The 72,089-nt window shown below is 46.1% G+C and overlaps 2 protein-coding genes across 2 annotated transcripts; one reads left to right on the forward strand and one right to left on the reverse strand.

Annotated features, from left to right (window-relative positions):
* The first annotated feature begins 38,865 nt into the window (after window positions 1-38,865).
* On the forward strand, window positions 38,866-43,874 carry LOC125554905 (uncharacterized). The gene is made up of 9 exons (XM_048718285.2): window positions 38,866-38,920; window positions 39,809-39,909; window positions 40,557-40,651; window positions 40,730-40,963; window positions 41,068-41,238; window positions 41,486-41,615; window positions 42,929-43,153; window positions 43,272-43,390; window positions 43,564-43,874. Exons 1-9 carry the CDS (start codon window positions 38,918-38,920, stop codon window positions 43,650-43,652), a joined length of 1,167 nt encoding a protein of 388 aa, XP_048574242.2. The 5' UTR covers window positions 38,866-38,917; the 3' UTR covers window positions 43,653-43,874.
* Window positions 43,875-49,879: 6,005 nt separating this feature from the next.
* LOC125554314 (uncharacterized) lies at window positions 49,880-50,883 on the reverse strand. The gene has a single exon (XM_048717893.2). It carries the CDS (start codon window positions 50,567-50,569, stop codon window positions 50,171-50,173), a length of 399 nt encoding a protein of 132 aa, XP_048573850.1. The 5' UTR covers window positions 50,570-50,883; the 3' UTR covers window positions 49,880-50,170.
* Between the last annotated feature and the right edge of the window lie 21,206 nt (window positions 50,884-72,089).

Genomic DNA, 72,089 nt, shown 5'->3' on the forward strand with positions numbered 1-72,089 from the left:
ATATGTGCAGCTCCTATCGGGATTTGTCGGCACATTCGGGCGGTGTTGCTGGTCTTGTTTTAACCTGTCGAAGTGTCTTGAGTTACCGAGATACCGAGTCTGATCGGAACGTCTTGGGAGGAGGTCTATTCCTTCGTTGACCGTGAGAGCTTGTCATGGGCTAAGTTGGGACCCCCCTGCAGGGATTGAACTTTCGAAAGCCGTGCCCGCGGTTATGGGCAGATGGGAATTTGTTAATGTCCGGTTGTAGATAACTTAAATCTTAATTAATTAAAATGAATCAACTGAGTGTGTTACCGTGATGGCTTCTTATCGGCGGAGTCCGGGAAGTGGACACGGTGTTGGAGTTATACTTGCGCATGTTGTTCCTCTAGATTCTCGCTCGTGCTTTGCCTCCTCTTCTCACTCTCTTTTGCGTATAAGGTAGCCACCATATATATGCTAGTCGCTTGCTGCAGCTCCACTTATATTAGCCTTACCCATTCCTATATGCTTAAATAGTCTTGATCGCGAGGGTGAGAGATTGCTGAGTCCCTGTGGCTCACAGATACTATAACTCCAGATGCAGGTCTAGGTGATTCCGCTCCAGGTGACGATTACGAGCTCAAGTGGGAGTTCGATGAGGACTCTCAGCGATATTATGTTTCCTTTCCCGATGATCAGTAGTGGTGCCTAGTTGGGGTTCGATTCAGGGCCTTGTCGCATGTTGGGTTTTCTTCTATTTTGGCGCCGTAGTCGGGCCATGAGTGTTTGTATGATGGATGTTATTATGTACTTTGATGTGACGTGGCGAGTGTAAGCCAACTATGTTTCTCCCCCTTTTATTATATATTACATGGGATGTTGTAATGATTGCCTGACTTGCGACATTGCTTTCAATGCGGTTATGTCTCTAAGTCGTGCCTCGACACGTGTGAGCTATAGCCGCATCGAGGGCGTTACAGGTTGGTAATCAAAGCCTTCCCCGACCTTAGGAGCCCCATTGCTTGATCGTCTTAACAGCCGAGTTGTGTCTAGAAAAATGTTTTGAGTCCTTAGGAATTATATATCGGAGAGCTTAGGAATTCTTTTACTTCCCAGTCTCCTCATCGCTCTGGTAAGGCATCCTGACATAGAGTTTTGACTCTTCTCTTCTCAAATTTCACTAAAAAAAATTTAGGATCACGCGAGTGTCTTGGATTTGTTCCGATGGCTTATGATGAGAATACTGTCTTGGTGCCTCCTTTCAGGGGTTTAGTGGAAGTGTCCCGGGGAGTTGAGCTCTGAGGTGTTGTCATCATAATTTTATCGTTGCAATTCTGGAATACTTGAGATATGTTTGCCGACATCGAAAATCTCTTTTATGCAGTTCGTTGGTGAGATAACCTCGACGCCACCCAGTACTGGGGCGGGAGTTCGGGAGTATCGCCATTACTTGTATAACGGATGCTTTTCGAAGGTTGAGGTAGATGGTTTCCGAAGGTTTCTTGGTTATGTGTTGAAGGATGGATACAGCTGGATGTAGGATTTGCTAATTTGGGTGAGATATTATGCTTCCCCTGTATCCCCAACACCTGATTGCATAACCGGAAAAGTTCGGGAGTTTCATAGGTGGGAATTCTAGTAGCTCTAGTTCTTCTTCCACGGATATTGGTTTGAGATTGGGATTTCTTACCGATTATTCGTTCTTGATCGTACCTTGTTGATTTATTTCTTTACCTTAATTCTACGTGGCTTCTCAATTTATGGATATGTGACCATTTGAAGAGGAATGCATTCGTTCATTTTGTTCGGATGTGAAGACTATATGTTGCAATTTTCATTTCGTTGGATTCAGCTTCAATATTTATCTGTCTATGTGCTAATGGTGGTCAACCTCTTCAGGATGGTTCCCGCTAAGAGCACCAGTCAGAACCAGAATCAAGATCCGCCACCGCCTCCACCTCCTCCAGAGGCATGGCAAGCTGTGATGGCCGCAACAAATGCAAACACTCAGCTGATCATGCAAATTCTCCAAGAGCGCAATCAAGGCAATCAAGGGAATCAAGGCAGCAATCAGAGTCACTTTGCTACACTCAACCAGTTCCTTGCTAACGGGCCAAAGACTTTCAGCAATTGTGTTGAGGCAACCGATGCTGACGATTGGCTTGTGGATCTGTGTAAGCATTTCGAGTGCAGCAACGTCAGGCCTCAGGACTTTGTGAAGTTTGCTTCCTTCAAACTCAAAGATCAAGCTGTAGAATGGTTCCAGCAGTATAAGGATTCCAGAGGTGGACGTGTTATCACTTGGGATGATTTCCGTCGAGATTTCCAAGCTCATCATATTCCGCAGAGCGTGGTCGAAAGCAAGCGTGAGGAATTCCGCAATCTGAGGCAAGGTTCTTTGTCTGTCTATGACTACAACAAATTGTTCCAGAAGCTTGCCCACTTTGCCAAGCAGGACGTGCCTGATGAGAAGAGCATGATATATCAGTTCAGGGGTGGTCTCAGAGAAGATATTCAGCTCGCTCTTGTTCTCTTCGAGCCCTTGATATACGATGAGTTCTACAACATGGCACTGAAGCAAGAGGCTGCTCAGTTGAGGTGTGATGCTTCCAGGAAGCGAGTCAGAGATGTTAATCCTTCTTCCTCTACTCAAGTGGCCAAGCAGCAGAAGTTTTGGCTTCCTCCTCCTCCGTTCCGTCAGCCGTGTCAGTAGAAGAGCAAAGGTGGCAGTGGTTCTTCCCACCCACCCAACCCTGGCTTTCAGAACAAGACTTCGTCTCAACCTCCAAGATCGAGTGCTCCATATCACCGTCCGCTTTCAGAGGTCACATGCAACAAGTGCCAACAGAAGGGTCACTATGCCAACAAGTGTTTCAACCAGAGGTGTCTTCCTCCTCCTCCTCCTGTCAGATCGGCAAGTACAGCAGTGGTCAAGCATAACCCCAAGTACGCCAAAGTCAATATGGTGAATGCAGCGCAGGCAGAGGACTCGTCAGATGTGATTATGGGTAACCTTCCTATTAACGATGTTCCTGCAAAAGTTCTTTTTGACATGGGTGCATCGCATTGCTTCATTTCCAGACCTTTTGCATCTAAGTATGGGCGGGTTTCTCAAGTTATGCATAAGCCATTAGCAGTCGTCTCTCCGGGTAGATGCTTGCTTGCTAACTATGAAGTTCCGGATATTTCTATCATGATGGGTGATTTCAAGTTTCTGGCTTCCCCAATGATCCTTGGTAACTCGGATATTGATCTTATTCTCGGGATGGATTGGCTTTCTAAGCACAAGGCTCAACTTGATTGTGCAGCCAGGCAGATTCAATTGACTCATTCGTCTGAGGATGTAATTGTCTTTGCCGCTCGGGATAATACTATCCGTATGTTTTCTCTCAATGAGAAGGGTGAATTGGATGCCATCTCTCAAATTCCAGTCGTTTGTGAATATCAAGACGTCTTTCCAGAAGAGCTCCCAGGAATGCCTCCGCACCGGCCAGTTGAATTCGTTATTGAACTTGAGCCTGGCACAGAACCTGTGTGCAAACGTCCTTACAAGCTCGGGCCTGAAGAGTTGAAGGAGCTGAAGAAGCAACTCGATGAGCAAGAAAGAATGGGTCTCATCCAGCCTAGTACTTCTCCGTGGGGTTGTGGTGTTCTTTTTGTGAAGAAGAAGGACGGAACGGACAGACTTTGTGTTGATTACCGTCCAGTGAACAAGAAGACCATCAAGAACAAATACCCACTTCCCAACATCAATGAGCTGTTCGAACAACTCAAAGGTGCCCAAGTATTCTCCAAGCTTGATCTCCGTATGGGTTATCACCAGATTCGCATTCGTGAAGAAGATATTCCCAAGACAGCATTCAGAACAAGCTTCGGTTCATATGAATACACTGTCATGTCTTTTGGCCTTGCCAACGCTCCTCCGACGTTCTCTCGCGTGATGAACTTCATCTTCAACGCCTACACCAATGACTTCGTTGGTCTATCTCGATGACATTCTGGTTTTCTCGAAGAACAAGGAAGATCATGCCAAGCACTTGCGTTTGGTTCTCGATAAGCTCAGAGAACATCAGTTCTACGCCAAGTTCTCCAAGTGTGAATTTTGGCTCGATGAGGTTCTTTATCTTGGTCATATCATCTCTGCCAAGGGCATTTCCGTGAATCCCGAGAAGGTGTCCGCAATTGTGAATTGGGAACCTCCTCAGAATGTGAAGCAACTCCGCAGTTTTCTCGGTCTCGCAAGCTATTGCCGAAGATTCATTGAAAACTTTTCTAAGATCGCGAAGCCTCTCTCAAATCTTCTTCAGAAGCACGTTAAGTACGTTTGGTCTCCGGAGTGTGATATTGCTTTCAACACTTTGAAAGAGAAATTGATCACTGCTCCAGTTCTGACTCCGCCTGATGAATCCAAGCCGTACGAGGTCTTTTGTGATGCCTCTCTCCAAGGTCTTGGCGCAGTATTGATGCAAGAGAAGAAAGTTGTTGCTTATACATCTCGCCAGTTGAAGCCTAATGAGAAGAACTACCCCACTCATGATCTCGAGTTGGCGGCAGTTGTGCATGCTCTTTTGACTTGGAGACATCTTCTATTGGGAAGAAAAGTGGACATTTTCACTGATCACAAGAGTCTCAAGTACATCTTCACTCAACCTAATCTCAACCTAAGGCAAACTCGATGGGTCGAAATGATTCAAGAGTACAATCCGAGTATTGAGTACACTCCAGGCAAGGCCAATGTGATTGCTGACGCTTTGAGCAGAAAGGCCTACTGCAACAGTCTGATTCTCAAGCCTTATCAACCCGAGCTTTGTGAAGCTTTCCGCAAACTTAATCTGCAAGTTGTTCCTCAAGGTTTCCTCGCCAACCTTCAAGTCTCTCCTACCCTAGAAGACCAGATTCGCCAAGCCCAGCTTCTTGATGCTATGGTGAAAAAGGTGAAGATTGGGATTGCCAAGAGTTAGTCCAAGTACAAGTGCTACCGCCTTGATGACAAGGACACTCTCTTCTTCGAGGATCGTATTGTTGTGCCCAAAGGTGAACTTCGTAAAGTGATCATGAACGAAGCTCACAATTCTCTCCTCTCCATCCACCCTGGGAGCACGAAGATGTATCAGGACCTCAAGCAAGCTTATTGGTGGACTCGAATGAAGCGCGAAATCGCTCAATTCGTGAATGAATGTGATGTCTGCAGAAGAGTGAAGGTAGAACATCAAAGGCCAGCAGGTCTCCTCCAACCTCTTGCCATTCCAGAATGGAAGTTTGACCACATTGAAATGGACTTCATGACTGGGTTTCCAAAGTCCAAGCGTGGCAATGATGCTATATTTGTTGTCATCGATAAACTCACCAAAGTGGCTCACTTTCTGCCTATCAAAGAGTCGATCACTGCAGCTCAATTGGCGGAACTCTATACCTCTCGTATTGTCTCTCTGCACGGTATTCCTCAAGTGATATCTTCAGACCATGGCAGCATCTTTACCTCGAAGTTTTGGGATTCTTTTCAGAAGGCCATGGGCACCAACATCCGCTTCAGCACTGCTTTCCATCCTCAAACAAGCGGTCAAGTCGAGCGTGTCAACCAGATTCTTGAAGATATGCTCAGGGCTTGTGTGATCTTCTTCGGCATGAAATGGGAGGATTGTCTTCCTTATGCTGAATTCTCCTATAACAACAGTTTTCAAGCAAGTTCGGGCAAGGCCCCATTTGAAATTCTGTATGGCAGGAAGTGCCGTACCCCTCTCAACTGGTCTGAAACCGGTGAAGGTCAGCTGCTGGGTAATGACTTAATCACAGAAGCAAAAGAAATGTGCAAAGTCATTCGTGATAACCTCAAAGCAGCCCAATCCCGCCAGAAGAGATACTATGATAGTAAGCACCATGATTTGGCTTTCGAGATCGGAGATCATGTTTACCTCCGTGTCTCTCCTATGAAAGGTACTCGTCGCTTCGGTATCAAAGGGAAGCTTGCCCCTAGATACGTGGGACCTTTCAAGATTGTCAGCAAGAGAGGCGACCTCGCCTATCAACTCGAGCTTCCTTCAAACTTTGTAAATGTTCATGACGTGTTCCAAGTCTCTCAGCTTCGAAAGTGCTTCAAGACTCCTGACCGCACCGTCAACTTCGAGGATATTGAGCTCCAAGAAGATCTCTCTTATCGTGAGCACCCAGTTGCTATTCTTGAAGAGACTGGACGCAAGACTCGCAACAAGTCAATCAAATTTCCCAAAGTCAAGTGGTCACACCATTCCGACCGTGAAGCTACCTGGGAACGCGAGGATCACCTCCGTTCTGAGTACCCGGAGTTCTTTCAGTCCTAGATCTCGGGACGAGATCTTTTCATAGTGGTGGAGTGTTGTAACACCCCGGATGTAACTTTCCCAATTTGTACTCCAACTCTTGCCGTTTCCGGCGTTAAGTTATATTTATTTCTCGGGTTCGGGTCTTTGTCTCCGTGTGTTGTTTTCGTTTTCATGCATCTCATATCATGTCATCATGTGCATGGCATTTGCATACGTGTTCATCTCATGCATCCGAGCTTTTTCCCCGTTGTCCGTTTTGCATTTTGGCGCTTCGTTCTCCTCCGGTGGTCATTTCTAGCTTTCTTTCGTGTGTGGGGATTAAACATTTCCGGATTGGACCGAGACTTGCCAAGCGGCCTTGGGTTACTACCGGTAGACCGCCTGTCAAGTTTCGTATCATTTGGACTTCGTTTGATACTCCAACGGTTAACCGAGGGGCCGAAAAGGCCTCGTGTGTGTTGCAGCCCAAAACCCCTCTAATTTGGCCCAAAACCCACCAAACTCTGCTCCATCTCCTAGAGAGTTTGATCACGATCGCGTGGCCGCAAACCGCACCTCATTTGGACTCTCCTAGCTCCACTTATGCCTATATATATCTCCCCCCCCCCATTCGAATCACGGACGAAACCCTAGCCCCTCTCCTCCTCCGACCGCCGGACAAAAATCCGGACGGCCGGACATTGTCTGCCGCCCTTCGCGCCCAGTCAGCGCCCGCCACCTGTCCCCGGGGCGGGACCGCATCGCCGCCACCGCGCCGACCCGCCCAGGCCCACCGCGGGCCCCCTCCTCGCTCCATCCGGGCCGCGCCCGCGCCCCTGCAGCGCCGCCCGCCTCCTCTCGCCGGCGGCCGCCGCCTCGCCGGAACCCCGCCGCGCTCCCCGCGCCGCCCCTGCCTCCGGCCGTCGCCGCCACTCCGTCGCGCCGCCGCAGGCCGCCGCCTCGTCGCCCCGGCCGCCGCAAGGCCCCGCCGGCGACCGGCCTCGCCTCGTCCCCACCGGCCCCGGCCTCTCCCCTCCATCTCCGGTCACCACGCCATCGCCAAAGACCTCGAAGTCCGCGCCGGTGAACAGTGTCGTGAACAGTACCGCGTCAGATCCAGATCCAAAAAACCCTAACGGGTGACTTTTTCCCTCTCCCCCTAAACTTTTATGCATACTTTGACCGGCCGTATCTCCGCATCCGTAGCTCCGTTTTGGGCATATAGCATATCAAAATGTTCGCCTCGACGAGTACATCATTTCATTCCATTGAATCATTTTCATTTGAGCTCATCTTGATGGCCAAAATGCTGTTAGAAGGAGGCTTCGTGAGTTAATTGTCAGATCTGCTAGTTCATCTTAGACTTTTGTCATTTTTGCCATAATCATTGTGTGCATGCTATGCCTGTGAGTCCTTCATATGTTTTGTTAAGCATTTTGTCTTCTTTCCAGAGGTGCAACCCATGCATTTTTAGGATGTGTGTGGTGACTTGTGCAAGCTTGCAAAGAGAGGCACCCGGGAAATCTGTTTTCAGAGACTTAGTTGTTTTCACTAAGTCTGGGATTATTTAGTTCATGATGCCATATGTTCAGCTTGTTTCCTAGTGATACGTGCCTCTTTTGAGGATGATCAGTTAAGGAGTTTCGTTAATCATGTTATGCTCTATCCATCCATGTTTTTACTTGCAATTATGGAGCACCATAGCTTGAGTCAATCGAGCTCTACTTTTGCTTCGTGGTGAATATGGACAGATCGTCAACTCGTTTGCGATTTTGCCGGCGTTGTTGTAGTTGATCCATGCATGCTATGCCATTGTTCTTGCCATGTCTAGCTAGCATTTTGTGCCTTCTTTATGGATGTATGCCTGCCTTGCCATGACTTGCACCGTGGTGAGTGCATCGAGCTCGTTTACATGCCTTCGTGAGTTATATTTCAGCATGTCTCAGTTTTCACAAAGTCTGAAAACTGATTGTGTCTTAGCTATGTTCGTGTGCTCGTTTATATATTTTGTGATCCCTTTTGGCCCCAGGTCACTTTGGATCTTTTGTTAAGCTTGCTGAGTAGCTCCATGCCATGTTCTTACTTGTCTTAATCAGGTCATGTATCATATTGTTTTGCTGCTCCGAAGAGGGCTTCGTGATCTGAAATTTCAGACAAGTGTTAATTTCACTAAGTCTGGAATCTGTTTTGCATTTGCGTTTTTGCCATGCTTGTTTGAACCTCATAATGGATGAATTGGCCGTGGCTCAGTGCTAGTCTTTTGTTAAGAATCTTGTGTGCATCCCTGCCATGTATTTTATTGTCATGTTTGGTGGCTTTAGCAAGTTCATTGCATTGCATTTAGATGCCTACTTGCTGTAAATCGCAGACCGGTGTCATTTTTGAAACGCTTGCCATTTTCAAACCGTAACTCCGATTCCAATGATCTTTATATCGTTTTCAAGCGATTTCATCTCATCTTTCCAGTGACACCCTTGGAATTCCAAGTTGAGGCCGGTTCATGCATTTCCTGTCATATCTTGCATTTTTGCATCCCGCATCGCATCCCGCATAGCATGTCATCATTTCATCATATTGCTTGGTCTTGCACGTGGTTGATTGTATCCTTGTTGCTTGTTTGTCTTGTTTGGGTAGAGCCGGGAGACGAGTTTGCTAACGAGGAGCCCGTTGAGTTGCTTTCGAGGATCCAGTCAACTCTGACAACTGTGCAGGCAAGATGATCATACCCTCGAAATCACTACTATCTTTGCTATGCTAGTTTGCTCGCTCTTGCTATGCCAATGCTACGATGCCTACCTTTTGCTTGTCAGCCTCCCAATTGCCATGTTGAAACTCTAACCCACCTTGTCCTAGCAAACCGTTGATTGGCTATGTTACCGCTTTGCTCAGCCCCTCTTATAGCGTTGCTAGTTGCAGGTGAAGATTGGAGGCCGTTCCTTGTTGGAACATCTTTTATTTACTTGTTGGGATATCATTATATTGCTATGTTATCTTAATGCATCTATATACTTGGTTAAGGGTGGAAGGCTCGGCCTCTCGCCTAGTGTTTCGTTCCACTCTTGCCGCCCTAGTTTCCGTCATATCGGTGTTATGTTCCCGGATTTTGCGTTCCTTACGCGGTTGGGTTATAATGGGAACCCCTTGATATTTCGCCTTGATTAAAGCTTTTCCAGCAATGTCCAACCTTGGTTTTACCATTTGCCACCAGCCTTTTCTTTCCCTTGGGTTCTGCAGACTCAAGGGTCATCTTATTTTAACCCCCCCGGGCCAGTGCTCCTCTGAGTGTTGGTCCAAACCGTCAGCCGCCAGTGGCTACCAGGGGCAACTCTGGGCTGGCCTATCGGAAGTTTAGACAATCTGAGTGTGCCCTGAGAAAGAGATATGTGCAGCTCCTATCGGGATTTGTCGGCACATTCGGGCGGTGTTGCTGGTCTTGTTTTAACCTGTCGAAGTGTCTTGAGTTACCGAGATACCGAGTCTGATCGGAACGTCTTGGGAGGAGGTCTATTCCTTCGTTGACCGTGAGAGCTTGTCATGGGCTAAGTTGGGACCCCCCTGCAGGGATTGAACTTTCGAAAGCCGTGCCCGCGGTTATGGGCAGATGGGAATTTGTTAATGTCCGGTTGTAGATAACTTAAATCTTAATTAATTAAAATGAATCAACTGAGTGTGTTACCGTGATGGCTTCTTCTCGGCGGAGTCCGGGAAGTGGACACGGTGTTGGAGTTATACTTGCGCATGTTGTTCCTCTAGATTCTCGCTCGTGCTTTGCCTCCTCTTCTCACTCTCTTTTGCGTATAAGGTAGCCACCATATATATGCTAGTCGCTTGCTGCAGCTCCACTTATATTTGCCTTACCCATTCCTATATGCTTAAATAGTCTTGATCGCGAGGGTGCGAGATTGCTGAGTCCCTGTGGCTCACAGATACTATAACTCCAGATGCAGGTCTAGGTGATTCCGCTCCAGGTGACGATTACGAGCTCAAGTGGGAGTTCGATGAGGACTCTCAGCGATATTATGTTTCCTTTCCCGATGATCAGTAGTGGTGCCTAGTTGGGGTTCGATTCAGGGCCTTGTCGCATGTTGGGTTTTCTTCTATTTTGGCGCCGTAGTCGGGCCATGAGTGTTTGTATGATGGATGTTATTATGTACTTTGATGTGACGTGGCGAGTGTAAGCCAACTATGTTTCTCCCCCTTTTATTATATATTACATGGGATGTTGTAATGATTGCCTGACTTGCGACATTGCTTTCAATGCGGTTATGTCTCTAAGTCATGCCTCGACACGTGTGAGCTATAGCCGCATCGAGGGCGTTACAAGTTGGTAATCAGAGCCTTCCCCGACCTTAGGAGCCCCATTGCTTGATCGTCTTAACAGCCGAGTTGTGTCTAGAAAAATGTTTTGAGTCCTTAGGAATTATATATCGGAGAGCTTAGGAATTCTTTTACTTCCCAGTCTCCTCATCGCTCTGGTAAGGCATCCTGACGTAGAGTTTTGACTCTTCTCTTCTCAAATTTCACTAAAAAAAATTTAGGATCACGCGAGTGTCTTGGATTTGTTCCGATGGCTTATGATGAGAATACTGTCTTGGTGCCTCCTGTCAGGGGTTTAGTGGAAGTGTCCCTGGGAGTTGAGCTCTGAGGTGTTGTCATCATAATTTTATCGTTGCAATTCTGGAATACTTGAGATATGTTCGCCGACATCGAAAATCTCTTTTATGCAGTTCGTTGGTGAGATAACCTCGACGCCACCCAGTACTGGGGCGGGAGTTCGGGAGTATCGCCATTACTTGTATAACGGATGCTTTTCGAAGGTTGAGGTAGATGGTTTCCGAAGGTTTCTTGGTTATGTGTTGAAGGATGGATACAGCTGGATGTAGGATTTGCTAGTTTGGGTGAGATATTATGCTTCCCCTGTATCCCCAACACCTGATTGCATAACCGGAAAAGTTCGGGAGTTTCATAGGTGGGAATTCTAGTAGCTCTAGTTCTTCTTCCACGGATATTGGTTTGAGATTGGGATTTCTTACCGATTATTCGTTCTTGATCGTACCTTGTTGATTTATTTCTTTACCTTAATTCTACGTGGCTTCTCAATTTATGGATATGTGACCATTTGAAGAGGAATGCATTCGTTCATTTTGTTCGGATGTGAAGACTATATGTTGCAATTTTCATTTCGTTGGATTCAGCTTCAATATTTATCTGTCTATGTGCTAATGGTGGTCAACCTCTTCAGGATGGCTCCCGCTAAGAGCACCAGTCAGAACCAGAATCAAGATCCGCCACCGCCTCCACCTCCTCCAGAGGCATGGCAAGCTATGATGGCCGCAACAAATGCAAACACTCAGCTGATCATGCAAATTCTCCAAGAGCGCAATCAAGGCAATCAAGGGAATCAAGGCAGCAATCAGAGTCACTTTGCTACACTCAACCAGTTCCTTGCTAACGGGCCAAAGACTTTCAGCAATTGTGTTGAGGCAACCGATGCTGACGATTGGCTTGTGGATCTGTGTAAGCATTTCGAGTGCAGCAACGTCAGGCCTCAGGACTTTGTGAAGTTTGCTTCCTTCAAACTCAAAGATCAAGCTGTAGAATGGTTCCAGCAGTATAAGGATTCCAGAGGTGGACGTGTTATCACTTGGGATGATTTCCGTCGAGATTTCCAAGCTCATCATATTCCGCAGAGCGTGGTCGAAAGCAAGCGTGAGGAATTCCGCAATCTGAGGCAAGGTTCTTTGTCTGTCTATGACTACAACAAATTGTTCCAGAAGCTTGCCCACTTTGCCAAGCAGGACGTGCCTGATGAGAAGAGCATGATATATCAGTTCAGGGGTGGTCTCAGAGAAGATATTCAGCTCGCTCTTGTTCTCTTCGAGCCCTTGATATACGATGAGTTCTACAACATGGCACTGAAGCAAGAGGCTGCTCAGTTGAGGTGTGATGCTTCCAGGAAGCGAGTCAGAGATGTTACTCCTTCTTCCTCTACTCAAGTGGCCAAGCAGCAGAAGTTTTGGCTTCCTCCTCCTCCGTTCCGTCAGCCGTATCAGTAGAAGAGCAAAGGTGGCAGTGGTTCTTCCCACCCACCCAACCCTGGCTTTCAGAACAAGACTTCGTCTCAACCTCCAAGATCGAGTGCTCCATATCACCGTCCGCTTTCAGAGGTCACATGCAACAAGTGCCAATAGAAGGGTCACTATGCCAACAAGTGTTTCAACCAGAGGTGTCTTCCTCCTCCTCCTCCTGTCAGATCGGCAAGTACAGCAGCGGTCAAGCATAACCCCAAGTACGCCAAAGTCAATATGGTGAATGCAGCCCAGGCAGAGGACTCGTCAGATGTGATTATGGGTAACCTTCCTATTAACGATGTTCCTGCAAAAGTTCTTTTTGACATGGGTGCATCGCATTGCTTCATTTCCAGACCTTTTGCATCTAAGTATGGGCGGGTTTCTCAAGTTATGCATAAGCCATTAGCAGTCGTCTCTCCGGGTAGATGCTTGCTTGCTAACTATGAAGTTCCGGATATTTCTATCATGATGGGTGATTTCAAGTTTCTGGCTTCCCCAATGATCCTTGGTAACTCGGATATTGATCTTATTCTCGGGATGGATTGGCTTTCTAAGCACAAGGCTCAACTTGATTGTGCAGCCAGGCAGATTCAATTGACTCATTCGTCTGAGGATGTAATTGTCTTTGCCGCTCGGGATAATACTATCCGTCTGTTTTCTCTCAATGAGAAGGGTGAATTGGATACCATCTCTCAAATTCCAGTCGTTTGTGAATATCAAGACGTCTTTCCAGAAGAGCTCCCAGGAATGCCTCCGCACCGGCCAGTTGAATTCGTTATTGAACTTGAGCCTAGCACAGAACCTGTGTGCAAACGTCCTTACAAGCTCGGTCCTGAAGAGTTGAAGGAGCTGAAGAAGCAACTCGATGAGCAAGAAAGAATGGGTCTCATCCGGCCTAGTACTTCTCCATGGGGTTGTGGTGTTCTTTTTGTGAAGAAGAAGGACGGAACGGACAGACTTTGTGTTGATTACCGTCCAGTGAACAAGAAGACCATCAAGAACAAATACCCACTTCCCAACATCAATGAGCTGTTCGAACAACTCAAAGGTGCCCAAGTATTCTCCAAGCTTGATCTCCGTATGGGTTATCACCAGATTCGCATTCGTGAAGAAGATATTCCCAAGACAGCATTCAGAACAAGCTTCGGTTCATATGAATACACTGTCATGTATTTTGGCCTTGCCAACGCTCCTCCGACGTTCTCTCGCGTGATGAACTTCATCTTCAACGCCTACACCAATGACTTCGTTTTGGTCTATCTCGATGACATTCTGGTTTTCTCGAAGAACAAGGAAGATCATGCCAAGCACTTGCGTTTGGTTCTCGATAAGCTCAGAGAACATCAGTTCTACGCCAAGTTCTCCAAGTGTGAATTTTGGCTCGATGAGGTTCTTTATCTTGGTCATATCATCTCTGCCAAGGGCATTTCCATGAATCCCGAGAAGGTGTCCGCAATTGTGAATTGGGAACCTCCTCAGAATGTGAAGCAACTCCGCAGTTTTCTCGGTCTCGCAAGCTATTGCCGAAGATTCATTGAAAACTTTTCTAAGATCGCGAAGCCTCTCTCAAATCTTCTTCAGAAGCACGTTAAGTACGTTTGGTCTCCGGAGTGTGATATTGCTTTCAACACTTTGAAAGAGAAATTGATCACTGCTCCAGTTCTGACTCCGCCTGATGAATCCAAGCCGTACGAGGTCTTTTGTGATGCCTCTCTCCAAGGTCTTGGCGCAGTATTGATGCAAGAGAAGAAAGTTGTTGCTTATACATCTCGCCAGTTGAAGCCTAATGAGAAGAACTACCCCACTCATGATCTCGAGTTGGCGGCAGTTGTGCATGCTCTTTTGACTTGGAGACATCTTCTATTGGGAAGAAAAGTGGACATTTTCACTGATCACAAGAGTCTCAAGTACATCTTCACTCAACCTAATCTCAACCTAAGGCAAACTCGATGGGTCGAAATGATTCAAGAGTACAATCCGAGTATTGAGTACACTCCAGGCAAGGCCAATGTGATTGCTGACGCTTTGAGCAGAAAGGCCTACTGCAACAGTCTGATTCTCAAGCCTTATCAACCCGAGCTTTGTGAAGCTTTCCGCAAACTTAATCTGCAAGTTGTTCCTCAAGGTTTCCTCGCCAACCTTCAAGTCTCTCCTACCCTAGAAGACCAGATTCGCCAAGCCCAGCTTCTTGATGCTATGGTGAAAAAGGTGAAGATTGGGATTGCCAAGAGTTAGTCCAAGTACAAGTGCTACCGCCTTGATGACAAGGACACTCTCTTCTTCGAGGATCGTATTGTTGTGCCCAAAGGTGAACTTCGTAAAGTGATCATGAACGAGGCTCACAATTCTCTCCTCTCCATCCACCCTGGGAGCACGAAGATGTATCAGGACCTCAAGCAAGCTTATTGGTGGACTCGAATGAAGCGCGAGATCGCTCAATTCGTGAATGAATGTGATGTCTGCAGAAGAGTGAAGGTAGAACATCAAAGGCCAGCAGGTCTCCTCCAACCTCTTGCCATTCCAGAATGGAAGTTTGACCACATTGAAATGGACTTCATGACTGGGTTTCCAAAGTCCAAGCGTGGCAATGATGCTATATTTGTTGTCATCGATAAACTCACCAAAGTGGCTCACTTTCTGCCTATCAAAGAGTCGATCACTGCAGCTCAATTGGCGGAACTCTATACCTCTCGTATTGTCTCTCTGCACGGTATTCCTCAAGTAATATCTTCAGACCATGGCAGCATCTTTACCTCGAAGTTTTGGGATTCTTTTCAGAAGGCCATGGGCACCAACATCCGCTTCAGCACTGCTTTCCATCCTCAAACAAGCGGTCAAGTCGAGCGTGTCAACCAGATTCTTGAAGATATGCTCAGGGCTTGTGTGATCTCCTTCGGCATGAAATGGGAGGATTGTCTTCCTTATGCTGAATTCTCCTATAACAACAGTTTTCAAGCAAGTTCGGGCAAGGCCCCATTTGAAATTCTGTATGGCAGGAAGTGCCGTACCCCTCTCAACTGGTCTGAAACCGGTGAAGGTCAGCTGCTGGGTAATGACTTAATCACAGAAGCAGAAGAAATGTGCAAAGTCATTCATGATAACCTCAAAGCAGCCCAATCCCGCCAGAAGAGATACTATGATAGTAAGCACCATGATTTGGCTTTCGAGATCGGAGATCATGTTTACCTCCGTGTCTCTCCTATGAAAGGTACTCGTCGCTTCGGTATCAAAGGGAAGCTTGCCCCTAGATACGTGGGACCTTTCAAGATTGTCAGCAAGAGAGGCGACCTCGCCTATCAACTCGAGCTTCCTTCAAACTTTGCAAATGTTCATGACGTGTTCCAAGTCTCTCAGCTTCGAAAGTGCTTCAAGACTCCTGACCGCACCGTCAACTTCGAGGATATTGAGCTCCAAGAAGATCTCTCTTATCGCGAGCACCCAGTTGCTATTCTTGAAGAGACTGGACGCAAGACTCGCAACAAGTCAATCAAATTTCTCAAAGTCAAGTGGTCACACCATTCCGACCGTGAAGCTACCTGGGAACGCGAGGATCACCTCCGTTCTGAGTACCCGGAGTTCTTTCAGTCCTAGATCTCGGGACGAGATCTTTTCATAGTGGTGGAGTGTTGTAACACCCCGGATGTAACTTTCCCAATTTGTACTCCAACTCTTGCCGTTTCCGGCGTTAAGTTATATTTATTTCTCGGGTTCGGGTCTTTGTCTCCGTGTGTTGTTTTCGTTTTCATGCATCTCATATCATGTCATCATCTGCATGGCATTTGCATACGTGTTCATCTCATGCATCCGAGCTTTTTCCCCGTTGTCCGTTTTGCATTTTGGCGCTTCGTTCTCCTCCGGTGGTCATTTCTAGCTTTCTTTCGTGTGTGGGGATTAAACATTTCCGGATTGGACCGAGACTTGCCAAGCGGCCTTGGGTTACTACCGGTAGACCGCCTGTCAAGTTTCGTATCATTTGGACTTCGTTTGATACTCCAACGGTTAACCGAGGGGCCGAAAAGGCCTCGTGTGTGTTGCAGCCCAAAACCCCTCTAATTTGGCCCAAAACCCACCAAACTCTGCTCCATCTCCTAGAGAGTTTGATCACGATCGCGTGGCCGCAAACCGCACCTCATTTGGACTCTCCTAGCTCCACTTATGCCTATATATATCTCCCCCCCCCATTCGAATCACGGACGAAACCCTAGCCCCTCTCCTCCTCCGACCGCCGGACAAAAATCCGGACGGCCGGACATTGTCTGCCGCCCTTCGCGCCCAGTCAGCGCCCGCCACCTGTCCCCGGGGCGGGACCGCATCGCCGCCACCGCGCCGACCCGCCCAGGCCCACCGCGGGCCCCCTCCTCGCTCCATCCGGGCCGCGCCCGCGCCCCTGCAGCGCCGCCCGCCTCCTCTCGCCGGCGGCCGCCGCCTCGCCGGAACCCCGCCGCGCTCCCCGCGCCGCCCCTGCCTCCGGCCGTCGCCGCCACTCCGTCGCGCCGCCGCAGGCCGCCGCCTCGTCGCCCCGGCCGCCGCAAGGCCCCGCCGGCGACCGGCCTCGCCTCGTCCCCACCGGCCCCGGCCTCTCCCCTCCATCTCCGGTCACCACGCCATCGCCAAAGACCTCGAAGTCCGCGCCGGTGAACAGTGTCGTGAACAGTACCGCGTCAGATCCAGATCCAAAAAACCCTAACGGGTGACTTTTTCCCTCTCCCCCTAAACTTTTATGCATACTTTGACCGGCCGTATCTCCGCATCCGTAGCTCCGTTTTGGGCATATAGCATATCAAAATGTTCGCCTCGACGAGTACATCATTTCATTCCATTGAATCATTTTCATTTGAGCTCATCTTGATGGCCAAAATGCTGTTAGAAGGAGGCTTCGTGAGTTAATTGTCAGATCTGCTAGTTCATCTTAGACTTTTGTCATTTTTGCCATAATCATTGTGTGCATGCTATGCCTGTGAGTCCTTCATATGTTTTGTTAAGCATTTTGTCTTCTTTCCAGAGGTGCAACCCATGCATTTTTAGGATGTGTGTGGTGACTTGTGCAAGCTTGCAAAGAGAGGCACCCGGGAAATCTGTTTTCAGAGACTTAGTTGTTTTCACTAAGTCTGGGATTATTTAGTTCATGATGCCATATGTTCAGCTTGTTTCCTAGTGATACGTGCCTCTTTTGAGGATGATCAGTTAAGGAGTTTCGTTAATCATGTTATGCTCTATCCATCCATGTTTTTACTTGCAATTATGGAGCACCATAGCTTGAGTCAATCGAGCTCTACTTTTGCTTCGTGGTGAATATGGACAGATCGTCAACTCGTTTGCGATTTTGCCGGCGTTGTTGTAGTTGATCCATGCATGCTATGCCATTGTTCTTGCCATGTCTAGCTAGCATTTTGTGCCTTCTTTATGGATGTATGCCTGCCTTGCCATGACTTGCACCGTGGTGAGTGCATCGAGCTCGTTTACATGCCTTCGTGAGTTATATTTCAGCATGTCTCAGTTTTCACAAAGTCTGAAAACTGATTGTGTCTTAGCTATGTTCGTGTGCTCGTTTATATATTTTGTGATCCCTTTTGGCCCCAGGTCACTTTGGATCTTTTGTTAAGCTTGCTGAGTAGCTCCATGCCATGTTCTTACTTGTCTTAATCAGGTCATGTATCATATTGTTTTGCTGCTCCGAAGAGGGCTTCGTGATCTGAAATTTCAGACAAGTGTTAATTTCACTAAGTCTGGAATCTGTTTTGCATTTGCGTTTTTGCCATGCTTGTTTGAACCTCATAATGGATGAATTGGCCGTGGCTCAGTGCTAGTCTTTTGTTAAGAATCTTGTGTGCATCCCTGCCATGTATTTTATTGTCATGTTTGGTGGCTTTAGCAAGTTCATTGCATTGCATTTAGATGCCTACTTGCTGTAAATCGCAGACCGGTGTCATTTTTGAAACGCTTGCCATTTTCAAACCGTAACTCCGATTCCAATGATCTTTATATCGTTTTCAAGCGATTTCATCTCATCTTTCCAGTGACACCCTTGGAATTCCAAGTTGAGGCCGGTTCATGCATTTCCTGTCATATCTTGCATTTTTGCATCCCGCATCGCATCCCGCATAGCATGTCATCATTTCATCATATTGCTTGGTCTTGCACGTGGTTGATTGTATCCTTGTTGCTTGTTTGTCTTGTTTGGGTAGAGCCGGGAGACGAGTTTGCTAACGAGGAGCCCGTTGAGTTGCTTTCGAGGATCCAGTCAACTCTGACAACTGTGCAGGCAAGATGATCATACCCTCGAAATCACTACTATCTTTGCTATGCTAGTTTGCTCGCTCTTGCTATGCCAATGCTACGATGCCTACCTTTTGCTTGTCAGCCTCCCAATTGCCATGTTGAAACTCTAACCCACCTTGTCCTAGCAAACCGTTGATTGGCTATGTTACCGCTTTGCTCAGCCCCTCTTATAGCGTTGCTAGTTGCAGGTGAAGATTGGAGGCCGTTCCTTGTTGGAACATCTTTTATTTACTTGTTGGGATATCATTATATTGCTATGTTATCTTAATGCATCTATATACTTGGTTAAGGGTGGAAGGCTCGGCCTCTCGCCTAGTGTTTCGTTCCACTCTTGCCGCCCTAGTTTCCGTCATATCGGTGTTATGTTCCCGGATTTTGCGTTCCTTACGCGGTTGGGTTATAATGGGAACCCCTTGATATTTCGCCTTGATTAAAGCTTTTCCAGCAATGTCCAACCTTGGTTTTACCATTTGCCACCAGCCTTTTCTTTCCCTTGGGTTCTGCAGACTCAAGGGTCATCTTATTTTAACCCCCCCCCGGGCCAGTGCTCCTCTGAGTGTTGGTCCAAACCGTCAGCCGCCAGTGGCTACCAGGGGCAACTCTGGGCTGGCCTATCGGAAGTTTAGACAATCTGAGTGTGCCCTGAGAAAGAGATATGTGCAGCTCCTATCGGGATTTGTCGGCACATTCGGGCGGTGTTGCTGGTCTTGTTTTAACCTGTCGAAGTGTCTTGAGTTACCGAGATACCGAGTCTGATCGGAACGTCTTGGGAGGAGGTCTATTCCTTCGTTGACCGTGAGAGCTTGTCATGGGCTAAGTTGGGACCCCCCTGCAGGGATTGAACTTTCGAAAGCCGTGCCCGCGGTTATGGGCAGATGGGAATTTGTTAATGTCCGGTTGTAGATAACTTAAATCTTAATTAATTAAAATGAATCAACTGAGTGTGTTACCGTGATGGCTTCTTATCGGCGGAGTCCAGGAAGTGGACACGGTGTTGGAGTTATACTTGCGCATGTTGTTCCTCTAGATTCTCGCTCGTGCTTTGCCTCCTCTTCTCACTCTCTTTTGCGTATAAGGTAGCCACCATATATATGCTAGTCGCTTGCTGCAGCTCCACTTATATTTGCCTTACCCATTCCTATATGCTTAAATAGTCTTGATCGCGAGGGTGAGAGATTGCTGAGTCCCTGTGGCTCACAGATACTATAACTCCAGATGCAGGTCTAGGTGATTCCGCTCCAGGTGACGATTACGAGCTCAAGTGGGAGTTCGATGAGGACTCTCAGCGATATTATGTTTCCTTTCCCGATGATCAGTAGTGGTGCCTAGTTGGGGTTCGATTCAGGGCCTTGTCGCATGTTGGGTTTTCTTCTATTTTGGCGCCGTAGTCGGGCCATGAGTGTTTGTATGATGGATGTTATTATGTACTTTGATGTGACGTGGCGAGTGTAAGCCAACTATGTTTCTCCCCCTTTTATTATATATTACATGGGATGTTGTAATGATTGCCTGACTTGCGACATTGCTTTCAATGCGGTTATGTCTCTAAGTCATGCCTCGACACGTGTGAGCTATAGCCGCATCGAGGGCGTTACAAGTTGGTAATCAGAGCCTTCCCCGACCTTAGGAGCCCCATTGCTTGATCGTCTTAACAGCCGAGTTGTGTCTAGAAAAATGTTTTGAGTCCTTAGGAATTATATATCGGAGAGCTTAGGAATTCTTTTACTTCCCAGTCTCCTCATCGCTCTGGTAAGGCATCCTGACATAGAGTTTGGACTCTTCTCTTCTCAAATTTCACTAAAAAAAATTTAGGATCACGCGAGTGTCTTGGATTTGTTCCGATGGCTTATGATGAGAATACTGTCTTGGTGCCTCCTTTCAGGGGTTTAGTGGAAGTGTCCCGGGGAGTTGAGCTCTGAGGTGTTGTCATCATAATTTTATCGTTGCAATTCTGGAATACTTGAGATATGTTTGCCGACATCGAAAATCTCTTTTATGCAGTTCGTTGGTGAGATAACCTCGACGCCACCCAGTACTGGGGCGGGAGTTCGGGAGTATCGCCATTACTTGTATAACGGATGCTTTTCGAAGGTTGAGGTAGATGGTTTCCGAAGGTTTCTTGGTTATGTGTTGAAGGATGGATACAGCTGGATGTAGGATTTGCTAATTTGGGTGAGATATTATGCTTCCCCTGTATCCCCAACACCTGATTGCATAACCGGAAAAGTTCGGGAGTTTCATAGGTGGGAATTCTAGTAGCTCTAGTTCTTCTTCCACGGATATTGGTTTGAGATTGGGATTTCTTACCGATTATTCGTTCTTGATCGTACCTTGTTGATTTATTTCTTTACCTTAATTCTACGTGGCTTCTCAATTTATGGATATGTGACCATTTGAAGAGGAATGCATTCGTTCATTTTGTTCGGATGTGAAGACTATATGTTGCAATTTTCATTTCGTTGGATTCAGCTTCAATATTTATCTGTCTATGTGCTAATGGTGGTCAACCTCTTCAGGATGGTTCCCGCTAAGAGCACCAGTCAGAACCAGAATCAAGATCCGCCACCGCCTCCACCTCCTCCAGAGGCATGGCAAGCTGTGATGGCCGCAACAAATGCAAACACTCAGCTGATCATGCAAATTCTCCAAGAGCGCAATCAAGGCAATCAAGGGAATCAAGGCAGCAATCAGAGTCACTTTGCTACACTCAACCAGTTCCTTGCTAACGGGCCAAAGACTTTCAGCAATTGTGTTGAGGCAACCGATGCTGACGATTGGCTTGTGGATCTGTGTAAGCATTTCGAGTGCAGCAACGTCAGGCCTCAGGACTTTGTGAAGTTTGCTTCCTTCAAACTCAAAGATCAAGCTGTAGAATGGTTCCAGCAGTATAAGGATTCCAGAGGTGGACGTGTTATCACTTGGGATGATTTCCGTCGAGATTTCCAAGCTCATCATATTCCGCAGAGCGTGGTCGAAAGCAAGCGTGAGGAATTCCGCAATCTGAGGCAAGGTTCTTTGTCTGTCTATGACTACAACAAATTGTTCCAGAAGCTTGCCCACTTTGCCAAGCAGGACGTGCCTGATGAGAAGAGCATGATATATCAGTTCAGGGGTGGTCTCAGAGAAGATATTCAGCTCGCTCTTGTTCTCTTCGAGCCCTTGATATACGATGAGTTCTACAACATGGCACTGAAGCAAGAGGCTGCTCAGTTGAGGTGTGATGCTTCCAGGAAGCGAGTCAGAGATGTTACTCCTTCTTCCTCTACTCAAGTGGCCAAGCAGCAGAAGTTTTGGCTTCCTCCTCCTCCGTTCCGTCAGCCGTATCAGTAGAAGAGCAAAGGTGGCAGTGGTTCTTCCCACCCACCCAACCCTGGCTTTCAGAACAAGACTTCGTCTCAACCTCCAAGATCGAGTGCTCCATATCACCGTCCGCTTTCAGAGGTCACATGCAACAAGTGCCAACAGAAGGGTCACTATGCCAACAAGTGTTTCAACCAGAGGTGTCTTCCTCCTCCTCCTCCTGTCAGATCGGCAAGTACAGCAGTGGTCAAGCATAACCCCAAGTACGCCAAAGTCAATATGGTGAATGCAGCGCAGGCAGAGGACTCGTCAGATGTGATTATGGGTAACCTTCCTATTAACGATGTTCCTGCAAAAGTTCTTTTTGACATGGGTGCATCGCATTGCTTCATTTCCAGACCTTTTGCATCTAAGTATGGGCGGGTTTCTCAAGTTATGCATAAGCCATTAGCAGTCGTCTCTCCGGGTAGATGCTTGCTTGCTAACTATGAAGTTCCGGATATTTCTATCATGATGGGTGATTTCAAGTTTCTGGCTTCCCCAATGATCCTTGGTAACTCGGATATTGATCTTATTCTCGGGATGGATTGGCTTTCTAAGCACAAGGCTCAACTTGATTGTGCAGCCAGGCAGATTCAATTGACTCATTCGTCTGAGGATGTAATTGTCTTTGCCGCTCGGGATAATACTATCCGTATGTTTTCTCTCAATGAGAAGGGTGAATTGGATGCCATCTCTCAAATTCCAGTCGTTTGTGAATATCAAGACGTCTTTCCAGAAGAGCTCCCAGGAATGCCTCCGCACCGGCCAGTTGAATTCGTTATTGAACTTGAGCCTGGCACAGAACCTGTGTGCAAACGTCCTTACAAGCTCGGGCCTGAAGAGTTGAAGGAGCTGAAGAAGCAACTCGATGAGCAAGAAAGAATGGGTCTCATCCAGCCTAGTACTTCTCCGTGGGGTTGTGGTGTTCTTTTTGTGAAGAAGAAGGACGGAACGGACAGACTTTGTGTTGATTACCGTCCAGTGAACAAGAAGACCATCAAGAACAAATACCCACTTCCCAACATCAATGAGCTGTTCGAACAACTCAAAGGTGCCCAAGTATTCTCCAAGCTTGATCTCCGTATGGGTTATCACCAGATTCGCATTCGTGAAGAAGATATTCCCAAGACAGCATTCAGAACAAGCTTCGGTTCATATGAATACACTGTCATGTCTTTTGGCCTTGCCAACGCTCCTCCGACGTTCTCTCGCGTGATGAACTTCATCTTCAACGCCTACACCAATGACTTCGTTGGTCTATCTCGATGACATTCTGGTTTTCTCGAAGAACAAGGAAGATCATGCCAAGCACTTGCGTTTGGTTCTCGATAAGCTCAGAGAACATCAGTTCTACGCCAAGTTCTCCAAGTGTGAATTTTGGCTCGATGAGGTTCTTTATCTTGGTCATATCATCTCTGCCAAGGGCATTTCCGTGAATCCCGAGAAGGTGTCCGCAATTGTGAATTGGGAACCTCCTCAGAATGTGAAGCAACTCCGCAGTTTTCTCGGTCTCGCAAGCTATTGCCGAAGATTCATTGAAAACTTTTCTAAGATCGCGAAGCCTCTCTCAAATCTTCTTCAGAAGCACGTTAAGTACGTTTGGTCTCCGGAGTGTGATATTGCTTTCAACACTTTGAAAGAGAAATTGATCACTGCTCCAGTTCTGACTCCGCCTGATGAATCCAAGCCGTACGAGGTCTTTTGTGATGCCTCTCTCCAAGGTCTTGGCGCAGTATTGATGCAAGAGAAGAAAGTTGTTGCTTATACATCTCGCCAGTTGAAGCCTAATGAGAAGAACTACCCCACTCATGATCTCGAGTTGGCGGCAGTTGTGCATGCTCTTTTGACTTGGAGACATCTTCTATTGGGAAGAAAAGTGGACATTTTCACTGATCACAAGAGTCTCAAGTACATCTTCACTCAACCTAATCTCAACCTAAGGCAAACTCGATGGGTCGAAATGATTCAAGAGTACAATCCGAGTATTGAGTACACTCCAGGCAAGGCCAATGTGATTGCTGACGCTTTGAGCAGAAAGGCCTACTGCAACAGTCTGATTCTCAAGCCTTATCAACCCGAGCTTTGTGAAGCTTTCCGCAAACTTAATCTGCAAGTTGTTCCTCAAGGTTTCCTCGCCAACCTTCAAGTCTCTCCTACCCTAGAAGACCAGATTCGCCAAGCCCAGCTTCTTGATGCTATGGTGAAAAAGGTGAAGATTGGGATTGCCAAGAGTTAGTCCAAGTACAAGTGCTACCGCCTTGATGACAAGGACACTCTCTTCTTCGAGGATCGTATTGTTGTGCCCAAAGGTGAACTTCGTAAAGTGATCATGAACGAAGCTCACAATTCTCTCCTCTCCATCCACCCTGGGAGCACGAAGATGTATCAGGACCTCAAGCAAGCTTATTGGTGGACTCGAATGAAGCGCGAAATCGCTCAATTCGTGAATGAATGTGATGTCTGCAGAAGAGTGAAGGTAGAACATCAAAGGCCAGCAGGTCTCCTCCAACCTCTTGCCATTCCAGAATGGAAGTTTGACCACATTGAAATGGACTTCATGACTGGGTTTCCAAAGTCCAAGCGTGGCAATGATGCTATATTTGTTGTCATCGATAAACTCACCAAAGTGGCTCACTTTCTGCCTATCAAAGAGTCGATCACTGCAGCTCAATTGGCGGAACTCTATACCTCTCGTATTGTCTCTCTGCACGGTATTCCTCAAGTGATATCTTCAGACCATGGCAGCATCTTTACCTCGAAGTTTTGGGATTCTTTTCAGAAGGCCATGGGCACCAACATCCGCTTCAGCACTGCTTTCCATCCTCAAACAAGCGGTCAAGTCGAGCGTGTCAACCAGATTCTTGAAGATATGCTCAGGGCTTGTGTGATCTTCTTCGGCATGAAATGGGAGGATTGTCTTCCTTATGCTGAATTCTCCTATAACAACAGTTTTCAAGCAAGTTCGGGCAAGGCCCCATTTGAAATTCTGTATGGCAGGAAGTGCCGTACCCCTCTCAACTGGTCTGAAACCGGTGAAGGTCAGCTGCTGGGTAATGACTTAATCACAGAAGCAAAAGAAATGTGCAAAGTCATTCGTGATAACCTCAAAGCAGCCCAATCCCGCCAGAAGAGATACTATGATAGTAAGCACCATGATTTGGCTTTCGAGATCGGAGATCATGTTTACCTCCGTGTCTCTCCTATGAAAGGTACTCGTCGCTTCGGTATCAAAGGGAAGCTTGCCCCTAGATACGTGGGACCTTTCAAGATTGTCAGCAAGAGAGGCGACCTCGCCTATCAACTCGAGCTTCCTTCAAACTTTGTAAATGTTCATGACGTGTTCCAAGTCTCTCAGCTTCGAAAGTGCTTCAAGACTCCTGACCGCACCGTCAACTTCGAGGATATTGAGCTCCAAGAAGATCTCTCTTATCGTGAGCACCCAGTTGCTATTCTTGAAGAGACTGGACGCAAGACTCGCAACAAGTCAATCAAATTTCCCAAAGTCAAGTGGTCACACCATTCCGACCGTGAAGCTACCTGGGAACGCGAGGATCACCTCCGTTCTGAGTACCCGGAGTTCTTTCAGTCCTAGATCTCGGGACGAGATCTTTTCATAGTGGTGGAGTGTTGTAACACCCCGGATGTAACTTTCCCAATTTGTACTCCAACTCTTGCCGTTTCCGGCGTTAAGTTATATTTATTTCTCGGGTTCGGGTCTTTGTCTCCGTGTGTTGTTTTCGTTTTCATGCATCTCATATCATGTCATCATGTGCATGGCATTTGCATACGTGTTCATCTCATGCATCCGAGCTTTTTCCCCGTTGTCCGTTTTGCATTTTGGCGCTTCGTTCTCCTCCGGTGGTCATTTCTAGCTTTCTTTCGTGTGTGGGGATTAAACATTTCCGGATTGGACCGAGACTTGCCAAGCGGCCTTGGGTTACTACCGGTAGACCGCCTGTCAAGTTTCGTATCATTTGGACTTCGTTTGATACTCCAACGGTTAACCGAGGGGCCGAAAAGGCCTCGTGTGTGTTGCAGCCCAAAACCCCTCTAATTTGGCCCAAAACCCACCAAACTCTGCTCCATCTCCTAGAGAGTTTGATCACGATCGCGTGGCCGCAAACCGCACCTCATTTGGACTCTCCTAGCTCCACTTATGCCTATATATATCTCCCCCCCCATTCGAATCACGGACGAAACCCTAGCCCCTCTCCTCCTCCGACCGCCGGACAAAAATCCGGACGGCCGGACATTGTCTGCCGCCCTTCGCGCCCAGTCAGCGCCCGCCACCTGTCCCCGGGGCGGGACCGCATCGCCGCCACCGCGCCGACCCGCCCAGGCCCACCGCGGGCCCCCTCCTCGCTCCATCCGGGCCGCGCCCGCGCCCCTGCAGCGCCGCCCGCCTCCTCTCGCCGGCGGCCGCCGCCTCGCCGGAACCCCGCCGCGCTCCCCGCGCCGCCCCTGCCTCCGGCCGTCGCCGCCACTCCGTCGCGCCGCCGCAGGCCGCCGCCTCGTCGCCCCGGCCGCCGCAAGGCCCCGCCGGCGACCGGCCTCGCCTCGTCCCCACCGGCCCCGGCCTCTCCCCTCCATCTCCGGTCACCACGCCATCGCCAAAGACCTCGAAGTCCGCGCCGGTGAACAGTGTCGTGAACAGTACCGCGTCAGATCCAGATCCAAAAAACCCTAACGGGTGACTTTTTCCCTCTCCCCCTAAACTTTTATGCATACTTTGACCGGCCGTATCTCCGCATCCGTAGCTCCGTTTTGGGCATATAGCATATCAAAATGTTCGCCTCGACGAGTACATCATTTCATTCCATTGAATCATTTTCATTTGAGCTCATCTTGATGGCCAAAATGCTGTTAGAAGGAGGCTTCGTGAGTTAATTGTCAGATCTGCTAGTTCATCTTAGACTTTTGTCATTTTTGCCATAATCATTGTGTGCATGCTATGCCTGTGAGTCCTTCATATGTTTTGTTAAGCATTTTGTCTTCTTTCCAGAGGTGCAACCCATGCATTTTTAGGATGTGTGTGGTGACTTGTGCAAGCTTGCAAAGAGAGGCACCCGGGAAATCTGTTTTCAGAGACTTAGTTGTTTTCACTAAGTCTGGGATTATTTAGTTCATGATGCCATATGTTCAGCTTGTTTCCTAGTGATACGTGCCTCTTTTGAGGATGATCAGTTAAGGAGTTTCGTTAATCATGTTATGCTCTATCCATCCATGTTTTTACTTGCAATTATGGAGCACCATAGCTTGAGTCAATCGAGCTCTACTTTTGCTTCGTGGTGAATATGGACAGATCGTCAACTCGTTTGCGATTTTGCCGGCGTTGTTGTAGTTGATCCATGCATGCTATGCCATTGTTCTTGCCATGTCTAGCTAGCATTTTGTGCCTTCTTTATGGATGTATGCCTGCCTTGCCATGACTTGCACCGTGGTGAGTGCATCGAGCTCGTTTACATGCCTTCGTGAGTTATATTTCAGCATGTCTCAGTTTTCACAAAGTCTGAAAACTGATTATGTCTTAGCTATGTTCGTGTGCTCGTTTATATATTTTGTGATCCCTTTTGGCCCCAGGTCACTTTGGATCTTTTGTTAAGCTTGCTGAGTAGCTCCATGCCATGTTCTTACTTGTCTTAATCAGGTCATGTATCATATTGTTTTGCTGCTCCGAAGAGGGCTTCGTGATCTGAAATTTCAGACAAGTGTTAATTTCACTAAGTCTGGAATCTGTTTTGCATTTGCGTTTTTGCCATGCTTGTTTGAACCTCATAATGGATGAATTGGCCGTGGCTCAGTGCTAGTATTTTTTTAAGAATCTTGTGTGCATCCCTGCCATGTATTTTATTGTCATGTTTGGTGGCTTTAGCAAGTTCATTGCATTGCATTTAGATGCCTACTTGCTGTAAATCGCAGACCGGTGTCATTTTTGAAACGCTTGCCATTTTCAAACCGTAACTCCGATTCCAATGATCTTTATATCGTTTTCAAGCGATTTCATCTCATCTTTCCAGTGACACCCTTGGAATTCCAAGTTGAGGCAGGTTCATGCATTTCCTGTCATATCTTGCATTTTTGCATCCCGCATCGCATCCCGCATAGCATGTCATCATTTCATCATATTGCTTGGTCTTGCACGTGGTTGATTGTATCCTTGTTGCTTGTTTGTCTTGTTTGGGTAGAGCCGGGAGACGAGTTTGCTAACGAGGAGCCCGTTGAGTTGCTTTCGAGGATCCAGTCAACTCTGACAACTGTGCAGGCAAGATGATCATACCCTCGAAATCACTACTATCTTTGCTATGCTAGTTTGCTCGCTCTTGCTATGCCAATGCTACGATGCCTACCTTTTTCTTGTCAGCCTCCCAATTGCCATGTTGAAACTCTAACCCACCTTGTCCTAGCAAACCGTTGATTGGCTATGTTACCGCTTTGCTCAGCCCCTCTTATAGCGTTGCTAGTTGCAGGTGAAGATTGGAGGCCGTTCCTTGTTGGAACATCTTTTATTTACTTGTTGGGATATCATTATATTGCTATGTTATCTTAATGCATCTATATACTTGGTTAAGGGTGGAAGGCTCGGCCTCTCGCCTAGTGTTTCATTCCACTCTTGCCGCCCTAGTTTCCGTCATATCGGTGTTATGTTCCCGGATTTTGCGTTCCTTACGCGGTTGGGTTATAATGGGAACCCCTTGATATTTCGCCTTGATTAAAGCTTTTCCAGCAATGTCCAACCTTGGTTTTACCATTTGCCACCAGCCTTTTCTTTCCCTTGGGTTCTGCAGACTCAAGGGTCATCTTATTTTAACCCCCCCGGGCCAGTGCTCCTCTGAGTGTTGGTCCAAACCGTCAGCCGCCAGTGGCTACCAGGGGCAACTCTGGGCTGGCCTATCGGAAGTTTAGACAATCTGAGTGTGCCCTGAGAAAGAGATATGTGCAGCTCCTATCGGGATTTGTCGGCACATTCGGGCGGTGTTGCTGGTCTTGTTTTAACCTGTCGAAGTGTCTTGAGTTACCGAGATACCGAGTCTGATCGGAACGTCTTGGGAGGAGGTCTATTCCTTCGTTGACCGTGAGAGCTTGTCATGGGCTAAGTTGGGACCCCCCTGCAGGGATTGAACTTTCGAAAGCCGTGCCCGCGGTTATGGGCAGATGGGAATTTGTTAATGTCCGGTTGTAGATAACTTAAATCTTAATTAATTAAAATGAATCAACTGAGTGTGTTACCGTGATGGCTTCTTCTCGGCGGAGTCCGGGAAGTGGACACGGTGTTGGAGTTATACTTGCGCATGTTGTTCCTCTAGATTCTCGCTCGTGCTTTGCCTCCTCTTCTCACTCTCTTTTGCGTATAAGGTAGCCACCATATATATGCTAGTCGCTTGCTGCAGCTCCACTTATATTTGCCTTACCCATTCCTATATGCTTAAATAGTCTTGATCGCGAGGGTGCGAGATTGCTGAGTCCCTGTGGCTCACAGATACTATAACTCCAGATGCAGGTCTAGGTGATTCCGCTCCAGGTGACGATTACGAGCTCAAGTGGGAGTTTGATGAGGACTCTCAGCGATATTATGTTTCCTTTCCCGATGATCAGTAGTGGTGCCAAGTTGGGGTTCGATTCAGGGCCTTGTCGCATGTTGGGTTTTCTTCTATTTTGGCGCCGTAGTCGGGCCATGAGTGTTTGTATGATGGATGTTATTATGTACTTTGATGTGACGTGGCGAGTGTAAGCCAACTATGTTTCTCCCCCTTTTATTATATATTACATGGGATGTTGTAATGATTGCCTGACTTGCGACATTGCTTTCAATGCGATTATGTCTCTAAGTCGTGCCTCGACACGTGTGAGCTATAGCCGCATCGAGGGCGTTACAGGTTTAAGCTTGGGGGAGTTGATACGTCTCCGTCGTATCTACTTTTCCAAACACTTTTGCCCTTGTTTTGGACTCTAACTTGCATGATTTGAATGGAACTAACCCGGACTGACGTTGTTTTCAGCAGAATTACCATGGTGTTATTTATGTGCAGAAACAAACATTCTCGGAATGACCTGAAACTTCACGGAGCCACTTTTAAGAAAATATGAAAAATACCTGCAAAAGATGAAGGCCAGGGGGCCCACCACCTCTCCACGAGGGTGGGGGCGCGCCCCCTACCTTGTGGGCCCCCTGTTTCCTCTCCGACTCCAACTCCAACTCCATATATTGTGTTTTCGGGAGAGAAAAATCAGAGAGAAGAAATCATCACGTTTTACGATACGGAGCCGCCGCCAAGCCCTAAAACCTCTCGGGAGGCTGATCTGGAGTCCGTTCGGGGCTCCGGAGAGGGGAATCCGTCGCCATCATCATCATCAACCATCCTCCATCACCAATTTCATGATGCTCACCGCCGTACGTGAGTAATTCCATCGTAGGCTTGCTGGACGGTGATGGGTTGGATGGGATCTATTATGTAATCGAGTTAGTTTTGTTAGGGTTTGATCCCTAGTGTCCATTATGTTCTGAGATTGATGTTGCTATGACTTTGCTATACTTAATGCTTGTCACTAGGGCCCGAGTGCCATGATTTCAGATCTGAACCTATTATGTTTTCATCAATATATGAGTGTTCTTGATCCTATCTTGCAAGTCTATAGTCACCTATTATGTGTTATGGTCCATTAACCCCGAAGTGACAATAATCGGGATACTTACCGGTGATGACCGTAGTTTGAGGAGTTCATGTATTCACTATGTGTTAATGCTTTGTTCCGGTTCTCTATTAAAAGGAGGCCTTAATATCCCTTAGTTTCCGTAAGGACCCCCCTACCACGGGAGGGTAGGACAAAAGATGTCATGCAAGTTCTTTTCCATAAGCACGTATGACTATGTTCGGAATACATGCCTACATTATATCAATGAACTGGAGCTAGTTCTGTGTCACCCTAGGTTATGACTGTTACATGATGAACCGCATTCGGCATAATTCTCCATCACTGATCCATTGCCTACGAGGTTTCCATATATTGTTCTTCGCTTATTTACTTTCCCGTTGCTATTTTCTATCATCACTACAAAATTCCAAAAACATTACTTTTACTATTGTTACCTTTTGCTACCATTACCACTACTATCATATTACTTTGCTACTAAATACTTTGTTGTAGATATTAAGTTTCCAGTTGTGGTTGAATTGACAACTCAGCTGCTAATACTTGAGAGTATTCTTTGGCTCCCCTTGTGTCGAATCAATAAATTTGGGTTAAATACTTTACCCTCGAAAACTGTTGCGATCCCCTATACTTGTGGGTTATCATTGACCAATAAAGATCTTTGTAGAATATGTAGGAACCAATATGAGCATCCAGGTTCCGCTATTGGTTATTGACCGGAGATGAGTCTCGGTCATGTCTACATAGTTCTTGAACCCGTAGGGTCTGCACGCTTAACGTTCGATGACGATCGGTATTATGAGTTTATGTGTTTTGATGTACCGAAGGTAGTTCGGAGTCCTGGATATGATCACGGACATGACGAGGAGTCTCTAAATGGTCGAGACATAAAGATCGATATATTGGAACGCTATGTTTGGACATCGGAATGGTTCCGGATGAGTTCGGGCATTTACCGGAGTACCGGGGGGTTACCGGAACCCCCCGGGGAGTATATGGGCCTTAGTGGAAGAGAGGAGGGAAAGGCCAAGGTGGAGGGCGCGCCCCCTAGCCCAATCCAAATTGGGTGGAGGGAGCGCCCCCCCCCTTCCTTCCCTCTCTCTCCCCCTTCCTTCTCTCCTACTCCAACAAGGGAAAGGGGAAATCCTACTCCCACCGAGAATAGGTCTCCCCCACTACTAGGGAAAACCCTAGTAGTAGAGCTTGAAATATGCATAGCAGTAGCGCTGGGTCCAGCGCTACCACTAAGGTGTTACAGCTAACTAGTAGCAGTAGCGCTAGAGAGGGAGCACTACTACTATACCTAGTTAGCAGTAGCGCTTTCCTTTGGACAGCGCTACTGCTACTTGTAAGTAGCAGGAGCGCTTGTTCTAAAAAGCGTTGCTGCTAAATTTTTCCTGTATTTTTTAAAATACGGCTTATTTTCATTGTGTGGTTTTATATACAGTACTTTCATCATATGATTTTATGAGCATGATTACTTATTATATATAACAGTGGGTGAAATGAACATGGAGTAGATTCAAGTGGAGGCAACATGTGGTGCATGTCGAAAGTACTACTCTAACCCAAACTTGATCTAGTTTGGATTAGTAGTACTTTCGATGTGCACCACATGTTGGCTTCACTTGAATATAATCCAGGTTCATTTCACCCACTGTTATATATAATAAGTAATCATGCTCATATAACAAATTAGCATCATGCATCATCGATCATAATAATAAATAACTCATCATTGGTATCATAATAACAAGTCATACTCATCATCATCGATCATACAACTTCTACTTGATACCACATCATCATCATAGTCATCTAACCAATCCTACTTAGTTGTTCTTAGCACATGATCATGTGTATTATTAACTAGGACCTACTACCTTCTCTTAGGTAAAATAGCATAAAACAAGATAGGCCCTGACTCTCCATTATGGAGAATGGAGATTATCTTGTCTTCAGTTCTTGCCTTTCGCACAATGTTGCTTCCAAGTACCTCCTTATGACTGTCCATACATTTTTTCCATTCTTTGATTTTTCATGTCTCCACTTCTTTTAGAAATCCAATATGGACAGGTGAGATTCGTATGATGACCTGGCCGTATATTCAAAACATCAAGGCGACCATTCTGATACATCAGATGAGGCACACAATCATTCAGGGTTTTCTGTTAAAAAACATAGTAATAACTTCGTGGTTAGCAATGTAGTTAAGTTTTAAAAGAATTTATGCAAAAGATGCACGGATGTCATAATACTAAAAAATCTTACCATGGAATCTCCATGGATGTTACCGTAGTTCAACACATGCACTAGTGGCACGTATTGACCATAATGTGGAGGAGTTTTATAATAGATATTGTAATTCTCAAGATCAGTATAAAATGCGACCAGATGATTTTTCTCCTGATAAGTTAACTCAGAGCCATCGGTGTAGTAGGTTCTGTCTACCATGTTCCGCACATTGTTTGAATAATGAAAATAAGCTGTCAATGGAAATAAGTTGTCAACTATTTTTAAATGAACAATATAAATTAGTTAATAACTATGTTTGAGAAACTCACATAGTGGTAGAATTGGAAGCGTATCAACAAGGACCCAAATGTCCATATTGTCTTGGTCGATGTCCGGATCACCAGATCCATGGTGACAAGCATACCCTCATAAAAACCATACATCTTGCAAAGTGCTTCCCAATTTATGCAACCAAAATGGGTTACGCTCTCAGAATTATACAGATTTACTTCAAAATCCACATCATGATGGGTCCTTAGGTGAATTTTCTTTGTTTAGAAATTTTCATGGTCTTCAAAACCCATCCTCTCCAAGACATAGCATCTTGCATGGCATGGGATAAGCTACTCAAATTGTAAAAGATGAAAATTACACGTTGAAATAGTTGAAGTCATGCTTAATTACGAAAAAACACTTTTCGTCGTTGCGTACCGTTTCAACATCGAAGGTCTCCTGGAGCTTAATGCTGAAGCGTCGATCTTCGTCCAGGTGGGGCCTGTCGCACAGACCTCGGTCGTCGTTGCACCAGCTGCACTCCCCCGGGAGACTTTCATTGTCCGATGACGACATTTCCTACGTTCATAATTCAAAGATTAAACTTGTACAATTCAATATATGTACTATAAAAATTAAATTAGGTCATTATTATTCATCACGGGTTGACTATCGGTCTGCGGAGTCTATATGGTGGAGACTCTCCCTCGCTGATTCCTCTCTGACATTTACGACCGTCGATGATGGTCATTACTCCACCTTCCCCTGGTGCATAACAAAGGTCTAGCACAAGGAAAAGAAGGAGAAACGACCCCCATGACAACAGTCGGGATTCTTCGTCCTCTCTCATATATGGTGGATACACTCCCTCATAGATTTTTTGACCGTCGGTGATGGTCGTTATTCCTTCTTCCCCTAGTGCATAACAAAGGTCTAGCACAAGGAGAAGAAGGAAAAACGACCCCCACGACAACAGTCGGGCTTCTTCGTCCTCTCTCATATATGGTGGATACACTCCCTCACTGATTTTTCGACCTTCGGAGATGGAGCCTCGACAGACTTAAAGTCAACCCGAAATGTCGTTTAATTATTTTTCGAGAAAATCCAGGCCACTCGATATTTTCTACATATTCTAGCACAAGTCATGTCAGAATTCACGGAAAAATCCGGCATGACCTTTGCTAAAAAGGACATATCGAGCGCTTGAAATTTGCCGAAACGGAAATTAATCAATACTCCGGCAAAACATAGGCCACTATAGGAGGTGTAACCTACAAACATGGCCGGCCACTTGGGCAAGCACATATCCTATTTGAGCAACACAAGATATACGTGTTTATATCTACATCATATGGGCAAGCACATATCTAAATCGTAAAATAAATTAGTATTAAAATTAGCATTCATTCAATAAGCAAAACTAAATCATCTCTTTCGTCTGTACATCGTTGAATATTATCACTAATAGATCTCGAATAGTATCATACATATAACATCACTAATATAGCTAAAACCATAGCAAACGACGGGTATCGGCGCGGGCGGTGGACACCCAAAGAGAAGGAACCATCACATGATCATAGCTCCAGTGAGATCCCTGAAGAACCTCTCAAGTATTGGAGAACCTGCCCTCCAATGCAACCATGTAGCGACGGATGTGCTCGTCCTTCTCGCTGACACGGTGACGTACCACCTCCGCGGGGTCCTCAAGCCTCCGCACCGTCACTGGCCCATGCGACCGCCACCAAAGAAGGTTCGGGTCAATGACGGTTTGGCTCCTCACCAAGCTGCGCCCCCCGGAAGGTAGCACCTCCCAGTACCAACCCGGCGGAGCCTAGTCCCGAACATGGCTCCTCACCAAGCCCAGGCCTCCTCCGCCGAGTCGACGACAAGGATGCGGGATAGGCATCGTCGACGTCGATGCGGGAATAATTGCTTTAACTAAAAAAATAACAACAAATGTGACACCTAAATTCTATTAACTACACCTAATTAAAAACCTACATTTTGAACATGATTCGATCATAACTAGGGTTCATACTACATTATTCTAAGATTAAACACCTAAAATACCTAAATTAAATTAAAAACATGGGGTGGCTGCTCTCACCTCGATCGAGGTCGGAGGGGGTCGGTGACGGGGACGACGGCGGGGATGATGCAGGGGCTCCTTGATTTCTGCAAAAACAAAATATAAACAGAAACATTATTATCATCATCTTAGGACTTAGTGAAATTCCATAAGCTACATTAAATTATTCTATTCAAATTTACTTATTCAAATTTTCTAAAAATTTCCTATTCTATTCAAAAGACCTACATTTACTTATTTTTTCAATTTCATATTTTATCTATTCAAATTTACTTATTCAAAATTTCTAAAAATTTCCTATTCTATTCAAAAGACCTACATTTACTTATTCTTTTCAAATTACTTATTCAAATTTTCTAAAAACAAAATATACTAGAAACCTACATTTACTAAAAACAAAAACCTACATTTAAAAAAAACTAAAACCTATTTACAAAAAGGGGGAGGAGGAGGTGTGGGAGGAGGCCAGGAGGAGGGGAAGGAGGAGGAGAGAGCAGGAGGGGGAGGAGGAGAGAGGAGGGAGGAGGAGGAGAAAGCAGGAGGAGGAGTAGGAGGGGGCCTCCGGCGCCGGAGAGGGAGGAGGAGGGATGGATCGACCTTGGGGTGGAGGAGGAGGACGACGACGGCGGCGAGGGAGACGGATGCGACGGAGGCGACAGAGAGTGTGAGGGGGAGAGTGAGAGGACACGCAGGCTAGTTAATTTGGATAAGGGCCCTTAGTGATAGCGCTTGTCTGTAAAAAGCGCTACTGCTAAAATCTGTAGCATTAGCGCTTTCTGAAGAAAAGCGCTACTGCTAAAATCAATAGCAGTAGCTCTCTCTGTATAAAAGTGGTACTGCTAACGCTAAGCATGTAAACAATTTCAAAAATACATTGGTCATCAATGATCTTTTTGTGTAGAATCTAAATTGTCAATAGGAATCTTCTCCGGTTTAAGAACCGGCGAAGATTCCTATTGCGGCCACAGATCCTACACATAGAGTTCAATGAAGACCAAGTGGTTGTGATGGTTTGAGAAGCACCATATTTAAGGTGGTAAAAATTCTGTTCGCAGAGCAAGGTGGGACTAAACTTTGGTCTTATTAGGAGGGGACTGAATATATCAGTAGCGCTGGTAAGGGAAAAAGCGATGTTGCTAAGATCAATAGTAGTAGCGTTTTTTCCCATGAGCGCTACTAGTATCCCTCGCATACCTGGAACGGTCTGTCAGTTTTAGTAGTAGCGTGTTTTCCATTTCCAGCGCTACTGCTATGCCCATAGTAGCAGCGCTTGTAGATTAACAGCGCTACTACTAAGTAGCAGCAGCATTTACTCTTTTCCAGCGCTACTACTATGCTACTGTGTATAAGCATTTTCCTAGTAGTGCCCCCTTGGGTGCGCCATAGAGGGCCGGCCCTCCCCCTCCTCCAGTCCTTTGTATACGGGGGAGGGGGCTCTCCATAGACACACAAGTTGATTGTTTAGCCGTGTGCGATGCCCCCTCCACAGATTTCCACCTCGGTCATATCGTTGTAGTGCTTAGGCGAAGCCCTGCGTCGGTAACTTCATCATCACCATCATCACGCCGTCGTGCTGACGAAACTCTCCATCGACCTCAGCTGGATCTACAGTTCGTGGGAAGTCACCGAGTTGAACGTGTGCAGATCACGGAGGTGACATATGTTCGGTGCTAGAATCGGTTGGATCGTGAAGACGTACGACTACATCAACCGCGTTGTCATAATGCTTCCACTTTCGGTCTACGAGGGTACGTAGACAACACTCTCCCCTCTCGTTGCTATGCATCACCTAGATGGATCTTACGTGTGCATAGGAATTTTTTTGAAATTACTGTGTTCCCCAACAGTGCCCACCTGGTGGCCCCCTCTGGTAGTTATTTGCTCCAATATTCCTCATATATTTGATAAAAAATCTCCGTAAAGTTTCAGCCTGTTTGGAGTTGTGCAGAATAGGTGGCCTGATGTAGATTTTCTAGGTCCAGATTTTCAGCTGCCAGAATTCTCCCTCTTAGTGTATACCTTGCATATTATGAGAGAAAAGACATTAGAATTACTCCAAAAAGCATTATTATGGATAAAAATATCATAAACAATAGTAAGAAAACATGATGCAAAATGGATGTATCATTGATAAACACTTTTGTTCTTAGAATTTTGTGTGAGAAATACTGATGACCCACACGTATAGGGGATCAATCATAGTCCTTTCAATAAGTATGAGTGTCGAACCCAATGAGGAGCAAAAGGAAAAGACAAGCGGTTTTCAACAAGGTGTTTTCTGCAAGCACTGAAATTATTGGTAACAAGTAGTTTGATAGCAAGATAATTTGTAACAAATGACAAGTAGAAATAGTAACAAAGGTGCAGTAAGGTAGCCCAATCCTTTTTGTAGCAAATGACAGGCCGGAACGGTCTCTTATAATAAACTAAGCGATCCTGAGGACACACGAGAATTTCATCTAGTCACTTTCATCATGTTTGTTTGATTCGGGTTCTCTACTTTGATAATTTGATATGTGGGTGGACCGGTGCTTGGGTGTTGTTCTTACTTGAACAAGCTTCCCGCTTATGATTAAGCCCTTTCATTGGCTTCCCTTGTGTCGAATCTATAAGTTTGGGTTGAATACTCTACCCTCGAAAATGATTGCGATTCCATATACTTGTGGGTTACAACGTTGAGATCTTTGAAACTAGATCATTTGTTAATAGGCTTCGACAAACATTTTTTTTTCAAAATACCGGGAAAACCGGAAGGGCAAAACCGAGCCAAAAACACTGTTTTTCCACTTTTTCCCTTTCTGAGAGGCATAACTGTGCGTCTCGCGGAAGCAAACCTGTCACTCATGAGAAGCAAATCCGCGCCTCTCACAGAGAAAAGAACGCCTTTTTCTCCCTTTCCGAGAGGCACAACACGGAAGCAAATATGCGCTTCCATGAGAAGCCAATCCGTTCCTCTAGCGAAAGAAAGAAAAAAGGTGTATTCTCACTTTCCGAGAGGCACAACTGCGCATCTCGTGCAAGAAAATCTTTACCTCCATGAGAAGCAAATATGTCTCTCTTGCAGAAGAAAGCGAAAAGGCATTTTTTTCAAGCAAAAAACATTCCCCCCCCCCCAAAAAACCTAGTGAAAACTGGGCAAATATCGATAAGCCAAAAAACCGAATATACCATCTAAAACATGAAAACGTGTAAATAATTAAAAAATCAAAGGAACGCCCAGCATGTGACATGTGGCAGCAGCCGAGAGCGCGCCAAGTGGCCCGCTTTGAGCCCACCAAAAACGACCCTTGCGGGGCTCCCGCAAGGGGTGCCCCTTATTATTTGCTCTCATTAATTAGTGATCTCATGGAAATTTCTGATGGATATATAGCCCTCTAGTTGACACCTGGGGCTATAGCCCAGTTACACCAGGACCAACTCATCCCCTGCCATTAGTCCGTTGCTTGGGTATGGCCCATCCAGGAAAAGCACTATAGTTTTTCAGTGCTAGATTACAAATGTGCAGGCCTAGCATTGACAAGCCTATATGCCTGAGCCCCACGTCCAATTTGGGCCCCGGGGTGGCCGCCCTTCCCCTCTCAGGGGAAGGCCTACACAACCCTAAATGCTTGCACCCCCTACTCCTTTCTTGCCATATATATAGCCTCCTTTGTCTCCTTCCCTCCTTGTCTACGACCTCGCCGCCGTCTCCCATACACATAATTTATAGTATCTTGGCGCAGCCGCTAGCGCAAATGGTAAGGAACCTAATTGCGTGTTTCTTCTCTCTCGTGTAGCCCTCCCCCACCCCTCCTGCGATCACCTGGTGGACATGGTTGAGCATCGCACCCCCTCCCTACGGGTTGCATATTCTTGTCTCCCTCGCTGAGATCGATTGAGGGCGATAGAGAAGCCCTCGTGCGGCGAGTGAAAAAGGCAGAGGAAGGGGAAGGCGAAGGTCGAGGAGGCGAGGCGACTAGCTTGACGCGACATCCCGACGGCGCGCGACACAGGCTCCTCATGGCGGCACTAGGTTGGAGAATGGGGGCAGGGAGAGAAGGGAAGGCTGTCGGGAGGAGAGAAAAAAGAAATGTCTATTATTATCAAGTTAAAAAATTCATGGAGTTGGTGTGCAAAGAGCGTCCTGTGTGTACCCTCTTTGATCTGGCGACATGTGTTCCTCTGATGCATCCGACGGAATACCTCTATCCTACGCTGCCGGTTCCCATCGGCTCATATCGCAATTGTCCGTCCTAGCTCTGCTATAACCGAGGCCTGCCACTAGCGTGGCTCACCGGAAGTCGGGGAACGACACGAGCGCTGCATCAGATTGTTCCTAGAATTTTGGATCAAGGAAGCCAGAAACATGCGACAACACGATTCCGTCGGATGTAATGGACGGACACATGTCACTAGATAAAAGCGGGTATGCACAAGAGGTGCTTTGCACATGGTCTCCGCAACACCGCTGCAGGGGAGGTCGCGCGATGGTAGGGTTTGATTTCAGGCGTGGTTTGTTAGTTGTCTGCAACTGTTTATCTCAACCCGATTTAGGCCAGGAGGTTGCTTCATGTTGTAGTTCTTGCAAGATTTGTGCGGTTATGGCTCTGACTTCCTGCATGATAATAGTTTTTCTTACCTTGCAGCAGGACCAGGCATGCCCAACAATAGTGTGTGAGGAATGTGGCAGTGGAGCGTACCAAGAGCTTTTGGTAAACTGCACCCAGTGCAATGGCTATCGACATCGGTATTCCTTTTTCTTAACCCTGTTTAGCTTCCACCTCTATGGTAGGTACTCAAAAATTGTGTTGCTTTTAATCCTGTTGTTTAGTTTCTATGTATGAATGCCTAGAGGGGATAAGAGAAATATATTGTATTTTCTATATGATACTTGGATGAATTTGGCAATAAAAACCCAACACAAAGAGCCAAAACTATTAATTTATGGCTTGTTTGGTTTGTTAATAAGGTTGCCTTAGATTGCCACACCTAAGGTTAGGCAAGTTTGACCATCTTAGGAGGGTGTTTGGTTCAAGACTCACCATAGGTAAGATGCTTTTTGTCACACTTGGGCCCCACATCAAATACTCAAAAAATGTGGCAAGATTCTCTTAGGTTTACCAACTTGTCGCTCTCATTTTGTTGAACTAACCTTTGGTGGCTTGGCAAAAAAATGTGTCGCAAATTCTGGCAATGCTATACCTATAACCAAACAGCCCCTAAAACTCAAAGCATTCCTAGATGGTCCAAGATTTAGTATATATATTTCTTTTGCTCTGAGAAAAATGTGTTGAAGTGAATTATCTTTTACAGTTGTGAGGCGAAATTCATTGAACGGGGAACTTTTATTTACCTCTCTCAAAGGTTTCCCCCTTTTATTTTTTCCTTCTATAGTTACTGCTTGGTTGTGGTGGAACTTGAAATGATAAATGAATGGTGCTGCGATGAATGTCAAAAAAGGGATAATGGGGACACAAAACCTATTGAAGGTAAAAAGAACATTTTACAAACATCAACACTTGTTTCATCCTATTACTAAGCTCATCTCCTCCCTAATCTTGGTGTAGGTGAAAATTATGAAGTGAAAACCATTCCCTTTCAAGAGGTGGCACTATTAAGTATGCCAACTACTCATAATTGGTCAAGGCTTGTTGTGCGACATAAACGCACTCCACGAAAGATGAAGTCTGTATCTCCTAATAGGAGTGAAAATCAATCATTTGCCTTGAAACGATGCGCTATTGCAAGCCAAAACCAGATAAGAGTTGAGGATATGAACAAGAGACAGAAAGTACAGTCAGGTATTTCCACGCATCTAGAACCATATTTTTTCCTTGTTTAGAACAGATAGTTGTTGTTTCCACCAAATATTATAGTCCATGAAGACATCACGTTGAAAAAACAGGTGCAACAATTCCTATGATTACATACAAAAGAAAAGGAAAAGTTAAAAACTATGACCATCAGCTTCAAGATCGGCCTAAAGAAGAGAAGGTAGCCAGTGTTGCAGATAAAAGAAAATGCAACTCCTGGGTAGGCGATCAGCCTATTGGAAAAATGGCATTCAGTGTTTCAGGTATAATTTGTAATAGCTTAATATTTAATATTACACTTCTCAATAAAATAAATATTTTGTGTCAAAGTAGAATGATTATTATTGGCAAGCATTCAAAACCTAGCATCCATATATTGTTATTCTTGATTTACACGAAATATATGTATTGGTCTGACATCAGATTGGATTTCAGAATTTAAGAGGACTAATCCAATGGTTATTACAGTCCATTTTTGAAGTGCTAACAGATTATATTCCATTTGTAAAGTGCCCACAGATGCTGGCATTGGATGTGGATCTGGAACAAAGAGTCTGAACAACAATATAGACATGCCAGTGATCATCAACTCAAATGCAGAGTATGCAAGACGCCCTCCACCAGAAGCAATATGTTGGACGTGAGTAATTATTTTGCTCCCTTAATTAGTTTATAATTTTTATCTCGACAAGTATGGATTATTTCAACTTGCAATGATCAACCATGGTTGCTTAATGAAACAAATATGACAACATAGAAATCTAGAGATATTAAAAAGTTTAGTATGGAAAAACACAGAACTTGCAGCTTTGATTTTCATTTATTATTGCACCAATGATCTCATGATAATGAAGTCACTTCATAATTATACTGGATCTGCGTCTCCATGGGTAGGCCTAGTTTATCCACACCTTTAGTTTTGATTGACCAGAAATTAGTTGATCTCCTAGAAAAATCCCAAGTACAACTATAACTTCTGAAGCACATGAATGGAATTGTGTGGATGTATTGGATTCTAGGCTATGGTATATTAGCTTGCTTAGCAACGATTGATATTTGGAAAACTGGGTAGGTGTTGGAAAACTTGCTTTGCAGGCTAGATAACCTCAATCATTATGTCTTTTATTCTGATTGTTCCTGGTAGGTAAAATAAAATAGGGCATGATTTCCTAGGTTCCAACACAAAAATGTCCTAAATCAATTTCAGAATTAAATTCAATCGAACCATAGATGAATAAACATTCACCTTATGAAAGGAAAGAAAAAATAGGATGTAAATTACATTTTAATTTTATGTTTTGAGGCTAAGTGAACAAACAAATACTTTCTTGGCATTAGCCAGAGCTCCGGACGGTTGCTCGAAAAAATAGCCCAAATGGATCTGGTTATTCTTTCCTGCGAAGTAAGATTAACAAAAGCTACAAGATTTGTCCTATTTCATAAGTAAATAATTCTTAATTTGACAGAATCATATATGAGCCAATTGGATCTATTCATTTTATGAGAAATTGACATTTTAGGATTCAGGATGCTTGTGTACTTGACACACTAATAGTGTTGTTAGTGCAATATATCCACTCGCTATCCCTTCTTTATTGTTGTAGAAGAGATTAAGTCACATAACACCTCATTTATGCAAGCATATCCATCTAAGCCTGGCCACATGATTGCATAAATTATGTCCTTGTGAACTCCTTACTCTATTACTATGCGACCATGCCAAGTTGATTACTAAACTGAGAGTATACATCTTAATATGCTACTCGTAACATTGGGTTTTCAAATTTCAGCTTCATAAGAATGAATGCTACTGGTCTCTTATGATCAACATGTATTTCAGTTGTCTAGTGCTGTCCATTTTCTAGTATCACAATTTAAATTTATTTATTTTGGTATATCTGAGATGTAATCAGTGATAACCTTGTTATGCTCTGACATTCCGTCGCTTTTTAGGGGGTGCTTTCTTCTCTCTGATGGAGAAAAATTCAATCTTGGTGAATTTAAAGCATACCACCCATCTGTAGTATCACCCAGAGTTTGTAATATCGCCAAGAAGATGCCTAGTAATATGCAATTGAAGATATCACCTCGAAAGAATTACTGGCCAAAGACGTTTGAGAAAATCTCTCCAGTTTATGAAGACATTGCCTTGTTATTTTTCCCTGCTGAAGTTGACCGGTAGGTTTATGATTGTCTCAGCACAATAAATGTGTTTATGTGTGACTGCATTTTTTACCTTGTTTATGGCATGCATTCATATAATCAATGTTCCTTCACTCCTTCTGTGTATTTGAAGTTGGAACAAGAAGCATCCTTGTCTTGTGGATACGCACTGCGGTTTTGTCATGCACGCATATATCGATGACATGATGTTGTTGATCTATTCCTCTGAAGTGCTTCCACCTGATTGTCAGGGTTAGTGCTCTTACTCTATATTTTGGTTTTCTACGAAAAATAGGACCACCCATATATGTTCTTTTTATTTGACGAAGTCATCTACTTTGTTTTGCTTATATGCCTGCGTGCAAAAATCAAATGCAGTGACTGATTTTTTTTAGTGGTGTGCTAATTTCATACCATGGTAACAGGGATAGACGGAAAGAGTTACTTATGGGGAGTTTTTGTGAAGCCAAAGTCAAAGAGCAATCATGCACGGTTAGGTTCAGTTGCTACATGACCTCTTGTAGTAGAAGGTACGAGCCAAGTGCAAATTATGGTGCCTACGAAAGATTTAGTTGGGTTTGGATAGCTCTATTGCTCTCCTCTCTTTTCTGTTGTCTAGAATCCTCGTAGGATCTCTCATGTTCGCTGCATTTGTCCTTGTTGCCCAGTAGGCCTGCATGTTCTTAGAATTTAATTGTTGTTATCTTTTTAAGCTGGGTGAGCTTTCCTTTTCTTCTTGGATTACATCAATGAATTATCTTCATATTATGAAAATAAAAGGGAAAAAAACTAGCCTTGTGTAGCAGTGAGAACTTTTGATATATTTTTAATTTGATTCGATTCTCTAATAACTTTAAAAAGGATAGCGTGTTATATCACCTACGAAGGGGTTTGAGCTGGATGTACTGTATTCAATTCGGTGTAGAACATATTTAGTTTAGAAAGTAATGCTCTTGCTTTAATTTTCCCCAGCATCCTGAAAATTGAGTTGTCTATGGTATTGTTTTTTTTAAGTCGGCCCCGAAGGATCTCGAATTCATTAAGAAAGAAGAGGGTTCCCCGATTATCTTTTGTAGTATGGAAGCACATAATGTCCAATGTTAAATTGTCAATGAAAAGCTTGAGAACCATTCATTCAATCGCATATCTTTATGAATAATCTTGTGCGATACCAGGGTTCTGATTGAAATTTCAATTTAGGCATGCGAAAACTGTTGTGGTCTCTGAGCGTGCAACTCATCTCTGTCTCCAATTATGTGAACCATGCCATTGTTTTTCTTAATCATTGAATTCATCCTGTGCAGGCAGACAGTCAATTCTAGAGACGGGCGAGGACTCTCCATTATATGTTAGCAACGCTCACATTATGGTGTAGAGGGTCGGATTAGGTTGATCCACTCGAGCTCATCACTGAAGGAAGCTCGAATTCACCAGCGGTGATAGTTTTATCTTTTGTGGACTGTCGTGTCAGTGTATGGGTCACTGTTATCCTTTTTGTTTGCCATCTTGACTCTGTATGCTTGGTCTGCAGTGACTTGTTGTTGTTAAAGTGGACAAGTGTTGGGGAAAACGGTAAATTAGAACCTGTGGTGCTAGTGACATGCTGGAGTATTTTCGTAATAATCTCCTAAAAACCTGTGTTGGATCAAAAGTGTTTTTCTGCACTCTCCTAAGAACCTATAGATGTTCATTTAGCTGTCCATAAGGTTGCACTGGTTGGGTTGGTGTACATGATGCAGTCGCGGCGTGGGTGCTGCTGTGTATCGCTACTTTTTTTTTCTAGGCAAAGCTGTGCGTCGCCCGCGTCTGCCTCGTGCACGATGGGCCTGCCCAGCCAGATGGTTCACCTTGTTTTGTTTCGTTTTTCTCATTTCTTTTTTCAGTCAATTTATTTTATAGTTAAAAAGATAGCGAAAATAAAAACAAAAGGTAATGAATTCAAAAAAGGTTTCGCCTGTATTCGAACAATGTTCGCAGAAATTTCATGACATTCAAAAAAATCATGAATTCAAAAAAATGTTTGCGCATTCAAAAAATGTTTGAGAATACAAAAAAGTTTGAGAATTCAGAAAAAAAAAGTTCATGAGATGTTCAAGCTTGCGCAAATTCAACTCGGAATGAGCTTGTCCTGTCATCCGCAAACTGGCGTACAAACGGAGTGTGTCAACCAGTGTCTAGAGACATATCTACATTGCTCGGTGCGTGCCTGCCCAAAAGACGGGTACAAGTGGTCGTGATATCATACCAACTTTCACTCTGCCTTGGGCCGGACACCTTATAAGAGCACCATACCGGACCTGGCTGCTTGCTTCCAGGAACGAGAAGTTATACGGGAACTCCTATAACAACAACTCAAGCAAACTCAAGATCGAATGAAAAACAGGCAGACAAGCAACACACGGGTCGAGAATTCGAGGTGGGCGACACAGTTCTCCCACAACTGCAACCGTTTATCCAATCTTCAGCGGCCCAGCGGATATTCGGATCATCGCGCGTGTCGGCAAAGTGGTGTACAAGCTCCAACTCCCCCAAGGCAGTAAGATCCATTCGGTGATCCACGTCTCACATCTCAAGAGGGCGATTGTCATTGAGGTTTAGGTGGAGAAGGAGCTACCTCCAACACTTTCCATCAACACTGGCTGTTGGGGAAAACCAACCTAGAAGGGGGATGTTAGCACTACTACGGCAAGGCCAATAACCAAGGGGACCTAGGACCAAACAGGGCCACTTGACGGTGATAAGGACTACCAGAAGACTAAAGCCGTGGCACCAACGTGTTCCACTCGTCGAGTACTTAAGCGAGCAGAGTGTGTTGCGTGGAGGCAACGTGGATTGTTGTGATGCTAAACAGTAGTTGACCTCGTTGGCAAACTTTTCTCCTCTATCAACCAACCATTTCCCTTCCTCCTCAGGTCCGCTCCTTCCAGATCTATCGTGTGAGGGAGAGACGAGACCCGTTACGAAGGGTGTCGCGGGCGTCCGCACTGACGCAAACTCAGTGAAAGTGGGTCACGGGCGGACAAAAAAACAAACACTCATTCGTCTTTTTTGTTCGCGCGGACCAAAAAGTGAGGGTGGAATAATGGATCTGTGCGTTGGAGTTGGCCTTATCTCGCCAACCGGCCGGGGTCAAAGGACTTGCTTGGAGTGATTTGTGGAAGCCCAGAAAGACACGAGAAATAGTGCAGTCCCGTGCAGCGAGCCCATTTCCCCACACGTTCCTGCCCAGACATATACGACTACCTCTAGGCTCTAGCCGATGCCAGCATTTTACAACTTGTAATAATTCAAATAAAGCAGCTGGCTCACCTCAAAGTGAGATGTGTGTCTCTCTGAGGCCGATAATTTCAAACTGACACGCTGCTTTCTCTTCCGTGCCTCAAAGGAGTAATCATGCCAGCTTTACGACCCTTTGGTTCAAAAAAATTGTCTGTTTGGTTCCGCAGAACAGAGTGCGATGACAACGAGGTAGCTGAGCGGCCCTTCCAAACTAAAGCACGCCCCAGTAAGTTGTACTCATACACCATGACCACGTACACTACACCCTAGGCTGATCAGTGCAGTGGACGGAGTTGCCGATTATTTTGGAGTGTGACAGTCAGGGCCGGCCCTGGGTAAGGGCAAGAAGTGCGACGCCCTAGGGCCCCACCTGATGAGGGGCCCCAACCTGTGTGGTACGTATGCTATACATCCCATCGTTTTATTGTTCAGCCAATCATTTCTTCAAGTAGAGTTCTTTCATCGATCTAACCAAGGGGCTAACGCCACAGCCGCTGTTTCTTCTCCCCGCGTCTGTCTTCTCGTTCTCCGTTCCGCTCCACTTCCGAAGCACCTAGCAATGATTATGACCGGTTCCGTTGATCACCCTTAAATTTTTCATCACTACTACTCGTACCTTATGAATTTCTCATTATTTTTCTGCAGCACACCTATAAGTACGTCCCATCCTATGAGCAGCCGCAGGGGGTAGGCCAGGCGAACCACATCAATTATGTTTGCTTTGTAACTAGGATGGACACGGCCTCAAAAAGTTCTAGTAACTTTTCAGTCTGTTTTCCATTTGATTTTTGTACTCAATTATGTAATTTTAGTTCACTAGTTGGTCTTCTCTTTCTATACAGGTTTCTCAAACACGAAATTGAGGATGGAGCGAGGTTGAAGATGTTTGGAATTGGCTAGTTCAATTTCTACTTTTCTCCTCCAACGATTCAGCTGTCCCCCCTCCTTTCCTGCAGTATACGTATAACCTAAAAAGCTCTGTTGGTTGTTTGCTAAAATTTACCATGTCCCAGGTGTATTATGAGATCATATTTGCCAATGAATTCTTGGTACTGTTGTTTAGTTAGATGTTTGAAGTCTGATAAACTTTTGTGATGATATATATCAGTATGAATGAAATTATTGACTATGTCTTTCTTTATGGGGCCCACTTTTGAAGCTCGCCCCGGGCCTCGGAAAAGTTAGGACCGGCCCTGGTGACAGTATGCAGGCCGTGCAGATGATCAAGGCAAAAGGACCGGATCGTTCCCAGCATGCGATGGTGGTCTCAAAAGTAAAGAGTCTTATGGGTACAAGGGAGTGTTGTGTTACTCACATCTCTAAAGAGCAAAATAATGTTAGTCATATGTTAGCAAACTTCGGTCGAACGGAGAACCGTACTGTGGTCTGGCTCCGCTCTGGACCTGCTAATGTCCCTAGTCTGTGTAGGGATGAATTCGTGTGCTCGTGAGTAATACAATCCTTTTACCCCGAAAAAAAAATCATTTCCTTCTCACACACTGGCATACACACAAGTCACAAGACGAGAGCCATCAGGGCATGTACAATGGTTGATAAGATAGTCTTATCTTAAGTCTTGCATGTAATTTAGAGATGACAAAAAAGTATGTCTACAATGGGTTATATTTTAGCCTTATCTTCAATAACTAGCAATTCCTTAAAACATGGTGAGACAAATTGTGCTAAGAGATCATCTCTTGTTTTATCTTAAATAAAAGAAGACAAACCTTTTTTTACGAGTTCTCTCTCCTCCACTTCATCATTTATCCTACGTGGCACTCCTAAGATAGCACCATTGTACATGCCCTCACGTCAAGCAACAGAAAAAAAACCGGAAGAAACGTCCGAGGCTACTGAGCCAACCGCTCCATCATGTCTTGATAATTTTTCGGCTGTGCATGCATGCATGGCATGGCACCAGAGGAGCAATCATGCATATCTGATTAAGCGGATCACGCACAGAAATATCACGAGCGGGGCATCGGATAATGGACGCAGTCGACGGATGGGGACTACGGTGCGCACGCACGGCTTTAATATACGGTTGCAGGCCCGGCCGACGTGATTACGCCGGCGATCGACTGGGATTGTTACTAGTTATTAATCTTGGCGTGTGGGATAGGGCAATCATGCGCGTGCGCCGTGACAGTGACCGAACCCGACGACCCTGGGGTCGCATCGCAACGTGGAGTGCTCAAGTGCTCTGCACTCATCGGTAGTGTACTAGTGTACTTGAGATTTACGAAATCATCGTAGACGCCTCGTTGTTGACGGGAATGTCTCCTTTCATTGAAAGCGCATCGCCGGAAATCCTGAAATAAATTCAAGAATAATGCGAGCATCAGAATTTAAACCATGGTGGGTTGGGATACCACTGTCCACCTAACCAACTCAATCACAGGTTGATTCGCTAATTAAATGGCTTCACGGATAAGAAATACCCAGAGCAATTTGAATGTTGTATTTGTAGTACCTGTCAGTTAGTATACTGTACCCCTATATTGAATTTGGAGTATCTTGGGTCAGTTAGTCGAATTATTTTCCGGCCGGTACACCGGCAGTACTACCACGCACGGTATGACGGTCATAAATCCGTTTGGGCGCGACGACGGCATCGGCATGCAGCGGACATGCGCTCTTCGTGCATCGTACTGTACCGGAGGAACCCATCATGGCGGTCGATGGCACGCACCCGCGCTGCACACGCAGCAGTAAATAATGGCATCCATGTGTGTAACTGTAATAAAAACTTCACGACGACCACCAAGACGTGAGGAAATTGCCAAAATTCAGCTTGGCCGGCCTTGGGATGCATTGGCTCGCACCGAAAATCGTCAAAAATTCAGCTTGGGCGGCCGTGGGAGAAAGTCAGAGGGCATCACCCGTCGTCGTCATGGACTGGAAAGGGACACAGGCAAAGAGAAAAGAGAGACAGAGGCTGCCACTGCATTGGCAATTTGGCATCCTCCTCTTGCTCCTGCCGTGCGTGCCTTTTGACCGCGACATGCACTTGAAATAAAGCCGGGCTGGTTCACGGTGTGGCTCGCCTCGCCACACATTCTCACCCACTTCAAAACTGACCCGAGACTTTGGAGAATCTTCCCTTCTTTCTTTTGGTCTTTTGGACTGGGTCCCTGCCCGGACCGCCTCGCAACGGGACACCACACGTCTTTCTCCACCTCATCTTGTTTGCATGATCAACACACACACACAGAAAGAGACAAATATTATTGTTACACTCTGTTTTTCTTGATGAAAAATGTGCCATCTGTGTCTTGACTGACAGACAAAAACTGTGATTGGGTTCCCTGAATTGCAAATTTGCACGCATGACAGCACTGTATGTCTGTATTTCTGTTTTCTGCTATGTTCTGTTTACATTTATCAAAGCAATCAATCACATACGGAGGTAAGAAATGAGCAGAGACGCAAGCCAAACACCACAGCAAGAACAGAGAAGGCTTCAGATAGATACACAGTTAACTCATTCAGAGTAATTAGACACCAAAAAGAAGGAAAAAACATCCACACACAACCAATCCCACTTGAGCAACAGCTGCCCTGTTTACTTAATCATCCTCCATCTCTCTCTAGTCTAGTCAAACAGCGAGCACAGCAGGCGACGACGAACACTCCATGGAGCCGGAGCAGAAGCCGCCGCTCGCTACCATTCACCGGCTAATTGTTTCACCTAAGCAATCAAGAGCTTAACTTGGAAGCCAGCAAGTGCGCTGACGCGTTGGCCTTCTATGGCTACCAGAAGCAGACGGACGCGGAGTTGGCGGCGGCCGCCGGCGCCTTTCCGCGGGGGATGCGGCCGTACCGGAACCCGTGGACGCCGGCACGGCGCGGGGAGGAGCGGCGGCGGAGCGCGGGCGCGGCCCAGCCGAAGCAGAGGCGGATGCGCGCCCGGAGGCGACGGAGCCCCTTGGCGGCGGCGCGGCGCAGGCGCCGCGCCCCGGCCCAGACGACGCGGCGCGTGCGCGCGCGCGGCGAGACCTCGGCGTCGCGGGAGAAGTGGTAGCTTCGTAGGAACAGCTGCCGTCGCTCCACCTGCCGCTCCCACTGCGCCATGTACTCCAGGTACGGCCACGCCGTCGTGGCCATGGTCTTCTCCCCCGCCGACGCCGGCGAGGCCGCTTGCACAGACATGGGCGCGGAGAGGCAGGTTATTGGCTCCTGGCTGGCTGGCTCTGCTCGGGCTCTGGGTCTCTTGGTGGTGGAGGCAAGAAGGTGGTAGAAGAAGGTGATTAAGCGCGTGCGTGAGGAGGACGAGTAGCGGTAGCGGCGGGTTGCGTGGAGATCTGAGGAGGGGTACGGCGAGACGGAGTACTTATAGGGAGGGAGCGGCGGCGGCTGGAGGATGAGGGGCTGCCGGCGCTGGCCGCAGGCAGCTTCGGGGGGAAGGGAGCGGAGAGGAGAAGGGAGATGGTTGGAGTGGGAGCGGGCGGGTGGCCCGTTTTATGCTAACCTTGGACGTTTTGCCTGCGCTTGGCGGGCTAATTTACTTTACTTTTCTTCGACAATATCATACACTTTGTGCTTGATTGGAAAATGACACTGCCATTTGTAGCTTCCTTCTAGTCTCTACCACAATTTCTTAGTATCAGACACTTTCACTTTGGCACTGATCTAATTTGAGTACTACCAGAGCATGGCCATCGGCCCATGGCATGTGTCAGTGCAGATTTCCATTCCAAAAACTATTGCATGTTGCGATGTACTACTGGGATTAAGGCGGGACCGGTGAGCCATTTGGTGTGCCTTTTCTCCTCTTGTGACCGTTGGATGGGCCGGCCAGGCAGGCTTTAGACATTTTTTGCACTTATTTACTGTTTCGCCTCTGTGCATGTTTAAAGACTGAAGCTAGCGCGTGAACGCATGCTGAAACTGTCCAGCAGACCGTGCGTGTCAATCCCAACATAAATGGAACATAGATTTAGATTCTACTACTAGTAGAATGGGAGGAGGAAACGCCATTGGTGTGTGGACAAGCCAAGCTCTGGCTTCGTATGACCTTCTGCTTTCTTAAGAAAACATAAGCACTGGGTTCGTACGTGGTTGCGTCCCGTTGCGCAGTTAATTAACTCTAACGAGGATGGTCAACGGAAGTCATTATGTCAGGGTCGGCAGGACGGACGAGCGGTGCCCGTCCACAAGGTTTGAACGCGTGCGTGTCAGTCCTAGAGCTGCTGGTCAGTTCTCGGGCGAGTTCTTAGGCTGGATTTGAAGGTTCCCGATGGATGGCTTTGTAACCAAACCAAACCACGGCCGGAGTGGCAGCTCCGACTGACTGACGTCCTGCATGCCCGAAGCCTGAAATTGGCACGTGTAATAAGTAAAACGAAATATGTATATGGTAACCGTGTGCCAGATTGCAAAACTGCCACACGTCTTCCGATCTCCTTCCTTTTCCGCACGTCCTCCCCGACCTCCTTCGATTTCTTTCCTTTCTTGCACGCCTCCCGATCTCGTTCCTTTCCCGCGGGCACACCCGCTCGTGACTTCCTAATTTTCGTAATCGTCAATTATGGCCTCATGCGACTTCCTAATTTTCGGGCAAAAATAATGCTTGGACTAGGATTTAATCTCTAGTCTGCAGGTAATCAACAAAGGGAACTAACCATCTTACCTATGACACTGATTGTTGAACAAGCTAAGGGAAATACTATTTTTGACATGTTTTTGCCTTTAATATGTTAGCACTGGATTTTTTTTGTTTCAAGCATCGTGGTAACTTTGATCATTGGGAATAAATTTGTTGAACCCGCCCCCCGGTAATTTATGTAAATGGCACGATAACATTCACGCTATAGACCTGATAATTTAGATACAAACATCGTGGTAATTTTAACCATTGGGGGAGATAAATGTGAAAAGATACCCGATAATTTATGTGTAAATAGATGGTAATATACACAGCGCACATGTGATAACTGAGGTAGAAACACCATTGTAACTTTGACCGTAGGGATTTTTTTTTTTGAAAAGATACTCCGATATCTTCTGTGTAAATAGCACGGTAGTATACCTCCCTCCCCTGGCATTTTTATGTGTAAATAGCATGAAAATATATGCACTGTGATAACTAAACACCATGATAAGTTTCTGACCCGTGGGGCAGAATTTGCTGAAACATACCCCTGATAAATTTTATGTAAATAACATGATATTTTAAGCACTACGGGCTTGATAAGTTACCTAGAATCACCATGATAACTTTTTCTCCCAGGAAAAAGTTGTTCAAAACATCCCTAATAATTTTCGTGTAAATAACATGATAATATAAGCACCGCATAACCGATAACTTGCAATATAAACATGATGATAACTTTTTTTACCAAAGGAAAATAAGTTGTTAAAGACATACACTCGCCTCACGCGTGGGCCTCCTGGATGAACACAACACATGGCGTGCCACGAGAAAGTGACATAATGTTTAGTGTCATGAGGGGCACACGTGCTATAGGCGTGATAAGTTACGCAAAAACATCGTGGTAATTTTTGACCTATGGAAAATGCTACCGAAACACACCCAGATTTTTAGGTGCAAGTATCATGATAATATACGAACTGTAGACCCGATAACTCATGTACAATCCCCCATGGTAACTTTGACCAGGGGAGGTTGATGTACATATACCCTGATAACTTATGTGTAAGTAACACGGTATTTTACACATCGAAAACCTTCTAACTTGTGTATAAAATACATTGATGACTTTGAAGGGGTGTAGTTGTTGAAGCATAGTACCTGATACGTTCTATGTAAATAGTATGGTAAGTTACGCAACACAGGCCTGATAACTTGCATACGAGTATCAAGGTAACTTTGTCCTGAGGAGAAATCATGTGGTAGACGTGAAGAAGTGACAGTTTTCTCGGGGATGGGCGCGCGAAATGTGCAGGAGAAACATGTTTCTCGGGCGAGCCTCCGGCGTCATTTGGAAGGAGGCGAGGTCAAAAAACGAAGGATCATGTGATACTTTAAAATAAAAAAGTAAAGGTGTGGCAGTTTTGTTTATATGGCACACGTGTGCCAAATATTACAATCTTAAGTAAAAATAAACAACAATTTAAGCGCGAGCCTCGTCGTCTCATGCACACCGATCGAATCGTTGCTCTTCTGGGTGTTCCATGCATCTCCGTGGTAGATTTTTGTTACAACTTACAAGGGAGGGCGTCATCAGGACAATTGAGCTCATGTGTTCGGTCCTACTCTATTTGTTTTTATTTATTCTGTATATTAAATTAAACTAAAGTCAAACTTTGTAAAGTTTGATCAAGTTTATGAACAAAATATGAATATTTACCATAACAAATTTATATGATTTGAAAGTACATTCAATAATGAATGAATCTAATGGTGTTGATTTACGAAAAGTCTAACGTCCACACGTTTGGGCGTTTGCATCTCGCCCACACGCGTGGATCCGCGTCCGTGTGTGAGCGCACGAATCTTGGCATATTTCTAGGACCACGTAGGACTGGGCTAGTGTGTGGGCATTTATCCGATCGCCCACACAGCCGTTTCATCATACGGGAAGGACTGGTGTGTGCGCGTTCAACAGTTCGCCCACACGTCACTTTTCACACACGCACAAGGGTTGGTGTCTGGTCATTTGTCATCTCGCTCACACGCCCGTCTCATCTTCCACACCCAAGTTGCCATTTGCCATGTGTTTTGCAGTGCACATGGCAACTGCCCTAGTGTGTTTTATAAGCAGGTGGCAACTCTCACTTTTTTCTTACCTAAACATCTCAGTTGCCATGTATTTTACAGGGTACACGGCAACTGCCCTAGTGTGCTTGTAAGCAGATGGCAACTCTCTCCTTTTTACCCGAACATGTTGTTTTGCCATGTTTTTTTGTAGCGCTACACGGCAACTGCTTAGTGTTAGTAGGTGGCAACTCCAAAGGTTTTCAAATCATGGCAACTGTAGTAAACCAGACCATACATGACAACTGTCTAGTGTTAGTAGGTGGCAAACCCCTAAAGTTTTTCAAATCATGGCAACTATAGTAAACCAGATCATACATGGCAACAGCCGCAGTTGCCCAAAAATGGCATTTGGAACTTTTGACATGAGATGGCAACTGCAGTTGAGCAACTATGACAACTGTAGTTGTCCGACATGACAACCGTAGTTCAGCGACATGACAAGTGCAGTTAAACAAACATGGACGAGGGTCTGGACCATGGCAACTACGGGCGCACGATGACTGTCACGCGGGGCGTGCGGGACCACGAGGTACGAGGCCTGACGTACGGGGCGTGTGGGCTCTATCTATTTTCGCCGACACGCACGTGTGTGAGAGGGATCGGGAGGGGAAAAAAGAGGTGTGTGGACATTACTTGTTTTGCCCACACGTAAGTGTGTGGGCTGTTTCTCTTATACACCACATAAAATGTGTGGGCAGACTTTCTAACACCTACACATATGGCACTTATCGGCGTCCTTGATTTATTATTGTATACGTTAATATTTTTATTTACAAACTTTGTCAAAGTTTACAAGGCTTGATTTTGACCAAAACTAATACGTGAACTAAATAAAAACTGAGCGAGTACGCGCCTGCATGCCCTTGTGCGTAAATCCCGGCGAGGGAGTGAGCGTTCCACTAGAGGACCGAACGAACCCTTTATACTTTGTCCTGGATCATATGATCGGAAGGTTCTGCCATCGCGTGCGGCATGCCACACACCTGGCACGGCGGCGATGGACGACAGACCGTGAGACAGAGAGACAGGAGTGGAGGAGCGCCGCGCCGGCCGGCCCGCCTTATCCGTGGCATGCATGTCACGTCCACCCGCGCTCGCCATCCCGGTGGCTGCCTCCTGTGCAGCAAGTGATCTCCCCCGATGTAAGATAATTTGTTCAACGGGCGAGACTGCTCGCCGGCAGAGGAGAGGAAGTTTGTTGGATGGGTCGCGTGTGCATACGTCTTCCCATGGCGTATTATCGCATCCATCGGCAGCATCCAGCGTCAGTCAATCGCTTGCTTAATGTACTATGTACATTGAGTGTGCATGGCTGTCAACAAATAGTATATACTCCCTTCTTTCAAAAAATTCATCAACCAAGGTAGATGATGAGTGGTGAAATATTTTTGTAGTTCGCAAAAGCACTCAATTAATGCTTTTGTTTTTCTCAAAGAATTATGTTTACGAAAGCATTGATTGCAATGCATGCATGCATAAAGTGCATGCATTGGTCATTTTTCTCTTAATACTCCCTCCATTCCACAATGTAGTGCTTCCTCTATCCGCGTGCTTCAACTTTGGCCGTAAATTTAACTATCAAGACCGATTGCGGCGGGAGCAAAAATTATATCAGTGAATTCATATTTGAAAAAACTTTTCAATTATATAATTTTTTGTTCTGTCGTAGTTGGTCTCGTTGGTTAAATTTAGAGAAAAGTATATTTTTCGTCCCTCAACTCTTCGCTGAGTTTACTTTTCGTCCCTCAATTCTAAAACCGGACAGAGTGCACCCCGAACTCTCGAAACCGGTTATTTTTCGTCCCTGTGACTGAGTCAACCCGGTTTTGACCACGTGTGAACAGTACACCAGATGAACAGTAAATTCGAAAAATAGAGCAAAAAGAATTAAAAAAAATCTGAAACGTTATGACATCGAAGATACTCAGGTGTGCCATGTGCGTGCAAATTTTCATCATGTTTGGAAGTTCGAGGAGCTCGCAGCAAAAATAAAAAATTAATCTACTCTGAAGTGAACAGTAAAATCAAAAAAATAGCAAAAAAATCTGAAATTTTTTGGTATCAAAGATGCTCGGGTGTGCAAGGTGCGTACATATTTTCGTGGTCAAATGACAACCGAGAAGGTCATGCCAATAAAAACAAAATAGCGTACGTGTGTGTGCCGCTTCGGGTGGTTTCCAAACCCTCGGATCTTATTTTACCACGAAAATTTGCACGCACCTTGACCACCCAAGCATCTTCGATGGCAAAAAATTTCAAATTTTTTTGACTTGTTTTCTATTTTTTTTTGAATGTACTGTTCACTTTAGAGTAGATTTAATTTTTCTTTTTTTGCTGCGAGCTCCTCGAACTTCCAAACATGTCAAAAATTTGCACACACGTGGCTAACTGAGTATCTTTGATGTCATAAATTTTCAGATTTTTTGCTATTTTTTTAAATTTACTGTTCATCATGTGTACTGTTCACGTGTGGTCAAAATTGGGTTGACTCAGTCGCAGGGACGAAAAATGACCGGTTTCGAGAGTTCGGGGTGCACTCTGTCTGGTTTTAGAGTTGAGGGACGAAAAATAAACTTAGCGAAGAATTGAGGGACGAAAAATATACTTTTCTCTTAAATTTATGGTCAAAGTTGGACCTTGGGAAGCGCGGGCGCCCTATATTATGGAATGGAGAAAGTACTTGCATTCAATGATTTAATGCACCTTGAAGTCTGAACATGTGATGGAAAACAACCAAATTAAGCCTTATAAAATGAAAAAACTAAAATTTTGAATAAACCCTATAAATCGAAAAGAGGAAGTACTATAGACAGATAGATTGAGTATGCATATCCGGGAGCGAGGAAGGAGCGATGATTAGCCAATGATGGCGGCGGCTCAATCGGCCGACTTGGTCTTCACGTCATGCCGGCGGCTCTGCGCTGCTCCGCTCTGCTCTATATACATTCACGAGACTCGAGACTAGAGCTGTATACTTGTCCCCTACGTTATGTGCTGTGGCGCACCACCGTTATTACCCCCTCTGGCAAAAAAAAAAAAGGCATGTCGATGCATGATTTAATACTACATTTTCAGGGTTCAGAATGGACAGTGCCGTCAAAACTCGTGAGTGATCCACGAGTCAATACAATGTGCTGCATTGCATGCGATGCGAGCCATTTGGCCGGCCGGAGGGACCCATGCATGCATGATTATAACACGTACTCCCTCTATTTCTAAATATAAATCCTTTTAAAGATTTTACTATAGTATATACGGAGTAAAATGAGTGAACCTATACTCTAAAAAATGTCTATGTACATTCGAATGTAGCCTCTATAGAAGAATCTCTAAAAAACTTATATTGCACATCTGAATGAATGAATCAAGCATAAAGAAAAACAGAAGAAAAAAAATCACACGAATCTCGATGTAAGATAATGACATATGACTTAAATGTGCAATACTTATGACATATCTAAATACGCTTTAGCAAAACTGAAACTTATATTTAGAACTGAGGGAGTACGTACTCCACTACTCCCTCTACGTCTCTGGTGTGAATCGGAGGCCGGCTACTTGTTAATCTCTTCTGTCACGATGACACTTGTTGAAAACTGGCGCGCCGGTTGCGGAATAGCCAGGGTGGATTAGGTAAGCTTCCGTGTCAGGATGGAAAAAGATACGCACGTTGCAGGGTCACACAAGTGCATACACAATTAACCATGCACACTCTGGACTGCATAATCAATATTTTCGCCTGCTAGTTCTGCAACTGATTTGCAGGGTGTGGTGTTCACTTAGTACTAGTACGACTCAACTAATTACCCAGGAATGTATTGCACACACGTGTCCAATCAACTTTCAACTACGTAGGTCTATGTGTGTACCGTCAAGGAGAACCTGCCAAAAAACTCGATTCCGCATGTCTTGCAAACAAAGGAAACTTGCTGAATATGTAATGATCCAAGTCAATCCCTCTCTCTGCTATTAACAAAGCCTCTCCGTCTTTTGGATTCTGGAGTATGACCGTGGACAACTGCTGTAAATTATACTACTGCAACCAGTAGCTTTCTGCGCACTCTCCCTGCCGAGACGTAATGTAACGTGTACACCCACACGTGTCCACGTCGAAAGCAGTTACTGCCGAAATGCTATTTCTACTGTCACTCTCAACCACGATGAGGTGTCTCCGTAGCTTAGTTCATCCGTGTCGACACGCCATTCTCCTGGCTAATCCTCACAGGCCATGTGCTGTGCGTTGTACGCCACACTTTGGTGCATTGCGTCCATTTGCATGGTGAAGCCCAAGCCCAGCTTTGAACGAAATCACTGTTCTAACCTTGTCAGAATTTATTCTCACAAACTGAACTCGATGTGAAATTATTTCACAATTTGACCCTTTTAGAAACGCCAGGAACCGCGGCGTTTTCATCCAACACAGAAATGCCGAGCAAGCTAGCGTTCCTGACGTGGCCTACTGCCAAGCCGAGGACGCGTTGCGTGCTGACGTGGCGTGGTGGAAACGCCGAACAAGCTAGCGTTTCTAGAAACGCCGCCGTCCTTGGCGTTTCTGGTGCAGATATTTTAGGTGGTCGTGGGGCTTTCACCCACCACTCACCTTTCACTCTCTTCTCCCCCATTGGCCTATCCCGAGATCTTGCCCTTTTCTCCCTTTGTGTCCCTCACTTAGCCCCTCTCAAATCCTTGCAAATCGATTGGGTTGGTCCGTGGATCCGGTGTCATTTCCGTTCGTTGAGGTAACCTCCTTCATCTCACAAATTTTTATTGGATTGATTTGTTCTTGTTGTTCCTAACTCTAGTGTTGAACATGAATATATAATGTGATGTTTTGAGCATTGTTGTTCCAATAGTGTTGCATTGTGATGTTGTTGAGCATACCTTATTGTGGGTCATAGCTAATGTTAAGATTTAGGGTTAGGGTTAGGGGTTTTGTTAGCAACGTGGTATATTTAGAATTGTACACTTCTTATACTTATGTTACCATTTTTTTAGATGGACAAGATTGTGAATATTCATTATGTTGACAAAGAGGCATTCATGAATGTGGATATTGTTGACAAGTATGAGGAAGTGTTGATATTTCTTGAGACTCCTAGTTATGAAGAGGTTGTGAAAGAAACACGGATAAGATTAAAGTGGGTGGATGCAAGTGACCAAGTTGAATTAGTAGGAAGATATGATGTTGGGTCGGCACACAAGTGTCGAATGAAGGCAATGCCTATCAAGTCCAATTTGCATTGGGTTGCATATAAGGAGGTTGTTGCATCCTCGGCAGTCAAGTCAGTCGAAGTCTTTGCAAGTAAGGTGGTCAAGGCTCCTCTCTTTCATGTTGACTTGAACCAAACCTTAGTAGATGATGTGAGCCTGGTTAGTAGTGTGCCGCCTATTGTTGAGCATAAAGTTGAAGTGGAAGCCAATGAGTATCCCCAATATGAGTTCGGAGGTAGTGCACCGTTGAAATATGATGGCGATGACTCCGACGAAGAGTACGAGAGGCACCATGAAAGGATCGATATGGTTGACTAGAGGGGGGGTGAATAGGCAACTACCAATTTTTAGCTTTTCTTTACCAAATTAAACTTTGCAACAAAGTAGGTTGTCTAGATGTGCAACTAAGTGGGAAACCTATATGATGCAATAACAACAAGCATACAAGCAAGCAAGGGTAGAAACAATAAAGAGCTTGCACAAGTAAAGGTAAGAGATAACAGAGTGGATCCGGTGGAGACGAGGATGAGTTACCGAAGTTCCTTCCTTTTAAGGGGAAGTACGTCTCTGTTGGAGCGGTGTGGAGGCAGAATGCTCCCCAAGAAGCCACTACGGCCACCGTACTCTCCTCACGCCCTCACACAATGCGAGATGCCGTGATTCCACTATTGGTGGCCTTGAAGGCGGTGACCGAACCTTTAGAAACAAGGTTGGGGCAATCTCCACAACTTAATCAGAGGCTCCCAACAAGACCACGAAACTTCACCACAATGGAATATGGCTCCGAGGTGACCTCAACCGTCTAGGGTGCTCAAACACCCAAGAGTAACAAGATCCGCTAGGGATGAGTGGGGGAATCGAAAATCCCTTGGTGGAAGTGTAGATCGGGGCCTTCTCAACCACTCCCAAGCAAATCAACAAATTTGATTGGCTAGAGAGATAGATCGGGCGGAAATGAAGCTTGGAGTATTTAATAGAGCTTGAGCAATAAATGGAGCTTGGAGGAGGAAGAGGTAGGTGAGAAGGAGGAAGGGGACTCCCTTTAATAGTGGGGGCAACAATCCCGTTGCCCCCCACCAACCAGCCCCGCACAGGGCGGTACTATCGCTGAGAGGGGGCGGTACTACCGCCAGGCAACGGTACTGCCGCGCCAAGCAGCGGTACTGCCGCGCTGAGGAGACTTAGTAGGGAACGGACCCAAATACGGTACTACCGCGGTGGTAGGGCGGTACTACCGCTCCTGGAACGGTACTACCGCCACTACAACCGTGACTAGTGCCGCAAAACCCGACACGAGAAAAAGACCTCTCGAATCGAGGCGGTAGGAGCCAGACTACCCAGCGGTACTACGGCAGAAGGGTCAAGGGCGGTAGTACCGCTGTGGAGCGGTACTGCCGCTTGTGACCCTTCGGCCGTAGTACCGCAGGCAGTGCGGTACTACCGCTGGGGCGCGAGAGAGAGGGAGAAGGGATCTCTCAAGGAAGCTGAGGACCAGGCGGAGGTGCCAGGCCCCCAGCGGTACTACTGCTGTGGAGCCACAGCGGTACTGCCGCTTGTGGCTTCTCAGCGGTACTACCGCTGGGTGCGCGGTACTGCCGCTTAGACCTAGACAGAACAAGGAAGAGAGGAGAGATCTCTTCAATGGACAGGAAAAGCTCGGAGGGTGAGAAGCTGATGTGTACGTGATGATTCTACCTAAGCAAAACCCCATCGGACCCCCTCTTGATAGTACGGTGCCCTCTACACAACTAGTCCACAGAGAAAGAAACGAAAGAGCTACACCGTCTTGAAATACACTCTGAGGAGAAGAAAGCGTCTCGTGCCAGGGGACAATCTGTGAATAATTCAACGCACAAGATTAGTCCGCAAACATGTTGTCATCAATCACCAAAACTACCTTGAGAGAGATATGCCGTAACAATCTCCCCCTTTTTGGTAGATTGATGACAACTAGGGATTTGCGCAAGAAAAAGAGATGAAACGAAGAAAACTAAGAACTACAAAATATAGACGGGCTCCCCCAGAATGTGTGCACCTAGAGAAGGCACGACACACACATTCGGATCAACACTCCCCCTATATTTTATAGTCCAACAATACTAAGCACAAAATATATGAGAGAAGTGAGTAAACAGGACAAGCATGCATCTCACAATAAACTACAGTACTCTGAAATGACATAAGTAATAAGGTAGCGATAGGGAGCATATGTCTTACACCATATGACTAGGACTTAGGTCTCACACCAAACCAAACCAAAGAAGGAACACACAAGAAAACACAAGACGACTCAAAGCACGACACAAGAAGAAAATCCCTACACTCTCTCCCCCTTTGGCAGCGAGACACCAAAAAGGGCATAGAGTGACACTACGACTCCAGGTGATGGGAGGAGGAAGAGCTCGAACATCACATCTCTGCATCTTCATCGTGGGTCGAAAACTGCTCGGCATCGGAGTCGGTCCAGTGGCAATTCTGATGAATCCAGTCCTCCTCTTCAGTGATCTGACCCTCAGACCCACTGACAACAGTTGCTCCCATCTAACGCATGAACTCCTTGTGGCGCGTCCTGGCATGCTTCTCCGCCACATGAGTCATGTACTGACCATGAGACTCCATGCAGAAAAGCTTCTTCATCTTGCGCTTAAGCTTCTGTGCCCATGATGGTTCTGCACTAGAGGGGCCAAAATTCTCCTCATGATCATCAGTAGCAGCCTCACCCTCGGTCCCCATGGCAGCAGCAGCATCAGCAGACGGACCCCCTGTGGCAGCAGTAGCAGATGGACCTGTGTGAGGCGTTGTCCAGTTGTCCTTCTTCCTCAGACGCTTGATCTCATGAGACACCAAGTCTCCAGTCTCTAGCAGCACTCTGGGATAAGTCTGTGCCCAGGCCCTCTCAATGAGCCTCATGATGAATGGACCATAGATAGGACACTTGCGCTCAGACACGGCAGATAGAAGTTCAGACCACATGACATGAGAGATATCCAGGCTCTCTCCAGTGCTTGCTTCCTTCTCATGCTGAAGAAAAGGAGCATGTCCACGAGGTAAGAGTGGACCATATCCAGATTCCCGATCCGAGGGAAGAGAGTCTCACGGAATATGCGATGAAGAATGTCCAGATACGGAGACAGCTCATAGGTCTTCTTCTCAGTTACTGGGTGAATCTTCACAGTGCAGTAGGGCCAAAGGGCTTGCTTGTGGGTGGATATAGCATTGCGGTGAGGACGGAAACCGACAGGAGTCTCAAGCCCGGTATCCACCACATCAAGTAACTCCATGAAAGCCTTCCACTTGACAGAAAGCAGCTTGCCATTGGTCATCCATGTCAGAGTCCTGTCGACATCCGTCCCAAGATGGACGGTGGCATAGAATTGAGCCACCAAATCTGCATCAAAATCCTTGTTGAATTGCATGATCCTGAGAATATTCAGCTGAGTGCACATCTGAAGAGCTTCGCCAAAGTACTCCGGGTCCTTCTCCATAGCATCAGTGTCAATGGAGCGAACATCAACAAAAAGATTCTTCTTGGCCTTGATCACATCAAAGTAGATGGCAAACTGGAAATGGTTCCAGAACGGGCGGTTGACCAAAGTGGGTTCTTGGTCCACCACATAGGGGTTGCGGCGACACTTCTCCCAAAACTCCTTGTTGGTCATCTCAGTCACAGTCTTCCCTTTTGGCTTGTTGGCGGCTCGCTTCAATTGCTGAGGAGGTGGAGGAACACTTACAGATGCACTTGTTGGAGGCGGTTGGGTGCTCGAGGAACCACCGGCAGGCTCTGAGGTGCGATAGCGTTTTGATGTGGCACGCCCGGGGTTGATACGGCGACCTTGCTGCTCGGAACGGTCATCACCTAGAGCCAAACACAAGAACAAGCAAAACAACCGGAAAGAACGAGCATAAGCCAACAAGCTCAACAAAAAGATCAAGGTAAGGAAGGAAAATGATGGAAATTGGCATTCAACGGTAGTACCGTGACCTGCCCGCGGTAGTACCGCCCCAAAGGGAGCGGTAGTACCGCTCTAGGTCAAGCGGTAGTACCGCTCCAAGAGGAGCGGTAGTACTGCTTGAGGCGGAGAAACAACAGTTTCATATAGCACGAGGCGGTGAAACAGCGGGTTCTTACTACCGTAGTCAGATCCGGCACTACCGGCCTACCAAATTCAAAAATAATCCTACCAAACTCTAATCTAGAAAGTCTAGTTGCCTTCTCCAACCAACTCAAGCCTAGATTTCGCCAAAAATCTAGAGATGCAACCACCATTGCCCCTAAGAAACAAGAACTAAAAGGAGACAAAACGAAAGAAAGAACGGGGGCAATACCGGCATCCATGGCAAGACGACGAGGTGGGGATCGACTCCACCAAAGGAAATGGAGAGGGACGCCCCGGAGACGGAGATCCGCCGAAGCCCTCCCGCGGCGAGAGGAGGCTGGAGAGAGGAAGAGACAAGAGGGGTGAAGTGAATGGGTATGGGGGAGAAGAAACCTCCCCCTGCCCCGACTTAACCCCCTATTCCTGTCCCTCACCGGTAGTACCGCGCTGGGGGGGGGGGGGCGGTAGTACCGCGCACCACCAGCGGTAGTACCGCCCAGCACGCCACGGCAACTAAATAGACACGGCTTTAGCTCGACGAAACGACAAGAACGGCAAGAGAAGAAGAAACACACTAGCGAAAGACCAAGACACACCTCTTCAAAAGAGGGCGGTGGCCGAGGCCACCTATGTTTGAGTCAAAAGGTATGGCACCGCGAAGATTTTAACCTTGGGCCCATGACCAAAACTCGTCTTTTAAGCACAAGTGCCTCAACAATGGCTAAAGTGAAAGACTTGATCAATTTATGCATAATGGGGGGAGGGAGAGTTCATTGAGAGAACAACACTCCCCCTATGTCCATGCCTACACCTAAACTAGACAACAAGTTGAGCGTGATAGGGTGTGCACGGGTTCAAGCAACATTGCTCGAATCAACGATATTTAGCTCATGCTTTAACTCGCGAAATCTTGCTTCATCCAAGGGCTTCGTGAAAATATCTGCAAGGTTGTCATGAGTGTTGATATAGTTGAGCTAGATCTCTCCTCGCCTAATGTGATCCCGGATGAAGTGATATCGAATCTCAATATGCTTCGTCTTGAAGTGTTGCACTGGATTGAGAGAAATCTTGATGGCACTTTCATTGTCACACCAAAGAGGCACTTTGTCACAAGTGACACCGTAATCCTTTAAAGTTTGCCTCATCCATAGAAGTTGTGCACAACAACTACCGGCGGCAACATACTCTGCCTCAGTGGACGAGAGAGACACACAACTTTGCTTTTTGGAAGACCAACTTACCAAAGAGCAACCAAGGAATTGGCACCCTCCGGAAGTGGACTTCCTATCCACTTTGTCTCCCGCCCAATCGGAATCCGAGTACCCTACAAGCTTGAAGTTTGATCCTCTTGGGTACCATAAGCCAAAGTTTGGGGTATGAGCCAAATATCGAAAGATTCGTTTGACCGCCACAAAGTGACTTTCCTTAGGTGCGGCTTGAAACCGTGCACAAATTTCCACACTCAACATGATGTCCGATCTAGATGCACAAAGGTAAAGCAAAGAACCAATCATGGAATGATATACCTTTTGATCCACCACTTTACCATTGGGATCTAAGTCAAGTTGGCACTTGGTGGGCATTGGAGTGGAGGCCGGCTTGACGTCACTTAGCTTGAATCTCTTGAGCATGTCTTGGGTGTATTTGGATTGATTGATGAAGGTTCCTTCTCTTCTTTGCTTCACTTCGAACCCTAGAAAGAACTTCAACTCTCCCATGAAGGACATCTCGAACTTTGAGGTCATGAGAGCGGCAAATTCCTCATTGAAAGCTTTGTTAGGAGAACCAAAGATAATATCATCAACATATAATTGGCACACAAACAAATCCCCTTTGACCTTCTTAGTAAAAAGAGTGGGGTCAATTAGCCCAACTTCAAAACCACGGTCTTGTAACAACTCGGTAAGGTGGTCATACCACGCACGTGGGGCTTGTTTAAGGCCATAGAGTGCCTTATCGAGTTGATACACATGATCGGGAAAGTAGGGATCCTCGAACCCGGGGGGTTGCTTGACGTAAACCAATTCATTTATGGGACCATTAAGAAAAGCACTCTTCACATCCATTTGTTGTAACTTAAAGTTATGATGAGAAGCATATGCAATCAACATGCGAATGGATTCAAGACGAGCAACAGGAGCAAAAGTTTCACCGTAGTCGATACCCTCGACTTGGGAGTAGCCTTGTGCTACCAAACGAGCCTTGTTGCGAAGGATAATCCCATGGGCATCTTGCTTGTTCTTGAATATCCACTTGGTTCCAATGACATTATGGTTCCCCGTTGGCCTTGGCACCAATCTCCACACTTTGTTGCGCTCGAAGTTGTTGAGTTCTTCGTGCATGGAATTGAGCCAATCCAGATCTTCTAGCGCCTCATAGACCTTGTGGGGTTCCACACAAGAGACAAACGCGTGATGCTCACAATAATTTGCTAATTGTCTACGAGTGCTTACCCCCTTTCTTAAGCTTGCAAGCACATTCGTCATGAGATGGTCCTTGGTGGAGAGCTTGGAAGCAACCTTGGCGGCACGACGCTCTAATTCTTCCTCGGTGGTGAGTTGAGGAGCGGTTAATTGATCATCTTGAGCGCCGTCATGAGCTTTTTCTTGATCTTGAACTTGCTCAGGGGAGAGAACTTGACCTTGGGCATCACTTGGTGTGTCAACACCGTCTTGAGTATGATCTTGCCCTTGGTCTTGTTCCTGAGGTTGAGGGCCTTCACTTTGTTCTTCGGAAGCGTGTGGGCCTTGGGTTGGTGATGGCTCCACTTGAGTGGAGCATTGTCCTTCTCCTTCGGCCACAAGGGGTTCCTCAATGGGTAGGATGAAACCAACACCCATTCTTCTTATGGCTTGAGGAGGAATTTCATCACCTACATCACAAGTGCCACTTTGCTCCACTTGGGAGCCGTTATTCTCATCAAACTCCACGTTACACGTCTCCTCAATAAGTCCCATGAATTTATTGAGGACACGGTAAGCATGAGAGTTTGTAGCATAACCAACGAATATGCCCTCATAAGCTCTAGCCTCAAATTTAGACAACCGAACACCTTTCTTGAGAATGAAACACTTACACCCGAATACCCGGAAGTACTTGAGGTTGGGCTTGTTACCGGTGAGTATCTCATATGGGGTCTTGTTCAAGCCCTTGCGGAGGTAGAGCCGATTGGATGCATGACACGCGGTGTTGATGGCTTCGGCCCAAAAGTTGTATGGAGACTTGAACTCCGCCATCATGGTCCTTGCCGCATCCATCAACGTCCGGTTCTTCCTCTCCGCAACACCGTTTTGTTGAGGGGTGTATGGTGCGGAATATTGATGCTTGATTCCCTCATCACTAAGAAATTCATCCAAGGTGTAGTTCTTGAACTCGGTGCCGTTGTCACTTCTCATTGTCAAGATCTTTGCATTGTGTTGACGTTGTGCTTCATTTGCAAAGTCAATGACGGTTTGTTGAGTCTCGCTCTTTCTCTTGAAGAAATACACCCACGTGTACCTTGAGTAGTCATCCACAATCACCAAGCAATACTTCCTTCCTCCAAGACTATCAAAGGATGGGGGCCCAAAAAGATCCATGTGAAGGAGCTCCAAGGGCCTCTTTGAATAAATGATAGTCATGGGAGGGTGAGCCTTCTCATGTAGCTTTCCTTCGATACAGGCACTGCAAGCACGATCGTTAACAAAACTAACATTCGTTGGTCCACGGACATGGTCCCCCTTGAGAAGACTTTGCAAAGATCTCATATTGACATGGGCTAAACGGCGATGCCAAAGCCATCCCACATCAACTTTAGCCATTAGGCATGTCGCGGTCTTAGTGGGTCGCTCCGAAAAGTTAATCACATATAGACCGTTCTCGACATGCCCAACAAAGGCTACTTTAAGAGTCTTGCTCCACAAGAGGGCCACGGTATCGATATCAAAGAAAGTGGCAAAGCCCATAATTGCAAGTTGACGAACGGAAAGTAAATTGTATGCAAGGGACTCAACAAGCATGACCTTCTCGATCGTGAGATCATGAGAGATGACCACCTTGCCAAGTCCCAATACCTTAAAGGATGAGGCGTCACCCCACTCGACATTGGTGGGCATAGATGGAACGTTGTGCACGTCCACCACCAAGTCCTTCCTTCCGGTCATATGATTTGTAGTTCCGCTATCAAGCAACCATGATCCACCACCGGAAGCAAACACCTACAAGAGATCAATGCTTGGTTTTAGGTACCCATTTTGTGATGGGTCCTTTGATGTTAGTAACAAGGGTCTTAGGAACCCAAATAGACCATTCAATATACTCATGAAGAGAACCAACAAATTTGGCATAAACATGCCCATCACTTGCACGGCATAACACATAAGAAGGATTAAAATCGCCGGCTTTGTTGGGAGGGGTGACATTACCATTCTTGACATTGTTCTTCTTCTTCTCCTCGGGGACACTCTCTCCCTCCCTCACAAAGGTTTGCATGAGGGGAGGAGGTCGTTTGGTCTTGTCATTCTTCTTCTTGTTCTTGGAGTCGGGCACGTACCCAACCCCTTCCTTGGCGACACCTCCCTTTTGTTTGATCAAGAGATCGTTGAGGTTCTTCTTGCCTTGTATGCAAGTCGCAAGACCTCTCTCAAGTTGCTCCTTCAACTTAGCATTTTTCTCAACAAGATGTATATGCTCACAACACGGGTTAGTAGCATTTGCATTATCAATTAAAACCATATGAGAAAAAGTTGCTTTCTCCTTAGTTAGCTTCACTTGGAGTTGATAATGAGACTCCTTGAGACTAGCATGAATACCCTTCAAGGCCTTGTGGGCCTTGTCAAGTATATCAAACTCCTCTTTGAGTCTAGCAAGATCAACTCCGAGTTTGGCCTTGTCAGAATTTAGCACACGAGAAACAATGATGGCATGATCATAATCTTTCTTTAACTTAGCATGATCAACGTTGTGTGACTCCTCAAGAGCCAAACGAAGACCACGCTCTTCCTCAAGAGCATTGGAAAGATCCGAAATCTCATCGGCATAGTCACGACTATGCCCTTCCATTTTAGAAATGGTGTCTTCGTGAGCCTTGATCATGTCATTGGCCTCACCAAGTTGTTCCAAGAGAGCAACAAAGTGCTTCTTGGATTTTCCCTTGAGTTTGCCCATAAAGGCCTCAAACTCGTTAGCCTCCACATTAGCTCCCTCAATTTCATTAATGCTATCCGTTTGGGAAGGATGATTAATGATGGTAGTTTTGATGTTGGAGGTTACCTTGTTGGTGGCTTTAGCCATGAGGCACTTGGCGGTGATGCTCTCATTGGGTGAGTCGAAGAGAGACACCCGTGACGTTGTTGCAATGGCAACGGAGGCCATGGCAACCGACTCATCATCTTCATCATCGTCATCATCCTCATTGTACTCTTCTTGCACAACCAAAGCCTTGGGAGGAGTCTTCTTGGTGAAGTTGTTCTTGTTGGGGAACGACTTGACCTTGTCCTTTCGGATGAGTTTGCCACCATTGTCTTCCCTCTTCTCATACGGGCATTCCGCAACGAAATGACTCACGTTGCCGCAGTTGTAGCAAGTCCTTACACGTTGCTTGCCCCTTGTGCCACTCGAGTTGTTTTTGCTAAAGTTGGGCCTCGAGTTTTTCTTGCTCCAAAATTGCCTTGAAGCAGGTGCCATGTGTTCAAGATATGCATACTTCGTATCTTCGGGGTTGCTCTCCTCTTCTTCCTCTTCTTCTTCTTCCACGGTCAGCTTGGCCTTCAAAGCAAGGTTAGGCTTCTTTGCCCGTTGAGAACGGAGCACCGCATTATCGGCGGTCTTGTCCAAAATGTTCATGGCCACAAACTCATCCAACACTTCGCTTGAGGTCAAAGTGTGGAAGTCCGGTCTTTGACGAATGACGGAGGACATGGCCTTGTGGTAGGGCATCATTACCTTGAGGAATTTGCGCTTGATCCAATTGTCATCCATGTCCTTACTCCCTGATCTCGTAGTGAGGCCGCGAGTTTGGTTACTCTCTGATAAAGCTCACGAGGTTCTTCATCTTCCTCCATTGCAAACTCATCGGCCTCATCTTGTACCACTTCATAGTTGGAGCGTTGAATGCTTGCGCTTCCCCGGTAGAGAGACACGACACAATGCCATGCATCTTTGGCCAAGGCGAAGGGACGAAGATGAGGTAGGTCTTCGGGTGGAATTGCATCTTGAATGATGAAGAGAGCATTCTCATTGAATTGATTGTCCGCGGCTTCTCGAGGAGTGAAGTTGCTTGGATCATGTGGATAGAAACCTTCTTCAATGATTCTCCAAAGGTTAGTGTTCACATTATTTAAATGACGTTTGAAGCGGTAAACCCAAGAATCAAAATCCTCATTTTTCACAATCTTAGGGGGAGGACCGGCATGATTCAAATGAGTGGAGGGAACCGGTCCACCATAAACAAGTGGTGGTTCCACATGGGCAAATATGCCGGTGCCATTCTTGCCACTAGAAGAAGGAGCCTTTTCACTACTAGCTTCCCCCTTGTCGGGGATAGCATCCGACATCTTGTTGGCGGGATCACCCACTTTCAACGGTGCAGTGGATAGTTTAAGCCCCTCAAGAAATTTAGTAAACATGCTTTCAACTTCGGTCGTCATGGAGGTTTTCAATGTCTCCAAGGCCACATTGAACTCCTCACGAGAGACTGAAGTTCCCCCATCTCCCGTAGACGAGATCGGATTCACACCGGAGTGTTCCTCCACACCGTCTACGGTATCAACCATACTCTTTGGACGGTAAAGTCCTTAATAAAGAGATGAGGCTCTGATACCAATTGAAAGGATCGATATGGTTGACTAGAGGGGTGGGGGTGAATAGGCAACTACTAATTTTTAGCTTTTCTTTACCAAATTAAACTTTGCATCAAAGTAGGTTGTCTAGATGTGCAACTAAGTGGGAAACCTATATGATGCAATAACAACAAGCATACAAGCAAGCAAGGGTAGAAACAATAAAGAGCTTGCACAAGTAAAGGTAAGAGATAACCAAGAGTGGATCCGGTGGAGACGAGGATGTGTTACCAAAGTTCCTTCCTTTTGAGGGGAAGTACGTCTCTGTTGGAGCGGTGTGGAGGCACAATGCTCCCCAAGAAGCCACTAGGGCCACCGTATTCTCCTCACGCCCTCACACAATGCAAGATGCCGTGATTCCACTATTGGTGGCCTTGAAGGCGGCGACCGAACCTTTAAAAACAAGGTTGGGGCAATCTCCACAACTTAATCGGAGGCTCCCAACAAGACCACGAAGCTTCACCACAATGGAATATGGCTCCGAGGTGACCTCAACCGTCTAGGGTGCTCAAACACCCAAGAGTAACAAGATCCGCTAGGGATGAGTGGGGGAATCGAAAATCCCTTGATGGAAGTGTAGATCGGGGCCTTCTCAACCACACCCGAGCAAATCAACAAATTTGATTGGCTAGAGAGATAGATCGGGCGGAAATGAAGCTTGGAGTATTTAATGGAGCTTGAGCAATAAATGGAGCTTGGAGGAGGAAGAGGTAGGTGAGAAGGAGGAAGGGGACTCCCTTTAATAGTGGGGGCAACAATCCCGTTGCCCCCCACCAACCAGCCCCGCACAGGGCGGTACTACCGCTGAGAGGGGGCGGTACTACCGCCAGGCAACGGTACTGCCGCGCCAAGCAGCGGTACTGCCGCGCTGAGGAGACTTAGTAGGGAACGGACCCAAATGCGGTACTACCGCGGTGGTAGGGCGGTACTACCGCTCCTGGAACGGTACTACCGCCACTACAACCGTGACTAGTGCCGCAAAACCCGACACGAGAAAAAGACCTCTCGAATCGAGGCTGTAGGAGCCAGACTACCCGGCGGTACTACGGCAGAGGGGTCAAGGGCGGTAGTACCGCTGTGGAACGGTACTGCCGCTTGTGACCCTTCGGCCGTAGTACCGCAGGCAGTGCGGTACTACCGCTGGGGCGCGAGAGAGAGGGAGAAGGGATCTCTCAAGGAAGCTGAGGACCAGGCGGAGGTGCCAGGCCCCCAGCGGTACTACTGCTGTGGAGCCACGGCGGTACTACCGCTACGAAGCGGTACTGCCGCTTGTGGCTTCTCAGCGGTACTACCGCTGGGTGCGCGGTACTGCCGCTTAGACCTAGACAGAACAAGGAAGAGAGGAGAGATCTCTTCAATGGACAGGAAAAGCTCGGAGGGTGAGAAGCTGATGTGTACGTGATGATTCCACCCAAGCAAAACCCCAGCGGACCCCCTCTTGATAGTACGGTGCCCTCTACGCAACTAGTCCACCGAGAAAGAAACGAAAGAGCTACACCGTCTTGAAATACACTCCGAGGGGAAGAAAGCGTCTCGTGCCAGGGAAGAATCTGTGAATAATTCAACGCACAAGATTAGTCCGCAAACATGTTGTCATCAATCACCAAAAACTACCTTGAGAGAGATATGCCGTAACACACCACAACATTGTTGGTGACGTAGAGGCTGAAGTAAGGCATCATGAGATGGATCCTGACATTATCTATCAGCGTGCTTGTGTGGATGACTCGGATGATGAAGGCCCGGTGAATGAGTTGGATGAGGATGGCTTGACTGAGAAACAAGCAGAGTGGTACACAAAAATTATCGGTAGGGTTCACAAA

The sequence above is a fragment of the Triticum urartu genome, chromosome 4A, assembly GCF_056163025.1.
Source record: "Triticum urartu cultivar PI428250 chromosome 4A, HENAU_Tu73, whole genome shotgun sequence".
Lineage (NCBI taxonomy): Eukaryota > Viridiplantae > Streptophyta > Magnoliopsida > Poales > Poaceae > Triticum > Triticum urartu.

Coding starts and splice junctions, on each gene's coding strand:
- LOC125554314 (XM_048717893.2), bottom strand. CDS start 50,569: ATGTCTGTGCAAGCGGCCTCGCCGGCGTCGGCGGGGGAGAAGACCATG.
- LOC125554905 (XM_048718285.2), top strand. Junction 39,910..40,556: donor TGCAATGGCTATCGACATCG/GTATTCCTTTTT, acceptor TTCCTTCTATAG/TTACTGCTTGGTTGTGGTGG. Junction 43,154..43,271: donor TTCCCTGCTGAAGTTGACCG/GTAGGTTTATGA, acceptor GTGTATTTGAAG/TTGGAACAAGAAGCATCCTT.